General features: G+C 41.4%; 3 protein-coding genes across 6 annotated transcripts in view; 1 reads left to right on the forward strand and 2 right to left on the reverse strand.

Moving 5' to 3' along the window:
• b4galnt1a (beta-1,4-N-acetyl-galactosaminyl transferase 1a) overlaps window positions 1–18,736 on the reverse strand; it is an 18,797-nt gene extending 61 nt beyond the window's left edge. Inside the window, exons 1-11 of the mRNA XM_079513368.1 lie at window positions 18,249–18,736; window positions 15,447–15,711; window positions 14,412–14,600; window positions 12,360–12,466; window positions 8,725–8,762; window positions 8,376–8,556; window positions 7,076–7,168; window positions 5,560–5,747; window positions 4,262–4,402; window positions 1,761–1,998; window positions 1–1,115 (exon numbers count right to left, since the gene is read on the reverse strand). The exon at window positions 1–1,115 is cut by the window's left edge and continues 61 nt beyond it. Of these exons, the coding sequence (XP_079369494.1) occupies window positions 904–1,115; window positions 1,761–1,998; window positions 4,262–4,402; window positions 5,560–5,747; window positions 7,076–7,168; window positions 8,376–8,556; window positions 8,725–8,762; window positions 12,360–12,466; window positions 14,412–14,600; window positions 15,447–15,700 (1,641 nt within the window). The 5' untranslated portion in view covers window positions 15,701–15,711; window positions 18,249–18,736 and the 3' untranslated portion in view covers window positions 1–903. The remainder of the gene's footprint in view (window positions 1,116–1,760; window positions 1,999–4,261; window positions 4,403–5,559; window positions 5,748–7,075; window positions 7,169–8,375; window positions 8,557–8,724; window positions 8,763–12,359; window positions 12,467–14,411; window positions 14,601–15,446; window positions 15,712–18,248) is intronic.
• A 10,271-nt stretch (window positions 18,737–29,007) lies between these two features.
• Window positions 29,008–35,201, forward strand: c1galt1la (core 1 synthase, glycoprotein-N-acetylgalactosamine 3-beta-galactosyltransferase 1, like a). Of its 3 annotated transcripts, XM_079490457.1 has the most exons (5): window positions 29,008–29,329; window positions 29,588–29,848; window positions 31,056–31,262; window positions 32,486–33,153; window positions 34,256–35,201. In XM_079490457.1, the coding sequence occupies exons 3-5, from the start codon at window positions 31,097–31,099 to the stop codon at window positions 34,577–34,579; spliced, it is 1,158 nt and encodes a 385-aa protein (XP_079346583.1). In that variant the 5' UTR covers window positions 29,008–29,329; window positions 29,588–29,848; window positions 31,056–31,096; the 3' UTR covers window positions 34,580–35,201. The 3 variants fall into 3 exon arrangements, with proteins under 3 accessions (XP_079346583.1, XP_079346581.1, XP_079346582.1); XM_079490455.1 differs by lacking the exon at window positions 29,588–29,848; XM_079490456.1 differs by lacking the exon at window positions 29,588–29,848 and having other exon boundaries at window positions 32,489–33,153.
• Window positions 35,202–35,278: 77 nt separating this feature from the next.
• On the reverse strand, window positions 35,279–38,415 carry tac3a (tachykinin precursor 3a). Of its 2 annotated transcripts, XM_079518665.1 has the most exons (7): window positions 38,363–38,415; window positions 37,724–37,828; window positions 37,521–37,620; window positions 37,016–37,045; window positions 36,852–36,905; window positions 36,685–36,751; window positions 35,279–36,096 (listed from the first exon to the last, which is right to left on the reverse strand). In XM_079518665.1, the coding sequence occupies exons 1-7, from the start codon at window positions 38,366–38,368 to the stop codon at window positions 36,078–36,080; spliced, it is 381 nt and encodes a 126-aa protein (XP_079374791.1). In that variant the 5' UTR covers window positions 38,369–38,415; the 3' UTR covers window positions 35,279–36,077. The 2 variants fall into 2 exon arrangements, with proteins under 2 accessions (XP_079374791.1, XP_079374792.1); XM_079518666.1 differs by lacking the exon at window positions 38,363–38,415 and having other exon boundaries at window positions 37,724–37,831.
• Window positions 38,416–72,089: the final 33,674 nt, after the last annotated feature.

The following is a 72,089-nucleotide window of genomic DNA, read 5'->3' on the forward strand; positions in this document are numbered from 1 at the left end:
TGTGTCATATCAGCCAGTAGAGGTCAGCAGTGAGTGACAAGATGTGGGGAAATCAGAGAATTGGCATAACTAAATCGGGAGAAAATATGTGAATAATAAATACATACATTTAATAGCTCTGAACACCCACTGGAAAATAAATGTCCCTGAGTGACCATCCATTGTGGAACCGATCTGAAGCGAGACTCCTTCCTCCTCCTTCCTTCCTCCCTCTTTAGCTTTTCATTTCATGCATGAAATTCAAAAGCTTTCACACCCCAGTCCAAAGTCATGTACCTATATCGCCATTCACCCCCTTACTCTTAGAGTAAATATTGTGGAAGATAAAGGTGTAAGATGCAATTTTGACATGGATAAGAGGATACATGTGTCTTTAACATGTACTGTAGGCCTAGGTCTTCTTACCAGAAAACACAATCACACCCATGTGAAGTGAGGGGGCGCTCTTATCATTATACATCATCATACATCATCTCATGAACAACTGAATTTATGTGATTGGTTAGCCGATTTGCTCATCTACATATGGCGTAAATTTTATGTTTGTGTTACCTCAAATTTATGTCATTTGAGAGACATATGACCTAATTTCTCCTTTCAGTGTCAATGGCAAATATGAGAGTGTGGGGAGTGGGGACAAAAGCTGTACTGTATATAGCGCAATCATGAATCCATGATCTGTCAACTTACAGTAGACATAGTCCTGTAAACATCCTTGTTGACTGGCAAACTTCCTGAATTTTGATAGTCATAATAAGCAATGTCATTTCATGTGCCTAAACAGCACATTCATCCCTTTTCAATCAAAAATGACAATACCCTCTCTAAAGGGTGTGATCGTAAACAAACGATACAGTACGTCGACAAGTCAAAAAGCTGCAGAAGGAAAAATTTAAAGAGGTTTCAATTAGCCGACATGCACTTGAATCTGTTCTTGAAGTAGTACACTTCATCACTGGCTTTCCGCTCATCGGTGGTCAAGCTGTAGCGGAACTTCTCATAAGCCTTGTCATTGTCCGTTTTAGTCCAGGGAAGTCGGATCTTTGATGCGTGATTTACAATGACATCACTGCAGGAGCCAATGTGGAGGGAGCCCAATCCATCGATGAAGAACTCTGCAGGGGTAGAGGCGTCTTTAGTACAGACCAACTGATAGCTTTCATCATAGGATGAAGCTGCTTGTGCTTGTCGTACGCACACAGATAAATACGACTCATCAAGAATATTCTCTTGAATTTTTTAGCAGTATCGCTGACAGCACATTTAGCTAATGGCTTACACTCGATACAGCAGAGAACAAAAATAATTCAACAGATTAGGCTACAGCAGTGGTTCTCAAACCGTTTTGACTCGGGAACCCCCTGGAAATAACATTTTCATCAGTTCATTTTTTGAATTTGTCATATTATGGTATGTAAATATGTAAAACTTTCCCACTTAAAATACAGTATGTCACGAGGAATCGGTTTCCATTAGGACAGATTGAAATTAACTTTATACTTTTAAGCACTTGAACCCAGCATCCCTATTCTGTGGGGACAAATAGCAGAAATAGCAGAACTACAAACTCATAACGTGCCACGCTGTGATGCGTGAGTTTGTAGATCTATTGGAGATTTGGTGAAGCTGGAAAAAGAACGCACCAAGTACAGAGGATCTAAAGTGGTCAAACTGGAGTGATATTGATGAATTTCAATATAAGTATTTATAATATAAGTATTCTGAGGCACCCCTGGACCCCTGAGCTACTACAGACTCACCTAAATGTCCGCGGCGCGCCATGCGGGGGTCAAAACCCACCTGACGCACCTTGTCCGTCCTCCCCATGAAAAAGTTGATGACTGCGTCGGCCACCACACAGTTGGGGAAGCCCTCGATGGCGTGATGATAGCCTTTCCTAATGTGCAAGCAGTCTCCTTCATCTCCCCCCTCATCCACTGAGATGGTGTGACGAAACGTTGCTGTATAACCCGTCACCTCTCTCACTCCGCCAGCAACCTGGAACCACAAACACAGGAAATGCATTATTGTTGTAGAAGTAGAATACACACACTCAAACACAGGCAATGCATTATTGTTGTAGAAGTAGAATACACACTCTCAAACACAAGCAATGCATTATTGTTGTAGAAGTAGAATACACACTCAAACACAGGCAATGCAATGGAAACACTATGAAAGACCCTTGTAGAAAGATATCGTTGCTGTCCGCCAGAAACTACCGAATTCCATTTTTCAGGTTTTTGATTCTTTTCCCCCATAAATCAATGCTATTGAACACCCTTTACGTCTGTGTGTTGCTTATAAAAAGTTGGGCAAAACCACCTAACTCCATTGGACCCTCAAATTGTCTGCTAAAGACTCCACCACCTCTCATGCAAGTAATTGACAATATTTAGCGTCACAATACCAACTTTGATGATGCAGTATTGCTTTGTTTAAAAATATAAGGTTTTCTTCATTCCCTGGATGAAAAAATAAATAATTTCCTGAAAAATGAACATTTTGGAGTTAGGTGGTTTCTCCCCGACAACAGAGATATGCTGTATACATCTACAGTTCTATGCAGATGCAAACGCAATATACTGTATTCGCACACACAAAAAGTGCGCTCCCTCCAACAACACTATGCCCGGTAATGTTTCCACACGCCATCCATAATCGCACACTATAGTTAATGAAATGTACCTTGTAAGTACTGATAGGATCATCCATACAATCAGCTTGGAAAAGGGAATGACAGTCCAATGAGGTCCCAAACAAACACCTGGTGTCAGACCCCAACCAACAGGTCCCTGGCACCACCCTCCCAAGTGGTCTATGCTCAATAGGTTCAGGACTGGACATGGCCCCTGCTTGGCCAGCCTTCACAAATGGGACAGTAGCCCAAGCCCACTGTGTGTGGGGTGAGGAACAAACTATGGAGTATGGAGCACATCATTGAAGTTTGTCCTCCAAAGACTGGAAGGAGGATTAGTCACCCTCCATACAGCAGACCAGGAGGCAACCGCTTGGCTTAAAGACTTTGCATTTGCTAAATAAATAACTGATAAGATTAGCAGTCCTACTTTGACATGCTTGATACATAAAGGCCAATTCATATTCAGTTTTAGGTGATAAGATGACTACCATACACTACAACATGACGTGACGTCACACTGCAGTTTCTACGAACCACCTGGTCTCCTTATCACCTAAAACTGGTGTATGAATAGGCCTTAAACCCCCTGAACCTGAGGTTTCAATACAACCCGATTTCTTGTTCTGTATCACTTTCTAACATTGCGTATCCTTATACTACAATTAGGAAAGCGTGGATTTTGTATTGTTTGTTTGTCCAATTGCCTCCAGATGTGGCCCGAAAGTCGGTCATGGTTCTGGCATTAATTTTGCCTACTTTTAGTTTTGTCAGCAATTGTTCAGTTAACATTCAAATTTGATTTTTGCTCCATATTTTGGTCAGCAGGACGCCCAGAGCCATTGAGATTGTCCCACTATTTTGCCACTACTTATTGGCTTTGAGAATTTCCACAAACTCAATCCTATGACCTGGGCGTCTAATCCACAGATCCCTGTAGGCAATCAATGCTGCGGTGTCAAGTTGTGCTTAATATGACACCGCAGCTATGATTGTGCCCAGGTCAGCCTGCCTTGATTTATCTATACAGAGGCTAGAAGACACTAGTCCAAATGGGAGGAGGCCACCGAGCAAACCAAGAACCAAATGGGGTATTATATCTCCATGCTAGCCTTTATTGGAATGGCTCAGGATCCAGCCAATTTGAAGAAGATAATAGTGATAGGGAAGTCTGGCATATCATCTTTCTTTAAATGTTTTTCTTTTGCGGATTTCGCCTTTATTTTATATTTTGTATAGAGGGACAGACAGTAGGTCGACAGGAAATGGGGGAGAGAGATGGGGGAGTGACTGTATGCAGTAAAGGCCGGGAGCCGAGCCCGCGGCACACTGCCAGGCTCGGGCTACCGGCCAAGGTGCCTGGACCGCTGAGCCACGGCCCAAGGTTCAAGGAGTTTTATTGTCATTCCATACAAGTACAGAACGACATTTGATTACTCAGGTCCTGGTCAGGCATAAAATAAGATGATATGCCAGGCCCTGGCATATCATCTTTTGAGGGGATTTGTTTTAGTATGTTTCTCTATGCTGTGTAAAATGTACACCGACTCATGTATTTTCATCTAGAAAAGGTGAAAGGGAAAATGCACTGAAGTATAGTTGAGTATTAGCATCACTCCTTACAAGGTCTAGGGTGGTCTTCTCCAGAATGTCCACCATCTTCTCCAGGTTGGTGCTGGCAGTAAAGAAGAAGTCATCATCCACCCAGAGCACATACTTGGTGCTCACCTGTGACACAGCCAGATTCCTCCCTGCAAACCAGCCCTGCAGTGTGCGGAAGGATGATGTTTGAATATTAACCCATTAAGACCCGGGGTCCATTCTGCAAATATTTATTTTTATTTATTTTCTTTAAAAAAACGTATGGTGCTCAATCGTTTTCATGTGAAGGACTTATATGTCTTTGTATTTTGTTCCAGGGACCCCTGGAAGCTCATAGCGCGTCAAGACAAAAATAAAATGATTTAAGTGGTTAAAATCTAAAATGACATGTTTTATCGGTTTGAATGGGTTATAATAACTCATACACAGACAAATGCAAACACTTGTATAGACATCCAAATGAATACACAAGTATTATATTCAAATTGTGCCTGGTTCCAAAACTGACAGAGATGATCGTGTCTGCACATCCACTCTAGCCCAGGTCTCTAGCCCAGGTCCACTCTAGCCCAGGTCTCTAGCCCAGGTCTCTAGCCCAGGTCCACTCTAGCCCAGGTCCACTCTAGCCCAGGTCTCTAGCCCAGGTCTCTAGCCCAGGTCCACTCTAGCCCAGGTCTCTAGCCCAGGTCCACTCTAGCCCAGGTCCACTCTAGCCCAGGTCCACTCTAGCCCAGGTCTCTAGCCCAGGTCCACTCTAGCCCAGGTCTCTAGCCCAGGTCTCTAGCCCAGGTCTCTAGCCCAGGTCCACTCTAGCCCAGGTCTCTAGCCCAGGTCTCTAGCCCAGGTCCACTCTAGCCCAGGTCTCTAGCCCAGGTCCACTCTAGCCCAGGTCCACTCTAGCCCAGGTCTCTAGCCCAGGTCTCTAGCCCAGGTCCACTCTAGCCCAGGTCCACTCTAGCCCAGGTCCACTCTAGCCCAGGTCCACTCTAGCCCAGGTGCTGGACAAACGGTAATACAGGAAGGAACAAATATAGTCTGCAACACTTATTAATACCCAGCTCCGTTGGTTTATTGCTTAACGTTTCCATCTGGTTAGAGTGTGTGCCAATAAAGTGGAAATGTGAGTACTTTGTCCTCCATTTATTTAATTTTGGATGTGCTTCCTTTTTTTTATTCCTACATTTTGATGTATACTGGAGTTTGGGTCTGCCACTCCACTGAAAACCATTTCTGATTTCTCATTTTATTATTAACCAGTGTTGCAGACTATTTTTTTCCATCCAAAAGTGATTGTGCAGAACGGGTTGCTGTACGTATACCTTTCCAAATGGCATGATGTAATGTTCAACGTGAGGCCCGGTGACGGGGCGGGGGTGTTGGTTGTCATCGGCCACCACTATGGTGACGGTGGGGTAGAACTCTCGGATGCTGTCGATGAGTTCTTGCAGTTTATCATAGCGTAGCAAGGTTTTGGTGGCAATGGTGACCAGGGCACTGATGTTGTACTCTGAAAGATAAACAAAACGGAAGCAGTGTTTCGGATTTCGTCGACTAAATGCTATGACGAATGATGTCCGTCGACTACCTTTTTTCACTGACGAAAGCTAAATAAAAACTAAGCTATGATGAGTTAAACTAAGACTAAATATATTGACAATTTCGCCATCAAATTTACTAATCTAGACTACAATGTTAGGGAGGGACTAGTGGAGAAGAGATCTAGTAGAACTAAAAGACAAGTAAATGTATGAGAAAAGGAGGCACAGGAGCAGCTCAGACAATTTAGGCCCTTAATTTAATAACGGTGTACAAGTAATAAGCGACAACGTTTCGATGTTTCAGTTACATCTTCGTCAGGTCATAGCCCGAGGGGGCAACACAGTAAGGCTTAAGTACACACATGGTAAATACACATTGCGTGGCTCAATCTCCAAATTCAGTAGAGCATGGCAGCCTTTTCTATCTCATGTTGACCGCCTTACACTTGTGCCCCCGATTGAACCTGAATAGCTGTCGCCTGACTAGCCAACCTGTCTTGTCTGGATGATGTTTGTGACCAAGAACTGCTTTGTACATTGACTATATTGGAGTGGGTTTTTTTTTTTTTTTTTATATATATATATATATATATATATATATATATATATATATATATATATATATATATATATATATATATATATATATATATATATGTATTTTTTTGTTTTGTTTTGTTCTGAATGTTCTTTGGTTGTCTGGTTTTGGAATTTGTGTGTTTGTGTTTACGTTTTTTTGTATTTGTTACTCTGTTTGTATTTCTCAATTTACTGCTATATTTGTAAAAAACAAAAAATGAATAAACAGAACATTTAAAAAAAAAAAAGTACACACATGGTACAGGGGGCAGGCCCTTAGTTAACCAATGTCACACAGCCAGCAATCATTGGTTCATACATATTTTTCAAGTGAGGAATTATCCAGATGAAAATTAAAGTGCATTTAGACTATGAATATACAGACTATAAATACACAGATGTAGGAAAGATAATACAAAAATAGAACAACATTTTAAGTTTAAAAGACAACTGTCCAGTTCATATTTTTTTAAATACATATATAAATATTTTTTCAGGCATTATGGTGCTATGAAAGCCCGCCAACATTTTAGTCGACAAAATCGACTGTAGATTTAAAACAAAAACTTTTCAGATGACTAAAATATGAATTTTTACTCAAGAGACTGACTATGAATTAATTCACAAAATTGCTGTCAAAATATACACTGTTGTGAAATTAACATTTGTACACCAACATTTAAATTGTAGGACAGTGACGTGAAAAGACGGCACATACCTCCGCTGGATCTGGAGTTGTAGAGCTTTGGGATTATACCATGTCTGACTTTAATGGTGAAAACGGAACGGTGTCTATCAGTTGCAAATTGAACTGCAAAATAGAGCACGACAATAGAATCACAGTAAATGTTAAATTAAATAATCAATAATTGAGAAATCATTATTAATGTATACATACACACATACTATAACAGTTTCAGATAAAAAAAAAAAAAAGAAGAAACATTTATAACTTCTTTTTAATATAACTGAGGGCAAACGGGTTTTGCACTCAGCCCTGATAAGATTAACTTGATTAACCTGACTCCGCCAGGTGGCACTGCCACAATCTGACTCGGAGTCTGAGTCAGGTTATTGCGAACGTAGTGAGCACTAACTATAGAAGCTGGCCAAAACTGTCTGTCTGTGTGTCTGTGTGTGTCACGCTGTAACACCACCCGCCCGCCACCAGAGGGCAACTGAAATTGGAACGATACAGAGAGGTGTGTGTGTGTGTGTGTGTGTGTGTGTGTGTGTGTGTGTCAGACTGCCACAACAGCTTCGTTCGCTTCCCGCGTTTACGTGTCTTACTTGTGATATGGTTGGCCAGACTTATCAGGGCTGAGGTCGAAACTTGTTGGCAGTTGCCTTTAAATAAATAAAGGCTGTTCCTCCTTTTTACTTTTTACTCACACGTTTGATCCTGTTTGATCCGTGAGCACCATTGACACTTAACTACCGTTGGCTTTTTAGTTCTCCTTTTTTCTGTACATTATTTACATCAACACATGTTTCCATAAATATATATTATATATTTTGGTGCCGCGCTATGAGCTTGTAGATCTGCTATTTTTCAATGGCTAAAGTATAACATAATGCTTAAAACACCAAAAGGGGTTCCCGCCCTGAATGGGTCAAGGTATTGGTGACTGCTTGCTCAATTCTGCTCAGTACTCCAACACAATCTGCGGTATGCGCAGTTCTTTCCAAAATGATCATACATTTTGTATATCGTCTCTGCAGTGTGGAAACCTCATCCTCATAAGTCATAATTAGAGAATTTTTGGACATATGTCAAAAAATTCGGACAGTTCTACAAGCTCGAAACGTGTCGCTTCACGCTGCTTTTTGTGCTACTTTTGATGCTTTTGCGTGACGCTGTAGGGCGTTAATTTATGAGAAAAGTAAAAACGCACCCAAAAATGTTTTGTTAAAATATAGAGATAAGAGGTTGCTGACCGACAGCGATGATACTTTCCACTACAAAGGAAATATTTTAATTTAATTTCGAAAAGGGAACCAGCTTGTCATACGCATACCTGTGTCTGCTGTGCTAGGGTGGAACAGGGTGTTTGTGTACGTGACAAACTGCAGCTGCCTGTTCAGACTGAGGAGGAGGGGACTAGATATTACCATACTCTTCTCTCCGGCCCCGATGACTGTGACTTCATCCACTGTGGCAGCCACGTCAAATACACCCAGCTCTGCGCTCAAGTTCACCTGTTTACACAATATAAGAGAACTTAATGTTAAACTCATCCACGTCAAATACACCCAGCTCTGCGCTCAAGTTCACCTGTTTACACAATAAGAGAACTTAATGTTAAAGTAATAGCATGGCTAACACAAGGTACACCAAAGAAATACAAGGCTGTATGGAGACTTTACCATGTGTCTGGATCTTGGGTTTTCTTTAAGTCCCAAACCTGGAGAAGATATAACATAGACAGCAAAACATATGTATCATTAGAGAGTTCCCTACGGAAAGATCAACACAGATATTGTGGCTGTTTTGAAACACTTTGAAAGTGAATTAGACCGTCACTTTGAATCACCCAGGAGTCAGTCCAGCTCCTAACAGTCTTGTCAAAACTTGACTATTGTAACTCCCTCCTTACTGGCCTACCGGCATGTGCACTTAAGCCTCTCCAACTGATCCAAAATGCCGCAGCTCGCTTGGTCTTCAACCAGCCAAAATTCTCACGTCTCCCCCCTCCTCCGCTCCCTCCATTGGCTCCCGGTCGCTGCCCGCACAGAATACAAAACTCTGATGCTGGCATTCAAAGCAACCAAAGGCATGGCTCCCCCATATCTTACAAGCATGATCGAACCCTACAAACCCTCCCGCGCACTCAGCCAACGCAGGGAAGCTGGAAGTACCTTCACTAAAAACGCCGGGACAATGCTCCACACGTCCCAAACTCTTCTCCCTTCTGGCGACCAAAACTGGAATGCACTTCCCATCACAATCAGAACGGGAGCCTCACTCCCAATCTCCCCCCGTAGTCTGAAAACCCACCTTTTCAAACTCCATCATGGCCCGTAGCACTTGCCCTAGCCTCTTAGATAGCACTTTATGTAGACTTGGATAGCATTTTAAACAGACTTATAGCATGTTACGTAGACCGCACTAGAATTGCATTTTATGTAGTCATAGCACTTTATAGTACATATGTATAGTACTAGAATTTCGCCGCCCGAATTGTATAATAGATAATATAGTAATAGTATATATATAGTTTCATAATATAGATACTCCACTGTACTTCACCGTTCTTAGCTTACGCATGTTTCATGATAACTACTTTTTATATATGTGATGTATGCCATGCTTTTTGTTACTGCTTAATGTAAATCGCTCTGGATTAAGAGTGTCTGCTAAATGCCTAAATTGTAAAGTGATAATGAAAGTGTGTGTGTGCGTGTGTGCACGCGCTGCACTTTGCAATCCCCCCTTTAGTGCCTGACCTAGTGCTGATCAGGCTTCCTCAAGGTCAAGGTTGTACTTTATCTTGTGTACAGGTACATACAGTAAGAGTAAAACTTAATTTTGTTTGGCTTCCTTCAAACAATGCAGCAGCAATCACAGCAAGCACAGCAAACAAAGGGATAGAATAATGAGTGCAAGAAATTAGCATGTTTTCCCTGTAGTAGCAAAGTTAGGGAAATCTTATTTCCCATATACTGTATACAGCAAAAAATAGTTTAGAAAGGCTATGTTCTGTATACAAAGGTGCAGTTCGAGCATAATAGTGCAAGAGGTGTGTGTGGGCTGGGGGGTCCTTTGCCCTGTTTCGCTCTGGTTCTTATCAGTTCGTTCATGCATTTGATTGTTTGGGCAAAGAAGCTTTTTTTCAGTCTGTTCTGTTTCCAGTGGCTTTGAGACTGCGAAAACGTTTTCCATGCGGCAGCATCTCAAACAGTCGGGATGCAGTTGGGATGGCTCGAGTCCTTCATAATTCCACGAGATTTGCTGATGCAACGATCGTCGTACAGGGCTTCGATGGGGGGGGGGGGGGGGGGGTGGAGTGAAGCAGTCAGTCAGGATGCTCTCTGTGGTGCCTCTGTAGAAAGCTTTTAGGACTTTGGGGCCCATGCCAGCTTTCTTGAGTATTCTCAAGAAAGATCCCTTATGAGTTCCCTCAGGGGAGGCGGCCACAGACCATGTAAGGTCTTCACTAACCTGTTTAAAAAACCTTAAATATGGGGTGCGAACAGTGCGATAGTTTTGTACTTTTTCTGTTTTGCATGTGTCTATGGAGTTAACATGACTCTAATAGACCCCCAGGTGTGATTATAATGTGCAAATAATGTCTTCCATGTGTATTTTTTATTTCTTCCTGAAAGATGAAAGTCTTTGAATCAAAAAGCCCAATTGAAATACACTGCTTTAGTGAAAAAGGTGAAAACCAGGAATAGGATCCCTGGCTAATAACACAAATATGCCTTAAAACATTATATTTTCCCTCTGTAACTAATGTAGGAGAGCTCTGTCTAATGTTTTTATGTGGCCATTGTACTGGCCCACATCGTTCATTAAAAAAGATCCCTGGCTAATAAGACAAATATGCTTTAAAACATTATACTTGCCATTATAAAAACACCTTAAATATTTTATTTCTTTCAAAAATAGAGAATCTTTTACTCGATAGGAACTGCTCCAGTCGCAAGTCGATGATGTCATATGTCCATGTGTGGTCCAGCCCTATGGAATATATGGAACGCACGTGCTAATAAAAGTATTTAAAATATTACTTTGATGCTCATATTATCCTTAGGAAGTATTACCTTGTTTTTGATTCCAAAGGGCTAGACCAGGCATGGACATACTGTATGACATCACCAACTTGCGACAGGAGCAGTTGCTAATGAAATTCTTTATTTATGAAATACAAATATTGAAGGTGTTTTTATAATGGCAAGTATAATGTTTTAAAGCATATTTGTCTTATTAGCCAGGGATCTTTTTTAATGAACGATGTGGGCCAGTACAATGGCCACATAAAAACATTAGACAGAGCTCTCCTACACATGATAGTGTAATTTTCTGTGTCATATCTTATTTCACATGTTTTCGTAACCGGACAGACTTGTCTGAGATGCGTTCTGGTGATATTCACTGATAAGCCTGGCCCAGCCAGCCTGCTTTCTGAAATGAGGGGTGAAGGGTGGTGGAAGGATTATAAGAAGGATAAGGATAAGGTGTCTCCACAGCGTTTTCATGGCACTGGCTGCCAGGGCACGTCTCAGATTTATCTCGGTTGCTATGTTCCCGTTGTTAGTGACGATGGACAGACTGATAAAACACCTGCAGCATCCTATTGATTGATATATTCAGTTTGCAGAATTACAGTACATTTCAAGCACAAACTCAATACAAAGACTGTTAACTGTGAGTCGGCAGGAACAGCCTGCTGTAGAGGGCAGCTGAGATATCAGTCCAGTCCAAATCGAGGGTTCCCCCGGTGGAACTGTATGAGACATGGCCTGTCCTTTGTGCCTGTAGCTATGAAGATTTACAACACTGCTCGATCAGCAGACTAAAACCTCTGAAGTAGCACCATTGCAATTATAGCGTACGCTCACTGTCTCTGACACTCTAGCATGCAGGCTGCATTGTAATATCACTAGTGTTTCTACTCCTCAGCAGTAACATTGCAGGGTGCAGTTATTGTACACTTGACACTGTAACGATATCAGGGTTTTCACTGATTGCGCGTGTCCTTCGCTTCGCTCTCAAGTATTTGCCTATGCTTGGGGTGTGCTAATGAGCCTATAAATGCATAGGCTATAGGGTGTACAGTATAGACAAATCCTGTAATTGCGTCATTATTGTGTTGTGCTATTTTACTGCTCTGGCAGATCCAAAGTGTCACTGACTTCACATTGTGTCAAATAATATATTATATTCGGCTGCACCACAATTCTTAATTTCAACCGATTTTTTTTTTACTTTCACATTTAAACCCGTGTTTATATATTACGTCATCAATTACAGTACACTATTTTCAATGTACACTTACCTGGAATAATGATAGTTTTGAGGGGGCGTACCTCCACCCCCTGGGTAGGGTACTGAAGGGGACTGTTGGCCTCAGCGACAATAAGCACGTCTGATGGAGTGGAGGTTCTGTTCACACAAACACAAACCCACATTGGACACAACATTTATTCTCTACTACCACATCGCTAGGAAGTAAACATCTTACTGCACACGGCAGCTAATAATTTGAATAAAAGATGCAAATTTACCAGTATCTCGACTGGACTATAAACCATGTATTGGTTAGGTCCCTACAGTTAGCATCGACTCAACATTGGCCTGACCATCCCAGCCAGAAATATATCCAGCGCAGCGATAGTTCATTGAGCCATGGAAATCAGGAGGCTACTTCGACCCCCCCCCCCCCCACACACATTAATTCACTAATGGTTAATTCATATTAATATACTCCCTCTAATCAGTCTGTCTGTCTGTTTCTCATTCGCTTCACGCTAACTCACACACGCCCACAGTACATCAGGCGGTCCATTTAAGCAGTCACTATTCTCTGTGTTCACTCTACATGCATCTAGTTATTTGTTAAGATGTCAGCGTTCAAATTCCCTCCACCTCCCCGGCCTCCTCCCTGTGGCATTTAGTTCTGTAATGGGTGATTCTGTGATTATAATGTGATTTATGGATATGATATTGTGATATGTATCATTATGTATCTACTGTATGTGGTAGACATACAATTGAATGTTGTTCATGTAATGTCTGTATCGTATGCTCTGCTCTGAGGGTTTGTGATATCAGATTCTGTGTTATGTTTGCACAGGTAATCTATAATATCACATGGGCAGAGCCACACTGGAAAACTAAATGCAATAGCATTGCAATAAATGGTAAATGGTTAATCCTGAGCTGAAGTGTCTCAATGAACAGTTTTATTTTATTCCGATTTTAAACTTGACCTCCATGTGTGACAAACGTTGTCCAATCCTGTTTTTATCAGCTATGTAATAATCCTAAATTAAATCAATTAAACCAATCTGCGAAATGTTGTTCATGCATTCATCACATTGCATCTTGAATGATAAATATAACTAACAATATATTATTTTCCGTTTTTTTGCCACCTCCCTATATTTCAGAGCTCCTCGCCTCTACAACCTTCCTTGAGATCCTCACCTAAAGCTCTTCTATTATTCCCTTACACAGATACAAACTGCCTTTTCAGTATAGTTGTTCCGATACCAATACCAGTGTCGGAAAAGCTGCCGATACTGCCTAAAATGCTGGTATCGGTATCGCCAAGGCCAAGTGGCTGTCAGTCTGTGCCACCTGTGCCATCAATTATTTTGACTCGGAGATTGATTTTAAACCGTTTAAAATAGGTGAAATGTAGATGGGATTTTACATATTGTACCTAGATAATCTATCATGATTTTTTTATGTCATAAATGTAATTTGTAAGCCATGAATGGAAAAATGGCACAAAGTGTGGCCATATATTATGGTGTTTTTATTTTTTGCACAGAGCCCCATCTGTGTTATACCCACTTGATTGGTCCCATTTGGTCACAGGGAGCATAAGAGGACATGAACTAACGGTGACAGTCCTCTATAGACAAGCCACACCTTGGGGAAGTACCGGTGTGTCGAAACCGGTCGGTGTTTGGTGTTTTTTATTTGTTTTAATATGTGATAGCCCTGTCTAGATAATAAAGGCTTTTTAATCTATCCTTGCTCAAGAGTGTGCTTGAAGCCCATCCCGATGGGAACCTTCTTCACTATCAATTGTTTTGTATTTTGAATGCTTCATTTGATTGCACTACTGTTTTATACTCTTACTATACTATTTACATTATTCTTTTTTATTTGATTACAGGGAGTGTTGGACCTTTGCTCTCTCTACGACTGTAACTATCAATAAAGGCAATAAAAAACTTTCTTTTCTTGCCTTTGAAAGAAATTCAGCCTTAAACTGACTCGGTTAACCTGACTGTACCTTATTCCCTATGTGAACTCTGTTTTGAAAAGTGCTGCAAATACATTTATTATTAGTATTATATCAACTCCTGTATTTTACCTCCTTCTGAAGCCATTGTACTCCTGAGATCTGCGACTTTTCACCCCCTCCGGGTCTTCATTGTTGCCTAAGAATGCGAGTTGAAGGTTTTGTGCCCACACACGCGGAAAGAGTAGGTTGGAGTATGGCAGACGATTGCGAATGGTCTCCTTCTCTGTCTCACATACGCACATATTCAGTGCCAAGTGACTGAAAGAAAACAAAAACAACAAGTCAAGTTTGAGCACAGTGCAAGATGTTGCCTCATATTATGACTGAATAGGAGACGTGTTTACAACTGGTGGCTCTATAGCAGTGGTTCCCAAACTTTTTAACTCAAGACCCAAAAGAGAAACTTAATTGACGTCTCCCCCGGGCCGGGACCCAAACTAGTTCCAAAATAGGTCACCACACATTGGTGTGGTGAGCTATTATCTTGTAGATCTGCTATTTCCCCCTGTTTTCTAATTCATGCAATTGTTTTTTTTCGTTTTGAACAAAATGAACAAAATGAACAAAACTTAAATCATCAATAGTGTGCCATTTCTGTGAAATTTTGCACGCACATTCCCACTAGGCCAAGGAAGAAATGCCACATTTTTTTAAATTAGCCTAATCATGGCACTATAACAGGCCAATTCGTGTTTTTGACCTATAACTGCACCGATCTGTGTAAAACGTTGTATGCGCACTCCCTAGAGGCCAAGGAAAATACTTTGCCCTGCATTCTTCACATCTGCGCCACCAGGAGGCTGACTTATGTAAAACTTTTTTTTAATTACTCCTTCAGATTTTATCCAAATCTCACACAAATGTGATCTCTATAGTCATGTCGATCTCTATAGTCATGATCTTTTCATATAAATATATTTGGATTCTATGATGCCCTTATTGTGGGCTGATTCCCCACACACACACACACACACACACACACACACACACACACACACACACACACACACACACACACACACACACACACACACACACACACACACACACACACACACACACACACACACACACACGGCTAAAAACGTAATAATCAGAACATACCCTGCCACATTGTCCTTTATGTGATAGGAAATATCAGGATAGCTGCTGAGAATGTCTTTATATGTCTTCTCCAGAAGCTTCTCAATGGTGTCCCCATGTCTTGTCCCAATGTCCACTGTTGAGTCGTCTCCAGGGACCCACCAGTAGAAGAGCGTGAGCAGCACTCCGCTGACCAAACCGATTCCAAGTAGCTTCCTCAAGGTGGTTCGCATCTTCAAAAACGGATGCAATGCAGTGTAACAACGGGGCCTCATCTTACATGAATCTGCAACAAACAAACAAACAAAAAGGGAGGGGGGCGGGGGGGTTTAAATCATCAGTTCCATTACTGATGTTTTATCTCAGCAGACATTCATCTGAGTCCGATTTTTTCAGATTTCAGATTTTTACGGGGGCCAGTTTTGAATTGCAGCCGTCCGTAGGTGCCCTTTGAGAGCGGTTTTGAAGGAATCAAGGGATTCGCATGTCTTAATGACTGTTGGTAGGGCGCTCCACATTTTGGTGGCATAGGAGCAAAAATAATTTAGTCCCTTGTTTGTGCCGAATCTGGGTTGTACATGGTTCGTTGCACTCCCTCTGGTGTTGTGGGTGTGGACTTCGTTAACATTAAGGAAGTATCTAGACAGGTACATGGGTATCTTGGTGGAGTATCGAATCTTGTGGACCAGACCCATTGCAAGATGCTGTACTCTGTCGTTGACCCAAAGTGGGCAGGGGTGAGATGGGTTCGGGGGGTGAGGCCAAGTAGGAGCCTGACCAGTTTATTTTGGGAAGTCTGGAGCCTAGTTTTAAGGGCCTTTGAGGTGCTGTGGTACCAGGAGGTGCATTCATAGTCAAAGAAACCTTGTACGAGGGCTCCTGTTAAGGTCTTCAAGGTGTTTTTGTTGACCAGTGAGGAGATCCTGTAAAGGAATCTTGTTCTTTGGTTGACTTTTTTGATTACGTTGGTGGCCATTTTATCACCGGAAAGATTAGCCTCCAGGATGGAACCTAGGTAGGTAATTTCATCTTTACGTGTGATAACATTGTCACCCACTCTAACCAAGAAGCCATTTGCCTTGCTGAGATTACTATTAGATCCAAAGAGAATGGATTCAGTTTTTCCCAGGTGTAAAGATAGTTTGTTATCAGCGAGCCAGGTGCAGATTCTACCGAGTTCAGAGCTGAGTGCCTTTTCAACCTGCAGTTTGTTCCTGTCCGAGACCAGCAGTGCCGAGTCATCTGTGAACAGGAACAAGTTGCAGTCACAAGCTGAAGTCATGTCATTTACATATTAGGAACAGTAAAGGCCCTAGTATGCTTCCTTGTGTTACGCCACAGCTCACTGGGAGGGGGGGGGGGGGGAGTGTTCCGTTCACTTCCACCATCTGTTCTCTCCAGGTAGGATTGCATCCAGCTCACTGATGTGCTATCGAAACCAATTGCTTTTAGCTTGTTAACCAGTATGGAGTGGTTCACGGTGTCAAAAGCCTTTTGGAGGTCCAGCTTGACCATGCCGCAGTATTTGCCAGCATCCACCTCTTGTTTGATGTGGTCGCTCAAATAGCCAGCTAGCCAGTGTCGGTGCTGGAGGCGGTACAATGGGATGTCAATAAGGAAGTCAAGGAAGGAAGGAAGAGAGAATTTCAGAGCTGCCAAAACGGTCAAACAAAGATTAAAAATACTTAACGGCTTCTGCGCCAAAGGAAAATTCTCTGACGTTTCCGTTGTCTCCTATAGCGCGTATATGCTTCTTTTGAAACATCTAACCCCCATCAAAAAAGCGCAGCACGGACGTTTCCGAAGGCAAGTTCGTCTGTATTCCATTTAGCGTGGGAGAGATGGGGAGGGACCCTCCGTAAAGACATACACATCCAAATGTCAGAAACCTTTACAGGGGTCCCGAGAGGGGCTATTACAACTCCTTGCAAACAAAATCGTTTTAAGGTCAACCGCAACAAAGCAACACCTTGCAACTGCCATTGGGGTTATTAATGGCAGTTTCTTTCTTGTTTTTGAGAAGAAATAGGGAAGCTGGCATGCTCAACTCAGTGATTTGAAGACATGGTGCAATGGGCATTACAGCTAACACCACAACTTCCTGCTTTATTTCATGGGGGGTGGACTGCTCATGTTTGTGTGCTGTAGGAAGTTGTCTTGATATGGTGGCTATAATAAATGTATCAGAATTCCGTTTTTAAGTTTATTTTAATAATAATAATTGTGGCCCATTGTAGCCTAGCCGCAATTTGCAACATTATAAAAAAAAGTGTTGCAAATTGCTGCAGTGGCATGTTTCAATCTGATCTATAAGCCTACTTAACAACTCCAAAATATGCTTCCTAGTTAATTAATTGTTGCAGTCTTTTTTCTTGCAGAAGAAAAGTGATCAAGTGAATGCAACTGGTGCTCAATAACACTATAAAAAGGTGCACATAGCATGAAGTAGGATAACGTGTACTATAGTGAGCATAGCAGCCATGATCTATAGCCTGCCCTACTGTAATATTCCAAATCTACAAATGCTGGATAAAACATTACAGTCATAGAAGTCTCCATGCATATATTTAGTTTACTCAGCTGCTTTAGGGTCTTTCTTAAATGTTATAGATATAAATTAGTTGGACTGAACAACTGCTAGTAGGCCTATGGTAGGCTATAACGTAAAACCCTACCCAAGCAATACAATATCATTCCTTTTCCATGGTAGCTAAAACAGACGGTCAGACGCTATTGTTTTCTCATCATTGTTCTTGGTAATGACTTTGTCACACATGGTCATGATCATCTTGAATCGAATAAAACAAAAATAGGCTTACTTACTGAATGTTGATGCGTAAATGTATCTCCGTGCGTCATATTGATGTAAACCCTTCCGTTGGTGTTGGCGTTTGCGCAACAATTTAGAACTGCGATGATTATGGCTACCGTGATTCAAAGTAAAAGTTCTCAAGCCAAGTCCAACCAGCAAACAAATTATGAAACCGCCTAAACCTGTCTACATAGTAGGCTACCTCGTGAGGGTGGATAATCGTTTGTTTGAGTCGTAATAAAACGACTGACAGACTCAAGATAACACTGGATGACTGTGTGGATCACAGACGCCAATCAGTTGTGCTTTAGGCCGACTTGCGTCTCACAACAGTACCCTCATCTGGCGCGCGAGAAATTTGCACATTTCAACAAATGTTGCAAAAGTTGCAGTCAGACGAAATAACAATATTGTGCACAATGCACATATACGCTCAAAATCGCGCGCGCACACACACACACACACACACACACACACACAATGATAATCAGAAAAGGCGTGTGCGTATAGTGGGCGTGGTTGACGCATGATACAAACAGTGACACCTAAACAAACAAACTGGTCTTCTTCTTTTACTGTACATTAAGATTGTTAATATAATTAGTATAATTTAGGATCAAGAATCAAGAGAAGAACCAAGAATTAATGTTTTATTTATTTGTCACTCATACAAGTTCAAGTTTTATTACAATTTTCATTTTCTTCAAAATAGCATTGCATAACATCAATATATTATATACATGATGCAAACAATGAAAAGGTTTCTAATTACTTCTGGTAAAGCTGGTATGCTCTTGGGAGGATGGGTAAAGGCAGTGCAATGTATGCATGTTCCAACAAGACTAAGGCTAACAAAACAATACACAATATAACCAGTAAGATGCTCTGAGGGCGAGAAGCGGCCTCGCCCTTATGCTGGGTGAGGTGGTCCGTCTAGACTCTAGAGTTTGAATGGACAGGTACAGTATCAGTACTGACTGACTGATGGGAAATGTAGGTCTCCATAGAGAGATAATCCTGGATTGTAATAAGGAACAAGAAAAATAAGATAACACTAAAGTGTGCTCCTTGGAGCATATAGGTCTCCGCCAGGCCAGGTTGCCTACCCAGGGCGTTGGAGAATGCTACAATTGGCATTAGGTGTCACATGGGTGGAACACATCAGACATGTGGACCTATACAGGCCCACGTGTGTTTGATTCTCCATAGAAAAATAAATCAAGTGATGCTATCGGTTGCCATCCATGACATCACACTTCGCTGTAAATATATAAGTAGCCTACCAATCCTGTCTGTCAAAGTCAAAGTCATACGATTAGTCACAGACGTTACCGCAGTGAAATTTGTTCCCCGCATTTGACCCATCTCTTGGAACGGTGAACCGCAGCGTGCGCCGCGCTCGGGAATCATCGAACCCCGACCTCCCAGTTTCAGGGCGGACACTCTAACCACAAGGCCACTGTCTGGTGTCTGTCTATGAACTATCCACTGTCTGTCTATGAACTAAATACCTCAAAAACGGATGATGAGATTCTCATGGAACGTGGTGAGAATGATCAATAGTCTGCACCATCCAAACTAGAACATTCACTTTTGGGTTAAAAGGGTCAAAGGTCACTGTGTGATTCTTGCAGACTCCGGCCACTGGATATGTACAGGAACAGGAACTCAATGACAGGATTCTCCATGGTAAGTTTTACAAATACAATGATTGTAATTTCTGTGGGGCCACTGGGGCAGTGGCACGTCTCCTCTCAGCACTCTCAGAGCCAGGTGTGAACAACACCCATGGTTTTAGTTTGGAGTTGAGTCAACCTTTTCCTATATATTGAGTTGCTGTTCAAGGCTGTGCCATATTCACTGGTGGGTGTGGCCAGGAGGTAGAGCAGGTCGTCCAATGATCCAGGGGTCGGCGGTTCGAATCCCAGCTCCTCCTGTTTACATGTCGAAGTGTCCTTGGGCAAGACACTGAACCCTGCATTGCCTCCAGTGGTTGCCACCATTGGTGTGTGAATGTGGGAAGTGAGGGCGTTGACTGTCCGCTGCTTCTCCTCCCAATGTATGAATGAATGGACCGTTGTAAGCGCTTTGAGTAAGCACGTAGTGCATAGAAAAGCGCTATAAAAATGCAATCCATTATGATTATTAAAAACATAATTTGAACACTTTCTGCAGGCTACACTTCTGAAAAAAATCTTCTTCCTAGTATAATCATAATACCTAATGACCATGTTTATCGGGGGCAAAACATCACGGCACTCCATCTGCTATAAGCAATAATATTATTAATAATAATAATAAGTTTGAATTACTTTTTAAAGTTTTTTATTTATCTTTTGGTATTCAGCCAGCAATGAGTAAAACGCTCCCATTGTTTCTCTCTGTGACTCATATAGGGGCCGCAATTTGCATTCAAAGATTTTCCTAGAAGCTTTGTCATTGGTCGATTTTCCTATCTATGTTTGGTTAGTCATTTCGACCACAGCCCCCACAGATGCTATCTGAGGGGCCACTTCTCTCATTGAGGAGATGTCACTTTGGAAGATCTGTGCGGCAGCTTCCTGTGCAGCACCTTGCTGTTCTATCCCCTAAATGTGGCCTCTATGTCCACACTAGCATTAGCTATATTATCAGAATGGTGCAGTTCCTGGGTACACTTCTCGTTTCAGTCAAACACTATTGTGATTGTATTGTAGGCTATTGTTTACTTGCAGTGATGAGGAAATGAAACTCTGAGTCACTCAGAACCTTCCGGGGTGAAAAGATTATCTGAGGCAATCAATGTAGGCTACCACATGCTTTTCATAGCTGGGCTGCGTAGGTGTCACATTATGTGACTTTGTTATAAGATCTTGACCTGCGCAGAGCCAGAGGAGACATAATCAATGTGTGTGGCTGGGTACTAGCTGGCTGCATGAGCTTGAAAACACCATGGCTGTTTTTCACCACCTGTGCGCAACCTAACACACACACAAACACACATGCACATATTAACTGTATATATGATGATTTCGGGTGTGTCAGTACAGTACAGTACAGTGACAGTATAGTACAGTACAGTAGAGGGTACGGTAGAGGGACCCCCACACGGTAACTAATTTCTCAACCGTTTCGGACGTGGGCCGGCTCGCCGGATTCAGCCCGCCCCCCTGGGCGCGTTCCTGGGGGTCTGGATGTTCCGGGGACCCCCCCGCCGAGGACTCCCCAGGAACCCCCGGGGACCCCCACATGGTAACTCTCATTTCTCTACCGTTTCGGACGTGGGGCGACTTGCCGGAACCGGGCCGGCACCCTGGCCGTGGTCCTGTGGGTCTGGAACTTCTGGGGACCCCCACACAGAGTTTCACCACTCACTTCACACGGGTGTGATTTTTTACTGCCTACTGGTATTCACAGAAAAATGGCAACTAAAAAACACGGTGAAGCAGCTTATTTCTGCTTCTACCGGCCGACGGCGTGGAACAAACTCCCACTATACCTCCACTGTCCCAGTCCCACTATATACAGGCAGCCTCTATAGACATTTTTAAAGCACAGCTCAAGACCTACAGTACTTCTTCACTCTAGCTTTTAGTTGAGCTTTTAAAATCCTTGTTGTTATTCATGTCCTCACTGTACTGCCTTACTCACTGCTATTATTTTAATGTTGTTTTATGCCCTTTCTTTTTTTCTTTATTGCTCTGTAATGCACTTTGAGCTGCATTTCATGTCATGAAAGGTGCTATAAAAAGTTGTATTATTATTATTTTATTAACTCTGACCCTTGCACATGGACTCTTGACAATAGAATTGAATAGTCCCCACTTCTATTTAGCCAAAGAACAGAACAGGAATTCATCATAAAGGAGGTAAAAAGGGAAAAGAAACATATACAGTGAGGGGAAAAAGGGGGTGGGTGGGAGATTCAGATTATACGGGGACCAGTTTCGAATTGCAGCCGTCCGTAGGTACGGCTTGAGAGTGGCGTACCTTTGAGAGCGGTTTTGAAGGAGTCAAGGGATTTGCATGTCTTAATGACTGTTGGTAGGGCGTTCCACATTTTGGTGGCATAGGAGTGAAAATAATTTAGTCCCTTGTTTGTGCCGAATCTGGGTTGCACATGGTTTGTTGCACTCCCTCTGGTGTTGTGGGTGTGGACTTCGTTAACATTAAGGCATTAAGGTAAAGTATTTAGACAGGTACATGGGTATCTTAGTGGTGTATCGAATCTGCAAGATGCTGTACTCTGTCGTCAACCCTAAGCCATTCCAGCCTGTCAAAGTGGGCAGGGGTGAGGTGGGGAGTGAGGCCAAGTAGTAGCCTGACCAGTTTGTTTTGGGAAGTCTGGAGCCTTGTTTTAAGGGCCTTTGAGGTGCTGTGGTACCAGGAGGTGCATGCATAGTTGAAGAAACCTTTTTGTCGACCAGTGAGGAGATCCTGTAAAGTTCTTGACTTTTTTGATTACGTTGGTGGCCATTTTATCACCGGAAAGATATTGCCTCCAGAATGGAACCTAGGTAGGTAATTTCATCTTTTCGTGTGATAATATTGTCACCCACTCTAACCAAGAAGCCATCTTGCCTTGTTTTCAAGATTACTGCTTGATCCAAAAAGAATGGATTCAGTTTTTCCCAGGTGTAAAGATAGTTTGTTATCCGCGAGCCAGGTGCAGATTCTACCTAGTTCAGAGCTGACCTGTAGTTTGTTCCTGTCCGAGACCAGCAGTGCTGAGTCTGCGAACAGGAACAAGTTGCAGTCACAAGCTGAAGTCATGTCGTTTACATATATTTGGAACAGTAAAGGCCCTAGTATGCTTCCTTGTGGAACGCCAAAGCTCACTTGGGGGGGGGTGTTCCGTTCACCTCCACCATCTGTTCTCTCCCCTCCAGGTAGGATTGCATCCAGCTCACTGGTGTGCTATCAAAACCAATTGCTTTTAGCTTGTTAACCAGTATGGAGTGGTTCACAGTGTCAAAAGCCTTTTGGAGGTTCAGCATGACCATTTGCCAGCATCCACCTCGTGTTTGATGTGGTCATTCAAATAGAGGAGGCATGTGTCAGTGGAGTGGGATGTTCTGAAGCCGGATTGGAATTTGTACATTAATTTATTTGTGGCAAGATACTTTTCAACCTGTTCATAGACTATTATTTCCATCACTTTCGAGATAGAGCTACGGATAGAAATAGGCCAGTAGTTGTGTAGGGGGGTTACTTTGGCCAGTTTGAAATCTTGGGGGAACCTGTCCCTGTTTGATGGAGAGGTTTATTATGTGGGGGATGATTGGAGCTATAGAGATGGCCGAGTCTCTGAGGAATTTGGAGGGAATATTGTCATGGCCAGTGGCCTTGTGGGGTTGAAGGGCACTCAGTCTTTTAAGAACCTCCTCAGTTGTTACCATTGCTAGTTTAAAATCATCTTTACAAACACCTAGGTTTTTGTAGAAGGCTTTGATGTGCTCTACACCAAAACGCCCATAGTGGGAGGGCAGTTTGTTAACCAGCATTGTTGCAATGTTTGTAAAGAAGATGTTTAAGTAGTTGGCTATACATCAAGCTTGTCAGTGATGAGGGTGTCGTTCGATTTGATGTTTGCAAATCTGGTTTTTAGTTTCTGACTAGTTAGTTGTTTAGCAGTTTCCAGAGCTCCCGAGGATTGTTTTTGTTTTCCTCTGCTTTATCATTGATAAAGTTTCTTTTTGCGGATTTGGTCATGGTGGTTACAAGTTACAACCCTACCTGTGTGTTTTCAACCCAGCTATGTGGTTTCCCTTTCTGTGATGGTGAAACAACAACACCACAGAGCAGCGGACACACAACAACGGGGCTGGCACAGCATGGAAAACAGTCAGTGGGCACAGATAAAGTGTGTGTCTCACTCGCACTGCGACACAAATTTGTGGCGTAGGCGGGCCGAGCTTCTTAGTTGAAGTACATGCACTGATTTACCTTTGCACAAACATCAGATTTGGTGCAAAGGTTCAAACGCCTGGCCATGAATAATATATTCTACTCGAGGCTTCTATTGAAGTTGATTATCATTTCCTTTGTCTATTTAGTCCAGTTTATTTAATTAAATACGTGCACTTGTTGGAAACACCGCTAACTAATGGCTAACTAATCTAATCTTTTGTTTTAAACAATATGTTTCTTTTTACACAAAGTTACAGGACATGACAAGACAGACATACTCAAACTGTTTACTTATTATTTTACACAGAAGCAAAAAAATCAATAAAACAAAATAAGAAACAAACTAAACAACAAAAGGACCAGTCAATAAGAGAGAAATGAGAGTGAAAATAGTCAGCACAGAGAAAATGCAGCAATGTCCGAAAGAGTGCGTAAAATCACTACAGTTCATGAGGTATTTTTATTATCATTGCGGAGCATATTCAATACATCAATGTTCATTAAGAGTCCTCTCATGCGTAATTGACAATATATAAATTCACAACACCAACTTTGATTAGGCAGTATATTGATTTGTTTTCAAAATATAAAGATTTCTTAATTTCCTTAAGAAATAACATTTTGGAGTTAGGTGGTTTCTTCCCGACAGCAGAGATATTCCTTCCAAGCCCTCAGTCTATCATTAGAGCATTCAGATGAGTTTGAAACCAACATATCATAGATCAGAGAATCAGATACGGCCTTTACTATAGCACTGATCAGATATGAGTTTCTCCATTCCCGAAAGAGATGGAGTAGCCTAGTCAGTCATTGCTTGGTTACCAGATGCTCTTCTAAAGTTTCTTCACTGTAAGTAGGCTACTTAAAAAGGTGGCTATTTGGATCAAATCTTGTACGTATTTGTTCGAATGACATCAGATTTCCGTCTTATAACAAAAAAAACATTGCATGGATGCACCTGGGACGTATCCTCAGTGATGTATCCCAAGGTCATCGGGGGTTTCGGGTCTCTCGAACATCATACCCCTCACTCAGGTGACCCAGCCGGGGTGATCATGTCCCGACTTACGACCAGGGCCACACAATCTGTTGCTCCGGAACTACTCTGCCAGGACTGGGAGAACCAGATTCTGGCGCGTGGAAGGACTAGGCTCTGTGGGTTGACTCCTGTCCGGGCCTCTCCTACGTCTCACCAGGTCCACTCCTGCTCTCACCAGGCCCAGGACCTGTGTGTTGCACCAGACTCCCACCAGGCACTTCATTCAGGAGTGGTGGATTATAATGGCCCTCCAAAAGCCCTCTTAAAACCTATCTCCTATTTTAGTTAGACCTTTAACAGCCCAGAGGCGGAAGCCCTGGTTTGATATTCTTGGTTTAAATATAGGTAATTTCCCTAATCTTACACAATTACATGTTACAAACATGTTCAACAATGTTCCCAGGCGCCAAGTCATTCAGATTATTATAATAAAGCCAAAACATGTTACCAACATCAACATAAAAATCACACCTGTGTGAAGTAAGTGGTGCAACTCCGTGTGGGGGTCCCCGGGGGGGGGGGGGGGGGTTCCAGACCCACAGGAACACACCCAGGGTGCCGGCCCGATTCCGGCGAGCCGCCCCGCGTCCGAAACGGTTGAGAAATGACAGAGTTACCGTGTGGGGTCCCTGTACTGTACTGTACTGTACTGTACTGTACTGTACTGTACTGTACTGTACTGTACTGTACTGTACTGTACTGTACTGTACTGTACTGGCACACCCAAAATCACCATATATACAATTAATATGTGCGTGTGTGTTTGTGTGTGTGTTAGGTTGCGCACAGGTGGTGAAAAACAACCATGCTGTTTTCGTGCTCAGACGCACCCAGCCAGCCACCCACCCACCCACACACATAGTCACTTAAGGAAGTGGTTGCACCACTTAAAAAAAACACCTCCTCCTCCTCCTACAGTGCACTGCTTGGCCTCTTCCAATCAACAGCATTGCCAGACTGCAGCTTTCTCTTCGCAGATTAGTAAAAGTTCCACCAATTTTCTAAAAAGGCCCACCTGACCTTTCGGTCCCTGACTCCATCCATGGGCCTGACACTGACAGGCCTGTTTAAGGATCCAGCTCTGCTATTAAACAGATCTACATGTATACTGCAGGCCTGGTCTGGTCATTTGTGGAATTCATGATGAAAGAGATGTGCTTAATGACACGCTCATCATCATTGTAGGATATACACAGTGAAATGGTGTGTATTTTGAAATGTTAAAACACTGACTGGGTGTCAATTTTGGAGGTCTTGTGACAATAACTGATCTACAGGTTATTTCCGGGCTTGGGAGGACACCTAGTGGTCAATATTAAGAGACATGTTCTCTGCTCAGACCCACCCAAACACAGCACATACTGTCTACATTACAACAAAGCATCCTATGTGTCAATTCACATTTCAAAAGCCCCTTTTGTCTGCTACTAAACAAGAAAGATCTTAGTGGCATTGTCATGTTCAACTGCAACTTTGTGCTCCATTCTAACTAATAGGGTTACACAGTATGGTGGTTGAATAGAAACCAATGTATGATATGTTTATTTATTCCCAGATATTATTAATATCCCCTAACTAAATGGAAAAGGAGTCCTGCACACACTGACATCAATTTTTTCGTCTTGTCAACCATCTTGACAAGACTTGTCAAAGTTATAAAGTCAATACAGAGCAGCAGAGGTGAAGTCAGTGTGAGACACAGTCATAAACAAAAATAAAACTGTAATTTGAGATTCAATTCAATTCAACAGCACAAGTAACAAAAATCTACTCACATCGAGGGTCGGGTTGTCCTCTCAAGCCACCGTGACCTTGTATCACTGTAGCACAGAATATATCATAATCATGAAATTAGATGGACAGGAAGACAGGAGATGTTACTTTGCTTGCTAGAGGCTAACATTCTTAGTCAATGAGACAAACAGAATCTTGGGACCAATATGGTGTTGAATTATGAGGCCTTCAACTTCTCAGAACACAAAATGTTGACCTGCAGCATTGTCTGTCATTGTAAACTTTCACCATTATACTGTACACTGTACACACAGACCACACACTCATGCTCATACTTGATCTCATGGCATATCTGGCTCTGCTACAGCTGTCTTCTAATGATTAGAAGACAGCCATTTAAGAGCATGGAGATATATACCCACCCCAGCCTCTCCTCTCGGTTGAAGGCTTCAGAGGAATTAAAACACATTAGTAACTGGTGGATGATGTACATAAGAGGAAATATAATACAAGGTAACCAGATCATTACAGCGGTGCTCTCTTCTCTGTATACGCTCTCTTTACACTTGTCATTGTACTCAGTTTAAATGCAAAATACTATTTGAATTTAAAAAAGGTTTAATTAAAAAAGTTTATTTTGTTACTTACAGAGTATGCCCATAACTTTTAAAACAGGTCGATTCCACCAAGGTTGATACAGAATTATAGGACTGACTGTGTTTAAAATGGGCCACGTCCTTCCTCTTCATATATCAAGCAGGCTGCTGGTAAAACACCCGGTTCACCTCAGAAGTTACGTTAGTGAGTTTCCTGATAATAATCTTTTCTCACAGATTATCAGGAAACTCACTAACATGAGTTGTATTGGCGTGTGCCGTGCATGTGAGAAAAAGAGAGAGATAGAGCTATATATAGAATCTGTAACACGTACGAGGAAAATATCTAATGCCACCACCTATAGTTGGATCACAAGATAAGAGCAAACAGAAAATCCTCTTAGTGATGACTTTTGAGGGTTTTTAGTGAGAGCTTGTAATGACAGCAAGATTTGAACATTATTGAAACTCTTTGCATTAAAATAATCTAATAACCATATTACAGTGTATTTCAAATTAATTTGTGACAGGTTGTGGAGCAATTACAATTTACAATGTTCACATAAAGCACATTCTTCATGCAGAGGGACTTACAGTAAGCAAGATAGATACATCAATGTAGGATCATAGGTACATGAAGAACCTAGCATTAGTTTATAAAGACAACAGTACGTACAGCACAAGTACAGTACAGCACCACTCACTTCAGACAGGTCTGATTTTTCCTTTTTTTAGAGCGCAAGGGTGGGGTGGAAACTTCATATATGCAAAACCAGGGACAAATTAGCTATGGGGGCCCTGTAAAAAGGACCGGCCCAGGGGCCCTGGTGGGGGTTAATCCGTCCCTGGTTACACTGTTACAGTGTCATTTTCCAATCCGGTAAATAATTCGTATAACTACACACACGGGTCTATTTCTTCCATCCTGGAAATACTTGCATTACAATAAATAGGCCCATTGTGTGCAGACTGTGCAGTGGTTCAAACGCACATGCATCCACATCACTGTCATGACATGCCGTGCAGTGCCAGGCTCAGGAAGGCTGCCAGCAGTGCCAGCTGCTGCCTCATGTTGCAAGAAACTGTTTGAGCTTCTATTTTATGTACAACAATAACTGAATCTGATCCCAATTCCCACGTATAATATGTCATGGTGTATCAGATAAAACCAAAATAGATAATTTGTTTGCATGGTTGAAGCTTTGGTTTAACTAATTCATGTAGTTTTTGCATGTATTTTGGGGCCTTCACCCACCCTTTGACTGACTGACTGACTGACTGACTGACTGACTGTTCATGTTCAGATTACGGCTGATGATTGGGAGACAGACAGACAGACAGACAGACAGACAGACAGACAGACAGACAGACAGACAGACAGACAGACAGACAGACAGACAGACAGACAGATTTGGGGGGGGGGGGGGGGGTGGATCATGGAAGAAAGGCGGGCTCTTATAGCTACGTCATCAGTAGCCAGCCAGTGAAAGGCACTGGCAGAGCCTGGTGAAAGGCTGCGATGTCGGTGATGCAGAAGAATGTGAAATTGTGAATTTATTAGTAGCTAGGCTAAGCTTTTCCTCAAACATTATTTCTGGACTGTTGTTATTGTTGTGCTCTCAACAAATGACAGAACAGTCCAGAAATGTACGAACAAGTTAACAACGTTCTGATTTGGCGACGAGGGGTATAGGCGTTGCGCTTGCATGCCTGTCAAAATGAACAGGATACAGCTAGGATTTCAAAAGCATTTAAAAGCCTTCGGCACCCCAGGAGTAGGCTAGAGCAGAGCAGAGCATATCGCGTGCTCACATGACTGATCCCGCACCAAAAGGTAAATAGCTCATTCCTCAATATCTCAAAATAAGAATTTGAGTATTTGCGATATTTCTACCTATGCACATCACATCGATTTTCTATTGCAAATATGCCATTTCGCCTACTCTATGGACATGTAAGTTACGCCCCCATAGCCTGCCTATCAGCTATCAATAAATCCGCATTTTGTTTTTTATTAATCGTAACACCACCACCAGGCACCAGCAAAGAGCCAGCGCACACACACTGACCACCACTCTCGTTTTGTTTACAGGATCGTCAGTCCATCATGTTAATCAGTAACATATGTTCCTGACATGGGGTCCTTAACCTCAGTGGTTGCTTAGACTAGGAAGGAACCCAATGAAATCATTATTTTGGCCGTGGAATCTGTCATGTCTGACTCTGGAGGATTGGAAAGAGGCAAAGAGCAATAAACACGCAGACATCTGGCTTGACGACGTACGCCTATATGAAAATAATAGGCTACCCTGAATCCCCTGTCGCCTTCCTTGAATCTGGCAAAGATGATCAAGTCAGTGAACACTATTTATTATTATTATTATTATTATTATTATTATTATTATTATTATTATTATTATTATTATTATTACCATTATTATTATTTGTATTATTATTGATGCTGATATAAGTATTATTGAATAGCCTAGTCAGTCAATAATAGGCTTATATAAATTATTGAATTTAAGTGTCATCATCATCATCATCATCATCATCATCATCATTTATTTAACTCACGACCATGATCACATGGTTTGGAGCACAGATTCATAAAAGTATACAATCAACAGTATACATTACATTACATGATATACATCGACATATCGAAAGGCTTTCCCCATTTGTACATTGGAAGAACATTTTTCAGAAAAGCACCCAATTTATAGATTACTTTTTGTTTTTCAGATTTTAGTAATGCAATTAATTTAAACATAGAAGGGCGAGTAAAAAAATAAATTGGCAAGTATTTTTGCCTGAAATTCATAATGCTAGCATTCTTACATTCCAACAAAACATGGTACTCATCTCCAATTCTGGCTTCATTACATAGGTTACAAATCCTCTGACTTCTTTCCAGTCCTTTATATCTACCGATGACCTTTGGAATTCTTGTGTTGTTTAGCCTAAAATTGCAAATAGCCTGTCTATACTTACGGTTTTCACATAGAAGGTATTTTTCTAATTTGAACTCCTGTTTGTATTCAACATAGATGTCACATGATGTCATACTATTGAGTTCACTTTGCCATTTTTGCAAAAACTGGTCTTTCAACCTTTGTTCGACAGTTCGCTTCAACCAGTCAATGTTATTACATTTCTGGGCCAACCAAACATACCACATTCGTCCAGTATTTTCTTCACCTGTGCAACCCAAGGTGACACATGGGCACCTGTGTTGAACAGGTTAAGCAGACAGTCGTACATTATTAGACTCAGTTTACTCTCTTTTCCTTCGATCAACCGAGCCCAGTACCCGATAAGTCTTTTTAACGGCGATACAAATTGGGTCGTCATAATTAATAGACTGGCAGCCATTGTGAATAAGGTAATCCTCCAGGTTGTTGATAAACAACAAGTGTGATGTGTTAAAGTAGTTAGCTACTTTTTATAGTAGCCTACTTTAACTGTCCAGTCTGCATGCTCTTTTCAACACCAAAGTCAAAAAGCAAAAGATCAGTTATTATTATTGACATATTGCATCTATTGTTGTTTTTTTGCAGGCAGTCATGATGTAAACAACAACCAAAGACAGGGTTCCACCATGAAGGCCATTGGCTCCCGATGGGCGTTCTCCCTGGGTTTTGTGGCGGGAACCTGCAGCATCTACTTCTTCCTGCATCAAGTGGGGTTTGAGAGAAGCTCCCCGATGCTGCCCGATTCCCAGGAGAAGGCTGCAGCAGTGGAGGAGATGAGCACAACTATCTGGAGTAAGTTCACAGCTCCGCTCTCACCAGCTCCGTTCCACCAGAACCACAGAGGGCCTGTATGTCAGGGGTCTTCAACGTTTCTTTCTGCAGTCTAAGGAACCCTTAGCTAAGATAGAGATGAAGTTGGGACTCCCCTCTACATATTGTATAAAATTGTGTTGCAGATTAATAGATTTCATAAATAGTTTCATAGACTTGTTTGACAGCACTAGTATCATTATTGATGTTAATATATTTTTTCAATAAATACTTAGTAAAACCTGGCTTTTCACTCTGGGTAACAGGTACGGTCGCCCCCATCTCGCCCCCGCTTTTTTCCGCCAACCTCACGCCAACCACTCGGTGCGGCGGTTCTTGTATTCTTTATTTTGTTTAACTGAGAATAAATACATTTAGGGTTAGGCATAGTTTTACTGGAGTTATGTTTAGGTATAGGGTTAGGTTTAGGCATAGTTTTACTGAGGTTAAGGTTAGGTTTAATTAAGCATAATTTACTTAGGTTACTTTAGGAGCAGTTACGCCAGCTGTATGCCTGGGGCGAGTTGGTAAAGTGGCGAGTTGTTTGGTATTCTCACTCTGTACTTAGTCTGCTCTTTTTTCTACACCACCTCTTTGCCAAAAATAGCTCACAGATCTGCTAATTATTTTGCTAAAGTTATAATAGAGATGCTGGGGTTCAAATGGTTGATATAGAAGAAAGAAAAGAAAAAGATAAATCCTAATTTGTCAACTAATTTACACTGAGCAACACACACATTGTCATCAGTAGTTGTCGAGTGTGTTGCTGTGCGTTTAAGTTAAGTTAGGGGTAATGTACCACCAGGCAAGTAATTGTTTGGATAAGTGCTTTTCCAATAATGACTGCCTCACTGTATTATCCTCCTGTTTATCACATGGATACTACAAGGAAAAACTATAATTTAACGGTTAACATTGATTTTAAAAGCTTGCAAGCTTCTGCAACCATAGCAATGTAAACAGAAGCAGAGCAGCAGTCTGTTATTGAGGAGAACAAACAACATGCCTGATTGCCTTGATCGACCAATCCACAATCCAGTATTGAACAAAGCGGTGTAATAAATTGCAGCCAAGCTCAAAGCGCTTGAACGTACACTTTTATTTTTAAACCTCCATGGCATACTGGCATTACAGGAAACAGTAATTGTTAGCAGTAACATCATGGAAAGTCTTTGGAGGAATACTGATGACTGTCTCCTGTACAGTAGGCGAGGACAGTCGAGTGGCGGATGAACTCTACCAGAAGGTTCGCATACTCTGCTGGGTGATGACGGGACCGCACAACCTGCAGTCCAGAACTCACCACGTCAAGGCCACCTGGAGTCGGCATTGTAACACGGTGCTTTTCATGAGCTCCGTGGAAGACCCTGATTTCCCCACCGTGGGCCTGGGCACCAATGAGGGCCGCGACCAGCTCTACTGGAAGACCATCCGGGCATTTCACTATGTCCATGAGCACCACGCCCACGAAGCAGACTGGTTCCTGAAGGCGGATGATGACACCTTTGTGGTGGTGGACAACCTCCGTTGGATCCTTTCCAACCATAGCCCAGAGGAGCCCATCTACTTTGGCAAGAGATTCAGGCCCTATGCCAAGCAGGGTTACATGAGCGGAGGGGCAGGGTACGTTCTGAGCAAAGAGGCCCTCAAAAGGTTTGTGGGGGGCTTTCGGACTAAGGTGTGTACACACACCACCCCGGTGGAGGACCTAGCCCTGGGGCAGTGTCTGGAGAAGATGGGTGTCCTGGCGGGCGACTCCAGGGACACCTTACAGCGGGAAACCTTCCATCCATTTGTGCCAGAGCACCACCTGACTACTAAGTTCTCCAAGAGCTTCTGGTACTGGAACTATTGCTTCTACCCGATTGTTGAGGCAAGTCTCAGTTGCTTTACAGTTTACACAGTGAATAGTGCTATCTATGACTAGTAAATATGATAAATAAATCAATGTCAACAAACATTAAGTGTCAGGCTACAATTCTCAGTAATGTATCTCTGAATGTAGCCTATCAATTGCCATCAATTTTTACACTCAGAATTAATTTAACACTGAGGACTGTACTGTGTAGGTTTAGGATATATCAGAGAGAAATTACCAAGATGATGAATATTTGATGATTTGGCCCTGATACTGCCCTACACAACCTCTGCATAGACACAACCTCCGCATAGAAAGAGAGAATGGAAAATTAGACGAGTTTGATGTTAAAGTGGATGATTGCAGGGAAGACAATGGCCCGTCAACAATAGTGGAAAAATAGGCAATTTGCAACAGATGATAAGGCTGATTCATTGTGCTTTGCAATTGAAATGAGACGGGTTCATTACTGAACGCGTCAGGGTAGATGGCCACAATGCAAGGTGTAAACACGCCACTTATACTGGGCCTTTGTAAGAAAAAACACATGCATCTTTAATAACAATGCAATTATCTATATTTTTCAGGCTCCAAATAAAAGGTGACATTTTATTAGACGTCAGTACATGCATACAGCATAATTATAGTCAACGGGTACAAGTGATTTGTGCTGTTTAACCTGAAGCCCATTCTACAAATGCCTTCTAAATCAGTAGTTCTCACAGATTTTTCTAAAATGTAAAAATAAATAGAATAGATATATGCTATTTTTGAATAGCCAACACTGTCTAAAATTTAAAATGACAGAGATGCTTTCCCAGTTTTGGGTTAAGAGCGCTGCAACTACCGATTATTGCGATTGAAAATAACTGATCTACGACCTCACAACTATTTTGCAATGTGATTGCAAGTGTGCGCTTGTAGATCTGCTTTTTTGCTACTTTGGAATCAAATATTGATTTGAAATCAATTGTTTTAAATGATCGATTAAATCAATGTGTTAGTTACATTAGTTAGTTTGATTAACTGTCGCATGTCTACATTGCCTACTGTTTAACATGCGTGTTTTTGTGGCCTATAATGTATACATGTATATGATTGTTTATGCCTTTCACAGGGCCCACAGTGCTGCTCTGACCTGGCTGTGTCCTTCCACTATGTGGAAGCAGAGTTGATGTATACACTGGAGTACTACACCTACCACCTGCGAGCCTACGGCTACAGGCCCCGCTACCGGCCCCCACTACCCCAGGGTCTGAGCCTCAGCATGCAGAACACAGAACACGCTGCAGGTCACACAAACCATCCAGACATCACTGTCAGCGGGAAAACGATGACGCCATACCAGTACCACAAAGGAGAAGAGGACAACACGACTGCAGTTACGCAGAGGCGAGCAGCTGTGACTCCGCCTGCGGTCGAAATGCGCTTTAGAGAGTGATCTGATTGAACCCATTTAGAAGTACCACTTGTAGCAACTTGTAGTGGACTATTCAGGGTTTCATTTGCATTAAGCATGGTACCTGTGCAGTGGGCACAGCTGATTATGTTAGAGAAGTGCACAACGCAGCGCTCCCATTTTCTGTCTAACGGTGGTTGGAAGAAAACAGGTTATTCTACTAGTTTTCATTTAACAGTTCTTTCCTAGACAGCAGGGTCAGATAATTTAATGTACAAAAGGTTTGAGTGAATAACCCTTTATAAGATTTAGGATTTGGTAACATCTAATGGGACAACTTAATGGGTTTAACCAGCTTAGTTTATTCAAAAAATTCCATGTCATCACATCAATCATCTTGTGGTGGTTAATATTACTGTTACACTGTGCATTAACCAGTACACCATCAGCAAACAAGTTGGATCGCTTATTTACTTAATTTGACATCTTTATTAATATTCCTGGTGTGTGTTCAGCATGTATGTATAAGCAGGAAAGGGCTCATATTCTGGTTCTGCTTTTATTCAGATTAATCTGATCTGAACCAACAGTATATGAAACATTCCTTACAGTATAATATCCCCCTTTGCTGACTTTAAAAATAATAAAATGAACAACAAATGGCGGTGCTGATTGTTTTCTTTTTCTTTCTTTCTTTTTCTGCATTGAAATGGCCGCATACTGTGCCACCCTGTCTGGTTGCTGCAGGCTTCAAATCCACATAAAACCAGTGATGTTGGGTTTTTCATGTCAAAGACAAATATGTCATAGTAGACAATTAGCGCTGCAGTGCCTCAGGTCAACAACCTGATTCTCAGCCAAAAACATGCCTACTCTTTTTATCAGAGAAAGAAATCGAGTCCGCAACACCGGTAAGGAAAAACTCAGCTCCACTAGTTTATTGATTCAACGTTTCGATCACTGGGATCTCCTTCAGGAATAGTGTGACAGGGAATGGGTGTGCACCTTTATATATTTGTATAAAGGTGCGGACTCTTTCTCTTGTACTCCCATTTGTCCAGCACCTGGGCTAGAGTGGATGTGCATCCTCTATTACCTTTGTACTCTTTTGATCAGCACAATATTACATGCATTACTCTTCATTTCATGTTAAGATGCTCAACATTGTAAACAGGTGTAAAAAGAGACATGAAGCAGGCTGTGAAGATGTCCCCAATCTGCATCCATAGACAGTGGTAATCCAACAAAATGTTATTTACAAAAATTGTTTATTCTGAACCTTGAAGAAAAGAATCATGTCGTAAAGAAATAGATCATATCAGACGTTTCTGTTGATTGCTCGCTTTCACATAATACATAGTATACAAAGTCACTGTATAGTTAATAGTAGCCATCATGAGTCATCTGGCAGGGGTAGTATTGTGTCATATATGCTTTGCCATATGCATCAAGATTTAGTCAGCTGTTGTTTTTTTTCTTTTTCTTTTTAGTATTCTCTGTGATCTTCGGTGGTTTTAGCCAGGTGAAATAATTGATGTATCTATAGCCCACGACGATACCTGGAAAACATGAGCAAATCATAATTATACAGCAATGACATGAGCAGTATTTGCATATTCATGCTTGAAAACAAAATACGAAAATAAAAAATACTCTTTAACAAATCGTACAATCTTAACTGTTCATTTAACTGAAAGAGTATATCCAAACTGTGTTGTTATAGGTGGAAATAGGTGACATTTTTTGATAAAATAAATATTTAAATTATAAAAATAAAAAAAGCAATAATGATGATGACGCGATGCGAGAGTCCGGTCTAATCAACACAACAATGACTTGGTACTCCTGAATAGCTGCCCTCCACACTCTCCTATATAATAATATATATTTTTCGTTTAGTAAGCGGTCTTGATTGATTAAATAATGGTTAAAACCGCCAAATGGACGAGACACATAAATGCCAATTGTGCTCCAATTGTGGTCCGTTAAAATTTCAACTGGACAAACAACAGTGCAAGAAACAATACATCATTTAAAATATCGATATCTAGCCTACAATTTAAAATCACTTTGTGATGAATGTGATTAAATGACAAATGTGACGGACAAGAATAATCTACCCTGCTGAGCAGAAGAGAAGCACCCACCTCAGTTTACACTTGTTGCTGAGGAAAACGCCTCTTGCCTCTGGGTACTCTTTAAGGGGACCGTTATCTGAGAACACGCACCAAGGCCAAGCACAATGAAGAGAGGTTAAATCAGAGATTAAACACACACGTTGTACACTATATAAGTGACCACAGCCCACACTCACTGGGCTCTGCGTTTCTCCGTCCCATAAGACCAAAGAAAAGGTCATGCATCTCTCCTGGTAAAAAAAAGAAGAAAAAAACATAATTTAATATATAGGCTAATAATGGGAAAATTAAGGGCTACAGTAGGCCTATATCATTTGCAAATTAAAATAAAATGTCTTACTTTTTTGTGGTGAAGGCACAGCATTTGGATCTGCAAAGAAACAACAAAAAAACATTCAAAGAAATTAAAGACTAAAATCTGATCAGATAGTCTGTTCGAATACAAATATACTTTTTATGAATATAAACATTCTCTCTCTCTCTCTCTCTCTCTCTCTCTCTCTATATATATATATATATATATATATATATATATATATATATATATATATATATATATATATAATATTGTAAAGAGATAGATAGATAGATAGATAGATATTTTTTAACTGAAAAAAGAAAATTAAGAAAATATAAAAGGAAACCTCAAAAACGAAATGGTATAAAAATGTAATGTAATGTGGAGAGAGAGCCTGGAAAACAGTCAACCGTCTATTCCCTGGAACACCGTCCGGGGCACTCACTCACTCACTCACTCACTCACTCACTCACTCACTCACTCACCAACCACTCACTCACTCACTCACTCACTCACTCACTCACCAACCACTCACTCACTCACTCACCAGCGCTTCTTCTGCCCATCAGACCCACGAAGCTGTCATAATCCAAATCGCCATATCTCTTCAGAATGCCCCGCTGGAGGTTTCCAATGCCTGTGTTCTGCTGCAATGACATGGAGAAAATAAGATACTATCCGTTTGGTGTGGAAAAAATGAAAGGAACTATAGTCTGTCAAACTTCTTTTGCGCGTCATGAAGAAACGTACATCTGAGGATGCTCTGCGCGACGCGGGCTCCTCGCCGCATCTGGACTGACTGCTTCGAGGTTTCATGACGAGAATCAGAGCCAGTAGCAGCAACCCTCTTCTCATCTTCTTGACACCTGTAGCCTCCATAAATGTGAAATATTATTATTAGTTATTATTATTATTAGTTATTTCTATACCTAAAGAACATGGTGCGTTTATGGAAACGAAAGGAGAATTGTTCAAGAATTGTCCAGAATATATTAATCAATCAATTCGCCTATTATTGTGATTAATTCTGCCACAACCCCCCAGACTGCAGCCAATTAAACTTTGCACAATAATAAGCAAGCCCCCCATGTCGCGTAGAACACCTGTTGCTCGTGTAGCTGACCGTGCGTTTTGTGCGTAAAAGCGCACTGTATAGCCTATAAAGTTTTGCAGAAACAATATAGAGTTCTGCGCGAAGGTTGTTTTTCTTTAAGTGTTGTCAACGTCAAAGCACATATTGCTTTCAGTCAGTCGGTTTTCCTCTTCAACAGCGAATGGTCAAAAACAAAAAATGTAAAAATAAAGCAGCCGATCCATTGAAAACGGAATTATATGAAAGCATCTAAAAGAAAACAAATAGTAGCCTAAAACATTAAAGCATATAAAAACGTCCATCAGCCTACCTGTTCTCTTCTGAGTTAACGTGGTGTAAGAGGCAGCGACCTGCAGTGGAGTGGTGGAGAGGACAGTGAGAGAGACATCTAGCCATCGGATCATTAAATGACAGCTGGCTACCTGCGTAAACCCAATCAGCGTCTGACGCGTAGGTGTGGTCTAAGGCAAGCTCTTACATCATTCACGCACGTTTGCTGTGGTAGGTGTTACATTTTCGTATCTTGACATTTGTCAATGAGAATTAATTACGATGAATAATGAAAATAGGACACCGTGATCTATAATACGTCAGAGTCTATACAAATTTTGTGGGCAAATTACTACTGGTAGCACTTACTGGTACTTGGTGCACCTGCACCACCATAAAAATCATGTTCTTCCATGCACTTCTCCAGTGCCTTGAACAACACTATACAGCCACACCGGAGTGCCGAGAAGCTCGCAATCCAGACCATCACCATGGCCTGGATCACATCACTGGCAGGCCACAATACATCACACTGCAGGGTTGACTGCCAGAAGTAGTCTGGAAACCAGATCTGCATGCCACAGGAAGGGAAGATTTGGTCTGGCACTCCTCAGTTTGAATTACATTTCGCTCACCCCAGAGTTGTGGGTGACCAATCAGAGCCCACTATTTGTGACGTTGGAATCTGTTGGTAACTGCCCCATGCATAAATCTTCCACACCGATGTTCCAGACTAATATACTACGCCGTGATATTAGTCTGGCCATGCCAGGCCAGGCTATATGCCAGAAGTGCTAATGAGTATAATAATTCTATACTAATAATAATTTGGTCCCCGGCCCCGCTCCTTTGGGGTATTCTTCATCACTACCTACGGTGAAATGTGTCCTCTGTCCTAAGTAACAGGCAGTGCCCACTGCCCAGGGAGAGTAAGAGGTTAAAGTGTCTTGTTCAGAGACACTTTGACACATAGACTGGGACGAGAACCCCGGGGGTCCCCTCCGGATTTCACTTTGAGGAGCACTGGTAAACACTGTGGTTGACACTGACATGCTCCTAGTAACAGTGCCCCTAATTCCTCCTCTTTGGCCATGCAATTACTATATGGTCATTGTCAAGATGCTAATCTTTGTACTGTAGGAAGTAATTATACATCATGGAAGATGTATTGATGTGATTGGGCATCCAGGCAGGAGATTCATGCATTTGTGTGTGTGTGTGCGTGTGTGTGTGTGTGTGTGTGTGTGTGTGTGTGTGTGTGTGTGTGTGTGTGTGTGTGCGTGCGTGCGTGTGTGTGTGTGTGTGTGTGTGTGTGTGTGTGTGTGTGTGTGTGTGTGTGTGTGTGTGTGTGTGTGTGTGTGTGTGTGTGTGTGTGTGTGTGTGTGTGTGTGTGTGTGTGTGTGTTTGTATGTGTGTGTGTGTGTGTGTGTGTGTGTGTGTGAGAGAGACAGAGAGAGAGAGAGAGAGAGAGACAGAGAGACAGGGGATATAGAGCTTTGCTGTAATAAACATTTTTGCACCACGTAATCAACAGAAAAGCAAAAAACATATTTAGCAGAGAAAGCAATTATTGGCAGGAAGCAACTCAATGAACTACGAGGTCAATCCAAACATCTGTCTTTTAGGCATACAGTATAAGCTAAATGGAAGACACATTCAATTAGTCATCTATTTATTTAGTCTCAGTGTTAATAGCCGGAGAGCCACAGTCCCAAAAGCTCAACGGTTAAGGATTACCCTGTGATGTCATGCCCTACTTTTTATTTGTGTTTTCTCTATTCACTTGGTCATTAAAGTCCACAGAATGAGAGGCCTGCTCTGCCGGAAACATCGCGAAAAAAAAGTTACCACCATTTTGGTATACCACACCATAGACAACCAATATATAAGGCAAAATTTCCCAAATTTCATCATGCTTTTAAGTAGCATGTGACAATTGTGACATGTCAAACTAGGGGGTTTTCATGATTCTGAATCCATTCATAGCATTTGTTTTGCACGAAAAACACTCCTTGGCCTATAACCGTCATCACAATTGTGATGGTCAGCACATTTGGGCACATTTGGGCAAGTGGCTATGGCCGTTTTTAGGCCAAGGAGTGTTTTTCGTGCAAAACTAATTGCTGGAATGGATTCAGAATCATGAAAACCCCTAGTTTGACATGCCACAATTAAGCATGATGAAATTTGGGAAATGTTGCCTTATATTGGTTGTCTATCTACTGTATGGTGTGGTATACAAAAATGGCCATAACTTCTTTTCGCAATGTTGCCGGCAGAGCAGGCCTCTCATTCTGTGGACCTGAATAACCAAGTGAATAGAAAAAATCACACCCGTGTGAACTGAGTGGTGCATCTACACATTTATTGTTATAGTTACTGTACATTAGAACCAGGAAAGCATCTGTGTCATAAGTACTCTCCGCATGAATTCAGTCTAGTGTCACTTGAAGGTAGGTCACTCAGGCGTTGAAGGACGCCTGAGTGACCTACCTAGTATGTAACGTCAGTGACGTCACATACTAACCATAGCAACCATGCTCACCCGTACAGGCACAAACACACACGGGTACTAACAAAGCCAGTTGTTGGAGTGGTAAATGTGGTAAATGGTGCATTTATATAGCGCCTTTATCCAAGGCGCTTTACATAGATTCACCCATTCACACACACATTCATACACCGATGGCGGCAGAAACCATGCAAGGCACTAGCCAGCACATCAGGAGCAATTTGGGGTTCAGTGTCTTGCTCAAGGACACTTCGACACTAACTCTGGGGGAGCCCGGGTTCGAACAGGCAACCTTGCGGTTACCATCCAGCCACTCTACCCCTGAGCCACCACCGCCGCCGAGTGGTTTGCACCACTCAAAAACACAAATAAAAGGTACGGCATGACATCACAGGTCCTGTCCAATTTTGGGCCTGTGGCTCCCCGGCTAAAAGCCATATAAAATTGACGTCATTTCATATAATTTTTATAATAATAGTCTTTTTTAGATGAAAGAGTATAAATATTTCGGTGAGATCATAGCTGTGAAACAAGCTGTAGGAAGAAATGTATGATTGGTTGTGGTCTCAGGAGACTAAGGTCTGACTGATGGCCAACTACAAAGAGACAACACAACAAAATGGTGCATTTAACTAAATGTTTTAGTAATGACCCCCCTCTCCCATATTTCTCTAGTTACTGTACGTGTTTGGGAGGGGAAGGTGGGGGGGATCAACATGGCATGGAAAGATCTGAGAGGAGGTTGAAAGTGATTAATTGCATTTTTACATTATTGATGACTGTTTACTCTCTCCTTCCGAGTAATCAAAGAGACGCTCTCAGTGGACAGAGCTTTGGGAGAGAGCGCCAGGGGCTGTTTATCAATAACACAAGAAGCATTATGCATGGGGAGTGGGACAGGCAATACTGGGTGGAAGTCCCTACATAGGACGCCCATATATGGGCACTATAAAGCACTGCGGTTCTTAATTATAATGCTTGGTGGAAATTCTGTCTATAGCTGAAAGTGGTTTTAGTGCTACCCTGTACATTAGTGAGGATCAATTATATCAAGATAGGTTGAAAAGTGGTGAAGTGGTCCTTTAATAATATATATATTTTTTTAAAGAATCATCCACGCAGATATGTTTTTAATTTTATTTTTGGATATAGCTAAACAATATGAAGTATGGTGATAGGGTGATTGTTCATTCGTTGATAAAACTGATGGATACTGAAGGTCAGGTGTCATCTCTCTTCATCCCAAGGTCTGCACTGAGAGAAGAAAAGGCAGAGGAGGAGGAGAAAAGTCAGACATGAGGTCAGAGAGAAAACTAAAGGCAGAGAGACAGACAGACAGACAGACAGACAGACAGACAGACAGACAGACAGACAGACAGACAGACAGACAGACAGACAGACAGACAGACAGACAGACAGACAGACAGACGAAGAGAAGAGAAGAGAAGAGAAGAGAAGAGAAGAGAAGAGAAGAGAAGAGAAGAGAAGAGAAGAGAAGAGAAGAGAAGAGAAGAGAAGAGAAGAGAAGAGATGGAGAGAGAGATGGAGAGAGAGGGAGAGAAGAAAAGGCAAAGAGAGAGGGAGGAAAAGGCAGCAAGTGAGAGAGTGAGAGAGAGAGTGAGAGAGAGTATACAGAAGAAGAGAGATAAGAAAAATGAGAGAGAAAGCAAAGCGAAGAGAAGAACAGGCAGAGAGTGGAACCGATACATGTGCATAAACCTTGAAGGGCCAGTCCATAACATTTATTTTTGTATACAGTTACACAGGCCAAGAGCATGGACATTATTGGACACACAGCTTGGAATTGATGGCCAGTAAGTCCAGCGGGGAGTGATATGGTGTGCATGTGTGAACATAAAGTAACATAAAACAGTCCTTCGCACGCTCGCCGGTCATCCCTGCTGTTCATAGCCAGTGGGGACATGGAGATTAAAATAGACTAATCTGGTCCACTCACTGCAGACTGCAGTGGACCAAGCTCATTTATTACAATAGGCACTAATCGTACGAGCTGGGGTCGATGGCTTCGACGTACTGCATGTCCACTTAACTGTGGAAACCCCTCCATGGGCCTCGTAAAATGACTTGGACACGTGAACCCCACTTTCCTTCATCGCAAGTTCTCAATGTGTCATTTCCATCTAAATGTTAATTTGAAGTCTCATTCTGTCAGGTAGTGTGTTTTGAAAGTCCATTTGTGTTGAAACACATGGTGCTTCTGCACAAATACAAGCTGTTTCATGGCCGAAACAGAACACATTATTGTTTTTCCGATGTTTCCAAGACATCTCTCAAAAGTGTTTTATTTTGATCTCTCAAGTAAATTGCAATTTACTCTCTGGGACAAAAGTAGCCTAGTGAAGTGCACTGGAGACAATAAGACAGTCTGGATGGTATTGGCCATGGAATCTCTCTCTTTCAGGGAACCATTTTGGTCCCAGTACAAACAGCACTGCGCATTTCCAGTCGAAATCCAGTTGCAGAGAATGATGTGAACCTGCAATGGCAGTTGTCACACTGCATGCAATCAGTGTATTTTCTTCCTCGATGTCCATAATTTTTGTATCACTCTTCACTATAGAGTATACAGTATACTGTAAAAGTTAATGTTTGGAAAACTGTGGAATAGAATTTTAAATGTCATGGATATTAACACGTGGACAATGTTAATGTTTGGTGCTTGGATATTTAAGCTATAATGTTACATTGCCTGCTATATTGTGTCCAACTAGAAGCTCGACCCAAAGCCCAAACCACACCAGCTGCAACTCCTTGCAACTACTCGCAACTCCTTGCAGCAAAACAAACCACACCAATGCAACTCCTTGCAACTGCCATTGGGAATAATGGTTGCAAGTAGTTGCATGTTGCAAGGAGTTGCATGGCCACCCTCTGGTATGGTTAGGGCTTATAACGCCACACTTGTGTCTCAGTGCGATCCGAGTGATTATCTTTGGCCATGTTGTTGTTGTTTCTCCGTGAATGTCGTGTGTCGTGCTGTCCGTGTATATTCTATGGCCATCGCATCACGGAAAGGGAAAGGCCCGCTGTGATTGGCCAGTAGTCAAACAGCCACAGAGCTTGGTTGAAAACGCAGAGGTCAAGACAGTGGCGTATCACGGCGACAAAGCACAAGTGAACGGCACTCCCGTGTATGAGTTGACCACCTGAACTCCATGGGCACAAAATTGTGGGTGTGGAATTCTCCCAAATGTAATAATAGTGGATAATAGATGGTGTTGGTATCATTTGTCTGATGACGCCACTGCTCTCTGTTTGTATCCACAGACTCTGCTGAGAGTACTCAGACCAAACACTCCTATATTTGAATCATAGCCATGGAAAAAGTTGGAGGGGTATACTGAACATCATGAATCTGGATTGCAGGAGACAATTGGCATACAAGCGATTGAGCGCGGTGCCTTTATACAGATTATATAATATGCATCCGTAATGGGCACCAAGTGGTAAATGCACTTTGACCAGAGACAGGTGAAGTTGGCCTACGGTTGAAGCGTTGCTGGGATGGTACATGGTTTGTTGCATCTCTCTGCTTTATTCAAAGCTCCTTGTAATGTGCATTACTTTCACTCATTCACACACTGAAGGCACCAACCTGCATAGTGTGTGTGCATGCGTACGTGCGTGCGTGTGTGTGTGTGCGTGTGTGCGTGTGTCATGGGAAATGACCAAAAGGCAAGGGCGTATACCAGCGACCTTTAGAACGTTTGACATTAAAGCCTATGGGAAATGACCTGAAGGCAACCAACCGCATACCAATGCTTTCAGAACTTTGTCAGAAATGATCAGCTGTCCAAGTCACGACATTACACAGACTGCTCGTCTGATGAAGGCTGGCGTCTCTCTATGCTCTGCTGTCAGCCTCAGCCACTGAGATATCCACTCTCTTGACAACCACCACCAGCATCCATGGAGTTAAACAAAACAAAGAAACAAGAAAACATGACACGGAACGCGTCAGTTCCGGATAAGGCCGGGTAGGCCGAGTACGTAACAATACACACTGATTTGACTCCAACTGACAGCCACGTCAGCACGTCATTAAACACAGAGAACCCCTGATCTCCCTATTTTATGCACGTCATCATAGGCAGAACCTTCATTTATTTCCCCTAAAACGTTTAAAACTAGCAGATGAGGTTAAAAAGCATGCAGTATTATGAGCTTGTGGATCGGCTATTTTAAGTGTAGACAAATGGAAAACGTACGGAGCACAGCTGCAAACTGTGCAACCACGTCTGTAAGGGGTCCGTTTATAATTCCGACATCCCATTATTCGGACCGTTAGTTTACTGTGAGGTCATGGTTAAGGTTAGGAAGTTATAATGAGGCCTATAATGAGGTTGGAATAATGACATGGCACCTAGAGGTCACACTATCAATCTTTATTGTCAACTGGTTGACAGCCCAATTAAGCAAAGTGGTTGAAATTCTTAATTGTGCAGGCTCATCAGTGAAGTTAAAAGATATATACTCCCCCTTTCTCTTCTTTTTAAAATCTCTGTATTTTCCTGTAGGTCCTACTACTACTACTAATAATAATAATAATACGTTTTATTTATATAGCACCTTTCATACAGGGTTTGCAGTTCAAAGTGCTTCACAGGCAGGACATACATCAAGTGCTTTACAGTTAGGTCATATGTTATAGGTCATAGGTTATATCAAACACAATGCAAGACAAGACAGTAAATGTGCATAAGGTCAGACATCGAGATAAAAATAGGCATGAGAAGGTCAAGCATTTAAGGTATTTGTTAAAGAAAAAATAATAATAGTTAAAAAATAATAGAATACATGATGGGGGGCCTCAATAAAGTGCTACGGTAGGGTGGAGAAGGCTAATCTGAAGAGGTGTGTTTTTAGTTTTTGTTTGAAAATTTTGGTGGAGTTGGCCTCTCTGATTTCCTGGAGCAAGTACCGTATCAAGTGTGCTGGTACTTTGTCTTTAGGCCTAATACCTCCTCCTTCGCTTTGTTTCCCATTTTCAGCTGCCAAATAAAATGCCCTCCCTCTTTATTGTTTTGTCTTTTAATATATTTTATCATCTGTGGCGTGCACACACAGACCATGCGATGCACCAAGTAAGTTTAAAACACTCAACAAGTGCCTTGCACATTCTAAGCCACTGTGGCCCATAGCAACCCAGTGTCCAAAACAGATTTTAATGTGAATCATCACTACTCGTCTTATATGGCCTATTGTTAAATGCAATGTGACACATTTTGGAGTGTGACATGAGAGAGGTGGTTGTTTTGGGGGTTCTGTATGGGCTTAACTGCTCGCCATTACTTCTTCTTTCATGTAGATGTCCAGATTAGTGTCATGCATTCACCCGTCGTCTCAGGTCCGCACCTCAACGAGGCCAGCCTCCGATAGTGGTCTATGCAGGGGACAGGTGGCAATTATAATAATGTGGTTGGCAGTCTGCCAGGCCCCACTTCTTCATAGATATGTTAGATAGTAGATAGCAGGCAGTTCAGCAAGGGCCACTGACGGCGTGGCAGATCTTCTTCTTTGACGCCGTCTCCTGGCGTGGCGGGTACTGCTCATTACCATAGTGAGAGTGAGGGCAGGTGATATCAATGAGATCCCATCATGCCTTTTCATGTCTGTTTCACTGCCTCGGATCGGCCCGGCTCTGTGCTTATTACATTTCGTCCTGCCAGGCTCATCAAGACAATGTGTCAATGGAAATTGTGCCATGGTGTGCGTCATAATAACGAGAGAGAGAAATTGGAAAGTATTAAACTAGGCTACTCACTATTGCATTATCTATCCCCAGATTGAATTTGAGCATTTTATATCAAGGTTTTTGTCATTTGTCAGCACTCAATTGAGTAGTAGGCGCACACACATGTCATGCACGGTTGTGTTCATTCATGTGTTTCATATTTTTTCCATGTTGTAGATTGTCCCATTAACAAGCATGCATGCACGCGCACACACACACACGCGCGTGCGTGCATGCGTACATACGCACACACGCACATACGCACACACGCACGCACACGCACGCACCAACAGAATAGATATTGTATTCATCGATTTGACAGATACTTCCGAGACTGACTAAGATTTCCCTTGCCAGTGCTGCCTGGAAATACAGTGGCAAAACCAAATTGATGTTACCTTGTCAGTCGTCTCTGGCTCTTTTCCATTGCAATTAACTCGACCATTTCCTGGGGGGGTTGATTAAGCCTTATCCTTATTGGCTAATATGGTCATTAGGTTCTGACAGGCAGAGTATAGGCCACATCATCAGACTTCATTGGTCTGATTACAGTGCCCACGTCCTGTTAAAGCTGATACAATGTCAAAGACTGCTTATAATAAAATTATGCTTGGATTGCTATTACTTGTAGGAGATTGCAGAGATTATTTTCATTTTGTTCAACAGCGCTAACCTCTACTGCTGAGCTACAGTGCTTCCCCTAAGACAAGACAGTGCACTTTTCATTTAATTCTATTTCTCATACAAAGATGCCATATGGCCCTGTATTGCAAATGGTCAAATAACTATTTGATTAAGGAATATAATATGCCTTTTGTATTCTTTCTGTATATCAGCCATGTGTAGATTTTTATATTAGACATTGAGGGAAATGAAGATTCTCAGATTTTCTTTTTTTAAAACGTCGCTTATCATTCAATCGATAAGCTTATCAAAACGTATCAACTATTAATGAATGCATACATTTACTTGAGTAAAACTACAAAGGTATTGGCTTCAAAATGTACCAAAAGTAAATGTACTCATTATGCAGAATGTGCCATTTAAAGATTATAATAATATTTTGAAAATAGCAGTTGTAGATCGGCTATTTTCAAATGTATATAGGGCTGAAGTGGTTAATGTAGGTTTTGTAATATTAATCTAAATCTGTACAAAGTAACTAGTAACTAAAGTTTTCAAATCATTGTAATGGAGTAAAAGTACAATATTTGCCTCTGAGATGTAATGGAGTAGAAGTAAAAGTATTGAAAATTAGAAATACTCAAGTAAAGTAAAAGTACCTCAAAATTGTACTTAAGTACAGCACTTAAGTAAATGTACTTAGTTATCTCCACTAGCCTACTGCAAACAACAGCAATACAAAATGTGAATCCTATGGGATGGTCATTTCAGAGACAATGATAGGCATTTCTGTGCGGCGCTCTATTCCACAAGGGTGAAAGTCAATGAAACACATTATTCATGGAACATTCTCTCAATTGACCCCATTACCTTTGAGAGACAATGCTTATTGCTTTCTTGCTGTGGAGGGAGGGGTCATACGAGGGGTCAATGTCTGATTAGTGGTCAATGCGTGACAGTTGAAGCCTCCGCTCTTCCAACACCAACCTCCTTGTCTCCATGGCAAAGCCGTGCAACATGGGTGACCGACTGGGCCTTCAGCTCTACTGTCCCACGTCTTGAGAGTCCACTGATGCTTTTCAAAATGGACATAAAAACCTACCTAAAGCGTTTTGGGCTTTTTTGTCTTTCTTTTTATGCCCTGATTTTACCTAGTTTTTGAGCGGTGCCTAACTGCTCCAGCAATGTGTGTATGTATGTATGTCTCTGTGTCTGTCTATGCACGGAAAGCCGCAACACCTACAGTGGCCAGTAGAGTACGGCACAGAGTAAAGTGGCACAGAGTACACTACAGTACGAGCCCTGGGCCGTTCCTGGGGCTCTGGATGTTCCTGGGACCCCTGGGGACCCCCACACGGACCCTCCAGGGACCCCCACATGGACCCCCACACGGACCCCCACATGGTGACTGGGGAGGCGTTGGTTCACTTCTATAGAGCTACTGTAGAGAGTGTCCTCGTCTTCTCAGTCACAGTGTGGTATGGAAACACCACCGTCTTAGAGAGAAAACAGCTGGAAAGGGTGGTACAGCATCAAAAATCATTGGCCTCGACCTCCCATCTGTCTCCTCTATCTACTCCACTCGTACCATGCGTAGGATGCAGAAGGTGATTGCCGACCTCTCTCACCCTGCCAGCTTTCATTTTGCACACCTGCCCTCAGGTAAAATAAAGTGCAATCTACGGTAAAATGCAATACCTCCCGCTTTTAAGAATAGCACTTATCCCGAGGCTGTTCGCCTCCTGAATGCTGACCCTCTTTTCACTCGCACTTTACAGCGTGAAGCTGCTTTGTAAGAATGATGAACTTGCGAGAAATTGCTATTTATTTACCATGAATTGTATTTATTGGTCTCTCTCATGAATTGTAATGTTTTGCATTCTTCTTATTTATGGGTCTCTCATAATGTTGTACTTTTGTCTACTGTCTGAATATGTGATGTGAATATGTGTCTATTTGTATGTCTGTTTTTAGAGCACTGAAACAAATTCCAATCAACTATGTTGACATGGCAATAAAGTATTGAATCTTGAATCTTAACTCTGTCATTTCTCAACCGTTTCGGACGCGGAGCGGCTCGCCGGAACCGGGCTGGCACCCTGGGCGCGTTCCTGGGGGTCTGGATGTTCCGGGGACCCCCACACAGTACACTATAATACAGTACAGAGCACAGTAGAGTACAGTAACTATAACAATAAATGTATAGTTGCACCGCTCAGTTCACACAGGTGTGATTTTTATTGGATCCTTTAGCCTAGTAGGGTCCTAATTGGTTGGTTGCCTTTGCTATTTAATGCCATGTTTTTAAACCCTGTGGCACTTTGAGGTTTGTATAAATGTAAAGTGCGTTATAAATCAAATATAAAAAAGTATCATTATTATGAATAAAATGTATTATTCCTCAAAGGCTACTACACCCATTGACAGGGCCACTTCATGGCCTCCATTGAAGTAACACAACGCCTACAACGATGGCTGAATGTACAGAAAAGGTAAATCTATGCCTTGATGAGAAATATTCTTCTCCCTTATAGTAAAGAGGCAGAAGTTATATTATATTAGTTATTAGTATACTATACAGTGTTTGAGCAAGGCTCCAGGGTGCCTAGTGCTTCTATAACCGGCCCCAACAACGTTGGCGGTTATATTTGCGGTATACAGCATGCCCTCCAAGTGTGTGCTTTCTACGCAGTCATTATTCAGGAGGAAGTGTCATCCTGCTGATTGTCCCCACACACACACACACACACACACACACACACACACACACACACACACACACACACACACACACACACACACACACACACACACACACACACACACACACACACACACACACACACACACACACACACACACGCAGGGTGGAGGATTGATGGCCCAGGGCTGTCCTCTGTATAAGTGACAAGTGCCATCCATAACAGGCAGGCTGGTGCCGGTGAAGTGATTACGTTCATAACGCACAGTGTCCTAGTAAACACAGCTGGCACCACGTCTCTGCACGCTATACACGACGAGAAGGTAAATGGCACACTCTACATCAAATTATGGATGGCGTTTGGGATGGGCCATGGCGGCCCATGGCATAGAGGATTGTCAGCATGTGAAAGATAAGGGGAATATGCCTTAATTCCAGCTCACTTGCCGTAGTTATGGTGTGTGCGGGGATGTCTGCGAGAGCTAAGTATGATGGAACACTGATAAGAAACTCAGATAACACTGTACCTAATGTGCGGCAAGACACGCACCATGGACGATTGTCCATAAATGTCATGGCTATATATTCACTGTTGTAATGTGATCCCACCGGGCTACACATAATGCGTTGTGAATCTGACATCATTACATTATGTTGTTACATACATATAGTTAACTGAACAGTCCGACCCTGGACAGAGTCAGTGTCTGTCTCTGTTGAACACAGACAGACAAATAAGAGACTGGCACAGGTCACTTTACAGCTTTTACACTCTCTCACAGATTTTATAGTTTTATAGTTTATAGTTAAGTAAGTAACATTGTGCACATCAACTTCAAGCAACTTAAGCAGATCATCATGCGGTCAAACTGTTTTCGTACTTTTGTGTGTATATACAATATCTTTATTGTCACTCTCCGCCAGGTGTGTATGATGTGTGATTTTTGTCAGATTTTTCAGATTCCAATCCAATTTACTTCCAAAATGTACAGGCCCTGGGTATAGGCATACTAGGCAACCTAGCCTGGCAGAAACCCAGCCTGTTTTTGTGAAAAGTCCGCCATTTTAGCAGTTTTGGCAGTTGCTAGTTTGCTATTGTTTTTCACGAAAAAACACTCATTCGTCAAAAGGACCTTTGACCTTTAGATCTCTCGATGAGTAAACTGTTCTAACCACTTTTCGGCCTTTTTTTGGCCACGTCATAGAAATTGCTTTCCCATACATGTTAATGGAGTCTGACTCTGGTCACAGGACTACAGCGTTGACAAACAGCCCTTCAGCCAATCAGCGTAACAAAAAAGAAACTGACGTCATCTCCAGTCTACCTACGACGCCATGTCAACCACACAGAAATGAACAGGTTCGGGCAGACCTATAGGGCCTTTAAAACCCACATGGGCAAGCCCATTTGTGATGATTTGATTGGCTGAGCACGGAATGTGATGATGTATGATGATAAGAGCGCTCCTCACTTCACACAAGTGTGAATTTTATTTATTACCGGTACTTATTTATTACTTACTTTATACATGAGTCATCAATGTTTATATAGATCATTGTGTATAATTATATATTGCAAGCAGCTTTATTCAAATGCCTAAGGAACCAGAAGGAAATAATTGTACTCTTATGCACCTGTACACAACATATCAATAAAGAAAATGTTTTTGCACACGATAACAACCATGTGTTTTACTGTCATGATATGAAATAGCCTCTTGACACTGTGTCTCTCTCCAAGACAGAAAACTATAGGTCATCATAGGTCTAATAAATGTGTGAACCCTAATGAAGAGTGTTCGATTACAACAGGTGTTGTGCGTGAGAATAATGACAAAAGGCATAAGACCTGAGGGAGGAGAGAGAGTAAATGCAACTCAGTGTGTGTGTGTGTGTGTGTGTGTGTGTGTGTGTGTGTGTGTGTGTGTGTGTGTGTGTGTGTGTGTGTGTGTGTGTGTGTGTGTGTGAGAGAGAGGGAGAGAGAGAGAGAGAGAGAGAGAGAGAGAGAGAGAGAGAGAGAGAGGCGTCAAAAGAGCGAGGAGGAGGCAGATAATTAGTGAGTGGCTGTCACAACAGGATGCTGCTGAATGACAACGTCATTTGTTTCTGTCCATCACTGACCCATCATCTAATTAAAAGTGGAGCACTATATTTCTCGTTAAGGTCTGATGTCTGACCATCATGCCCTCTTACCACAGCAGCACCGCCGGCATGCACGCCACCAACTCCGTCACCGCCACGTATTGCGCTTCAGGGTTATCAATGTACGTATCTGGTAGGAGATGGAAATAGAACATACATACATACATAGGAGGACATCTGTGTGTCACACACTGGCTTGACTTTATCACATCAATGACATAAAGCCTGCAGTTACAGTATACTTAGTTATGCATGTTTACATGTTGTGAGTGACATATTATAAGTATAATTTTACAACAGGTCGTTTTGAGGAAGGATCTGATTGGTTGAAACAGCTTTCTAGCCGTGCTTCAAACCACATTATTTCAACGCCTAATCAAAACAAACAATTCAGCCGTGCTTTTCTCTCAGAGACGAGAGGCTAGAAACGACCATAGACATCATGACAAGGTCAGCACAAATGTGATGAGGTCAGCACATTTTGGGCAAGGGGCTATGGCTGTTTTTAGCCCAAGGAGTGTATTTTGTGCAAAACTAATGCTTGGAATGGATTCAGAATCATGAAAACCCCCTAGTTTGACACGTTACATGCTACTTAAAGCAAAAGGAAAGTTTGACATTTTTTACATTTTTGCCTGCCATAGGATGTTAATGGTAGGGTCACAAGAAACCCCTAAAAAAGAATTGCCCAATACCGACAGCCGGTCAGCAAGTGTATTCATGAATATATGTATAGACAATATTTTAGGCCAATAAAAAAGACTATATACCAAATTTCCCACCCGTCCACCTCGGCTGCCAGACTGGAGCATGAATAGGCCTTAAGCGAATGTATATTAACTCGACGACAAGGTTTCACCATAAAACTCCCGCGCCCGCAAAACCTTGCTTAGTTCGAGTTCTCCGCTGCTCCTTCCTCCAAGGCCACCAATCAATGGAACCACAGAGACTGCATTCAGCCACCACATTTAGATTTATTTGACCGTCTCTATTCACTGACTGTGGACATTTAATTGAATTCACTCCTGCTGTGACCTGTATTGACTGACATTAGCGTCGGTGCCATAGAGCAGCTTGCCTTGACCGCCCACTCTTCCCTCTGCCAGGGAAGCTTCCTCCTCATCATCCTCTTTTACAGTCTCCTGCAGCGCAGGCAGGCTCGTCTCCAGCTGATGCCATGCAAACACCGAGCAGTCTGCCAGCAGCTATCAGCTCTGCCCTGGAAACCCTAATGACATTACAAAGGTATCAAGTAAGTAATCAAACATATTGGGAAAAGGGCCCTGGCCTGGAGGAAGAATGTACCGCACACTGCAGCCATGCTGTTGTTGTTATATGCACCTGTATTAATATTGCATGACTGTCTTGCACCTCCAGAGAATTCCTGAAGGAATGTGGCGTTATTGATGCCTGCCGAAGAATGTGGAAAAAGTGGTTATTGTTGAGAGCTGACTCAATCAATCTTCCAGCTGACGAGATATTCATCATAGGAAGGATCTCTTGTCTTCCTTGTCTTTTGTGTTGGGTGTAGAACAGGGAGCAAACATGCTGCAACACATCGAGCATCAATGAATGTTCCGATGTTCCCTGTTATAGTCTTCATGAGAAGATACAATGCAGAGAGAGTGTCAGAGAATATTGGAAAGTAACTAAGTATGTACTCAAGTGGTACTGGACTTAAGTAAAAATGTTAGGTACCGATATAATTTTTGTTTTTATGATTTGTACTTTATAAATTTTCTTTTGTATATGAAACATTGACATAGACATAGACAAAACACAACCAAAGAAATGCATAACAAAACAAACACATAACAAAACAAAACAATATAACAGAGATGCACAGAAATATCCCGCAGTCCACCCCAGCCCCAATTCCAGACATATTCCTTCAGTGTATTTTTCTAAAGTTGCAGCCCGTTCAGAGCTCACTCAGAGCCAGACACTAATCAGAGTCCTGATACGTGCATATGGTAAAAGCCCCATTTTAAGTCATAGTCGGTACCGATATAATTTTGAGGCAGAGGTAAATTTGTACTTTGACTTCACTACAATGATTAAAATTGAAAACTTTAGTTACTTAGTAGATTTGAATTATTATTTATTTCAAAACATACATTAACCACTTAAGCCCTATTTCTATAAATATATTTTTTTGTGCTTTTTCTGCCTTTATTGATAGTTTGAAAGTAGACTGACAGGAAATGGGGAGAGAGATGGGGGAAGACACGCGGCAATCAGGCTGGCTTAGCAGCCTAGGCTTGAGCTAACCGTCTGGGCCTTTAAGCCCTATTTCTACTTTGAAATGCCTACTTTGAAAATTGCAAAGCTTTACAGTTTACAATTTACATTGAAAACTTGAAATGGGACATTTCTGCATAATGTGTACTATTACTTGAGTTACTTTCAGTACATTTTGATGGCAATATTGTACTTATACTCAAGTACATTTTTAAAACCTAACTTTTACTTGTACATTAATACCACAATGTACATTGTGGTATTAATACGTTGTGAAAAAATGTGAGTAGCATATACTTCTTCCATCACTGTCAGAGACAGAAGACTGCATGAGGCACTGTGACGAGTTCATGGAGGGAAAGGCAGACTGACGTGTTACACTTCACTGTGACAGACCTTTATACTAACTGTCACTTTCAGTCAGCAGGAATCCCTGATGGAAGATTATCAACAGGTAACACTCTACCTGTTGACACTCTAATGACTAATGAGCCATACGGAAAGCAGATCAATGTTCAAAAGCGGCCAAGCTGCCATAGAAACAGCAAGCAGCATGGAAGTGGTCTCTGTGACACTTGTATGTTTGGCCTGCAACAGAAAATGAGCTTGGTGACTATACTCCCCTGCTCACTTACGTGTCTTTGTCAAGGAGTGTCTCTGCACACAACACTAATTATCTGAGGCTGCACCTGAACTTGCCACTGCTCATTGTTTGATACAATACACACAATAATACAGAACTAGGGCCGGCCCGACGATCCCTGTGTGTCACTCCTCATCTCTCTCCACCCCCATTTCCTGTCAGGTTACTGTACACTATCAAAAAATATATTACAAAAAAAAAGAATACAGGACTATTATGGATGTACAGTAACTGTAAAACAGATCGATTCAATCATTCAATCAATCAATCAATCAATCAATCAATCAATCAATCAATCAAACAACTTTGATGTGTCACAACACAATTACAGGTATAAAAGTGAGCAGAACCTCTCGTTTATGCAGGCTGTTTGCAGTTCAAGGAGTAAAAAAAAGAGAAAGATTTACAAGTAAAATGAGCACAAATTAAGGCGTGAAAATAGCAGCATATATAATCACTATCATGTAATTTAAGTCTGTTTTCATGCCTTCGTTCTAATGACGCCATCAGTGTCTTCTGGATGTTGTGCGTTGTGATTACATGCTTCAGACAGAGGGATATGGGGCTCTTCAGCTGCTGAATTGCTACTTGACATCCAGCAGAGCAGCCATGCTCAGGTTGAGTCAGTCATATTATTCATTCCATACCTCATAAAAAATGAATGCCCACTCTGGCTGGCTACACAGTGACCTTTTATTTCTCTTTTGTGAAATATGCACCTATACGTAATTTGTGTTTGGTTTCCTTTTGAAGTGTATACGTGTCGGCTTAATTTGTGTGTGACAAACATTTAACATTTAATAGTTAGACTGGATATATGCAATCCAGATATCTGTAATTCAGTTCTTCCTAGTCAAAACTATCGTTTCAGGTATCCACAATGACATTCCTCCTATCCACAACTGCCATTTAAGATATCCACAATGACATTCTTCATCATATCCAAAATTGCCATTTCAGATATCCATAACGCCTTCTTCCTAGGAGAAATGACGTTTTAACTTTTAATCAACCACCTATCTGTAATATATGTTTTAGATATCCAAAAACACGTTTCTCCTAGTCAAAACTGCAATCTCACTATTCATAATTGTAATTAATATGGCAAGCCGTTTTAACATTTAATAGCTAGACTGGATGTGTATTCCAGATATCTGTAATTTAGTTCTTCCTAGTCAAAACTAACGTTTCAGATATCCACAATGACATTCCTCCTATCCAAAACTGTAATTTAAGATATCCACAATGACATTCTTCTTATCCAGAATTGCCATTTCAGATACCCATAACGCCATTCTTCCTAGGAGAAATGACATCACTTTTATATGGCTAGCCATTTGAACTTTTAATAGAACCACCCTCCTGTCTGTAATATATGTTTTAGATATCCAAAACCACATTTATCCTAGTCAAAACTGCATTCTCACTAGTAATAATTGTAATTAAAGATATCCATAGTAACATTCTTACTAGTAGAAATTGTATTTCAAGATATCTAGAATTCAGTTCTTCCTAGTAACAATTAACGTTTTGGATATCTACAATGACATTCCTCCTATCAACAACTGTCATTTCAGATATCCATAACCTCATTCTTCCTAGGAGGAATGACGTCACGTTTCCCATTCATGTGTATGGGGCTTTTAGTTTCAGATATCTGTAACTGCATTCTGGATATCTAGAATCAACATTCTGGATATCTACAATTGAATTATTACTAGGAGAAACTACTATTTCGGATATCTACAATGCAATTCTTACTAGGAGAAACTACCAATTCAGATATCCAAAATTACATTTGTACTAGTCATAATATGAATTGTGGATATCCATGATTAGATTTCTACTAGTCACAATGCATTTTTGGATATACAAAATGTAATTATGGATGTCTGGAATGTTTTCTTTTAATTTTGGATATCTGAAATGGTAGTTTCTCCTAGTAAGAATTGCATTGTAGATATATTAAATGGTAGTTTCTCCTAGTAAAAATTGTATTGTAGATATCTGAAATCAAATGGTAGTTTCTCCTAGTAAGACTTCATTGTAGATATCCATAATGTGGATTTTAGATATCCAGAATGCAATTATGGATATCTGAAACTAAAAGCCCAATACACATGAATGGAAAAAGTGATGTCATTTCTCCTAGGAAGAATGAGGTTATGGATATCTGAAATGGCAATTCTGGATAGGAAGAAGTCATTGTGGATATCTTAAATTACAGTTTTGGATAGGAGGAATGCCATTGTGGATATCTGAAACGTTAGTTTTGACTAGGAAGAACTGAATTACAGATATCTGGAATACATATCCAGTCTAGCTATTAAAGGTTAAAACGGCTTGCATGTGATTAGTTTCAGATATCTATAACTGCATTCTGGATATCTAAAATCCACATTATGGATATCTACAATTAATTCTTACTAGGAGAAACTACCATTTCAGATATCTACAATACAATTCGTACTAGGAGAAACTACCATTTAATATATCTACAATGCAATTCTTACTAGGAGAAAATGCCATTTCAGATATCCAAATTTAAAAAAACATTCCAGACATCCATAACTACATTTTGTATATCCAAAAATACATTGTGACTAGTAGAAATCTAATTATGGATATCCACAATTCATATTATGACTAGTACAAATGTAATTTGGGATATCTGAAATGGTAGTTTCTCCTAGTAAGAATTGCATTGTAGATATCCGAAATAGTAGTTTCTCCTAGTAAGAATTAAATTGTAGATATCCAGAATGTTGATTCTAGATATCCAGAATGCAGTTACAGATATCTGAAACTAAAAGCCCCATACACATGAATGGGAAACGTGACGTCATTCCTCCTAGGAAGAATGAGGTTATGGATATCTGAAATGACAGTTGTTGATAGGAGGAATGTCATTGTAGATATCCAAAACGTTAATTGTTACTAGGAAGAACTGAATTCTAGATATCTTGAAATACAATTTCTACTAGTAAGAATGTTACTATGGATATCTTTAATTACAATTATTACTAGTGAGAATGCAGTTTTGACTAGGAGAAATGTGGTTTTGGATATCTAAAACATTTATTACAGACAGGAGCGTGGTTCGATTAAAAGTTAAAACGGCTTGCCATAAATTAAAGATATCCATATAGTAACATAGAAATTGTATTTCAAGATATCTAGAATTCAGTTCTTCCTAGTAACAATCTTTGGATATTTTTGGATATCTACAATGACATTCCTCCTATCAACAACTGTCATTTCAGATATCCATAACCTCATTCTTCCTAGGAGGAATATATCCCACTTTGGCCATTCATGTACGTATATGGGGCTTTTAGTTTCAGATATCCATAACTGCATTCTGGATATCTAGAATCAACATTCTGGATATCTATAATTGAATCTAGGACAAAGTACCATTTCAGATATCTACAATGCAATTCTTATAGGACAAACTGCAATTTCAGATATCCAATTACATTTGTACTAGTCATAATATGAATTGTGGATATCCATAATTAGATTTCTACTAGTCACAATGTATTTTTGGATATACAAAATGTAATTATGGATATCTGGAAAGTTAGTTTGACATCCACATCCAGAATGTGGATTTTAGCTATCCATAATGGATAGCTAAAATTATGGATATCTGAAACTAAAAGCATAGTAAACCTGTCAGTGACTCCACCATGCCATGGCTGTCAGTCTGTCACGCGTTATTATGGATCCCATCGCAGTTCTAGGAAAGCCCCGCTGTGATTGGCCAGTAGTCGCTGTGATTGACAGTTCTCGGTTTTGCAACTATGCCTAACCCTAAACCTAGCCTCAGTAAAACTATGCCTAAACCTAACCTTAACCCTAAACCTAGCCTCAGTAAAACTATGCCTGCCGGTCGGTCTATCCCAGAACGTTGGTGGGATTCAAATTAATCGCGCGTCTGTCACACCTTGACACGCTCCATATAGAGCGTCGCAGTCCCGCCTCCTACCCGGGACCAGGAAATGAAATCCAATGCATTATTCTCATAGACATTTCGTAAAGTATTTATTTAAAGACGGTTACGCCGCGGACAAAGCCAACTCGAGTCGTGACAACTCATGACAACACAAACAATATTTTGGACCAAACAAATAATTAGAAAGAAGAAAAAAACGGCAGGTTACAACACTTTTTTTGTTGTTTTTCTTCTTTCTAATTATTTGTTTGGTCCAAAATATTGTTTGTGTTGTCATGAGTTGTCACGACTCGAGTTGGCTTTGTCCGCGGCGTAACCGTCTTTAAATAAATACTTTACGAAATGTCTATGAGAATAATGCATTGGATTTCATTTCCTGGTCCCGGGTAGGAGGCGGGACTGCGACGCTCTATATGGCCTCGTATTTATGGCCTGTTTTGGCCACTCTACATAGGATCTGATGGGAAATGTAATGTCTCTTTTCTTTTTCACATTTTCAGCCATATTGACAATATGCATGCTCAAGAATATTTGTCCCTTCTGTGCCATACATCTTAGCCAATGGATTAATATTATATTGCTTGTGTTTGCCAAAATAGTCATAGTCAACAATCATGTTAAAAATCATGGTAATAAGCACAATTTCGGGTAGCCACCATCTTGTAAATATGCACAATAAGGGTCCAGACACACCCAATAATAAAAATAGAGGCTTTGTATGTTATGGCAAATGCAGCACATCCCCCTTACCCCCCCCCCCCCCTACTGAGCACTGAGCAGACGCTCTTGCCTCTTTAAATTCTCCGGTAGCCACGCCCCCTCCACTCTCCACACACCTGTTGCAAACAACAAACCGACACGAGTAGTAAAAAAAAGTGAAATACAACTTATAATGTTTTGTACCTTTTTCATTACAGATTACAGCACCCCTTACACCTCATGGAAGTTGAGTGAAGTATATGGGACCCTGACGAAGGCTGAGTGCCGAAACGCGTTGGTCTAATGTTCTTTGCCATGCCTTAACTCTTAAATAAAAAAGGCTTTTTTTTCACCTCACTGGAACAGAGTGCCTTGGATCCTCTTCTTTATTGTTATTGAGTGAAGTATAGTTTGGGTTGTTAGGAAGTGAAAACTGCTCAGTCAGTGTGACAGGCAGCTTGAAAGAGAAGAATTCATCTTCATAACAAACTGCTTGGTCGATTTGTTGGTGAGTTTAAGCTACCTATGCTAAGCATTAACGTGCGCGTGAGTGAGTAAGTGAGTGGAAGGAATGAAATGAACAAACATATAAAGGTGTTTTAAGTGCTGTGTGCATGTTTCCTATTATTATACATTATAGAATAAATAAATGTTTGGGGTATCACAGCACCAAATCCTTGTATGAAACGTCATTCTCAACTGTTTACCAATTATGGTTTAATTGAAAGTGATAATTTGAACCAAGTGTTACACAACCTGTATAGAGAGTATGCGCGTGACATCATCATCAAACCAGGAAGTTATGCAGGAATGTCTACTGAGTGGCAAAACACTACTTTCTGGAATTGACAGCCCCTACATCCAAACAGAAAAGTCCTATCTGATTGCATTAAACAACATTAAACAATGTTAAACTCACTTTGCATGTTCCTTTGCCACTCGATGTGCCATTCACTTTAAGCATGCGCATACCCTCTATTGCACTTGATGTGCAAGTGGTATGCTTTATTTCAAAGCATACCCTAGTTCAGGCATGTCAAAAGTCCCCATGCACAGCTTCCTTCCTAAAATGTATTTATCTGATATATAGCTAACAGCACCTACGTATAATAGGCTGTGTTGTGCCAGGATATAATAGGCTATACTACTGTATACTACTAGGCTGTGTATGTTGTAACCGGAAGGATGCAGTATACGAATAGGGGCTGTGTATGTTTGCCTGCTGTTGCTAGTGAGTTGTGACAGGGTACAGTGAGTGTACAGTATGTGGCTCTTGGTCAGCTCACTTTCTTTCTTTCTACCTTACTTACTTAGTTACTTACTCCACAGGTACACGAGCCAAGGTGATGCACCCAGGGCCCAGACCCCACAAGCTCAGCTTCTTCTCAGCCTCCATTCTCCTGTGACATGCTGTGAATGCTGGACCCTAGAGGCAGCCTGCCCTAAATCCCTTGACCACTGCACTACACCAGAAGTACTAAACATCCAAGGCTGAGTGAGAAGGTGGCAGCCATAGCCATGGTAGGAATTTTGTTTTTTGCTTCTTTGCAGCTTGCTGCTGCTTGTTGTTAGCCCTAGAATGTGTAGTTCGCTCAATAAATAATTCGAAAGACTTGGGAGTCAGATATGGTCCTCAACTTTCATATCCATGTGAAATTTTCTGGCATAAAATGTTTGTTTAGTCAAATATCTCCACTTTTTCACGAGCTGCACCCGGACAGCTTTCTCTCCGGTCAAAGGGGCCCGGAATGGCAGCTGGACTGAATTTATCAAAATTTCCTCTGATCATCACAAACGTCATCAGGGAAACACAAAAGTTTGGGGCACACAATTGGCAGGTGGTGTGATTAATTACCCAGCACCTATCGCAACACACCTGCCAATTGTGTGCCCCAAAGGTGTGCTTCCCATGGGAAGTTTTGTTAAATTCGGTCCATCGGTCCATCAGAAAATGTCGTCCGTGTGCAGCTCATAAAAAAGAGATATTTGACTAAACAAACGTTTTCTCCCAGAACTTTTACATGGATGTGAAACTAGAGGATACTATTTCACTCCACGTGCCGATCACCTTTATGCCGCGTATGTTTCATTGCAACCAGGAGCAGGTGCAACCGATCTATGGCTGTAGGAAAGTATATGAATGATCACAGACATTCTAGGGCTACATGTGTTATGCTGTGTGCATACTAGAGGTGCTCTGATCGATCGGCCGATATTCACTCCAAATGACTTGATCAGTGATCAGCAATTTACCCGATCTGCAATTTACCCGATCTGGAGAAACCAATATTTTCTATACCATTTAACTTAAGTGGTATACAAGTATATCAGATATATAGTACAAGTAAGACGCGTAAACGCGGGAAGCGAACGAAGCACACAGACCTCTGTATCGTTCAATTTCAGTTGCCCTCTGGTGGCGGGCGGATGGTGTTACAGCATGACACACAGACAGACAGACTGACACACAGACAGACAGTTTTGGCCAGCTTCTATAGTTAGTGCTCACTTCGTTCGCAATCACTTCGTTCGCAATAATGTTTTGACGATGGTTTTGACATAATAATTTTGGAAATATTAAAATTTTCCCCTTACACACAAGATCGGCTGATCGTGTGAAAAGCAATCGGGATCGGTCCCAAAAAACCTGATCGGAGCACCTCTAGTGTAGCCTGGCGCGGCCAGACTGGTGTACTACAATAGTCATTTTGGGACCCAATGACTGGGTGGCAATGAAACTGTAACTGTTTGTGGCTCTGGAAGTGGAATGTAATGCTGATGTGAATCTACAGTTTGTATGCTGTGTTGTACCTGCCGTTGAAGGTGTGTGAGTTGTAACGGGGGAACATTATGTGCGTCATGTGGTTCTTGTTCTCTTCCCTAATCCTATAAGTGAATTTGCTATTTCCTTGTGGTTCGAGCTAGCGGTTTTGGTCTTTGACATAACGGCCAACAATTCCAAATTAAATTTTTCAGTTGAAGACTGATAAACGGTAGGTTATGTTTGTTGTGTTGTGGTTGCTGAGGTTCGTTGTGAGTTATTGTGACAGGGTGGCTGTATTGGTTCATGACTGGCATTCTTTCTTTCTTTCTTTCTTTCTTTCTTTCTTTGGGTGTAATTTTTAGTCCAGGGAAAAATACTTAAATAGTTGTTGCATTCAAATGTGGCTTTATCCAACACAAATGTTGTGCCTTTGAAAACTATAGATTTTCTTTGTCCATGATAGTAGCCTGTGATAGTGTGAATAGTAAGGAAGAAAAAAACCCTAATCTTAACCCATGGAATGGGGCATGGACCCCCACCACTATTGTCAGGTAGGTCTATGATAGACCCACCCGACACAATAGTGATGGTCCCCAGGTTGCTCTTAGTCAGGATGGTGGTCCCTGGGTCAAAATCGGTAGACAGACACACACACACACACACACACACACACACACAGACACACACACACACACACACACACACACACACACACACACACACACACACACACACACACACACACACACACACACACACACACACAGGTGGGGCATGCATTCGATTCGTCCCCGACTTGCATTGTTCCAGAGTTTTAATGAAAAAGTGTCCAGCCTCTATTGACTTATACTATTGCTAATATTAACAATTGCTCATATATCTGTAACATATACATACATAACATATGGAATGTCAGAACAGATCAGTTCCATATATGGAGATCTAAGGGTTTGATGAGGTCAGAACAACATGGTGTCCGTGAGGTCAGATGTAGAGTTGCTGGCTGGCTCCATATATGCAGATCTAGGTGATGATCCAGTCTTCTCCATGTATGGCTATCCAGGGTTTGATGAGGTCAGCTGGATGAGGTCAGTGTCGTCACTGTAGTGATCTTCATATATGGAGATGGCCATATATGGAGCGTGTCACGAGCCGTGACTGACTGACATGAAACGCAGGTTTTTACTGACTGTACTGTATACAAAAAAGCAAAACGTTATATAAATCCTAAACCTTATCCAAACAGTTCTAATACATTCAATACAGTCTGTCTTTATTGAGATTTTTGTAGACACTCAAATCCCCTATCAAGGGTGGTGAGTGATAATACATCTTGAAGTATTCCTTTATAAGCAAGCAGCGAGCGCACAGAACAAGATGACACCAAGGCTGCATCACATTATGTGGCCAGGACTCAGGAGTCTTAACAGATATAGAAAAGAACAGAGAGTAATCACAAAACACACACAAAACACAGAAAGTAATCACAAAACATCAAAAGAACAGAAAGTAATCACAAAACACATATATATTTACTGGTCTATTCCACCCCACAACCTGAGACAGACAGCTGACACTCTTCCTTCCTGTATGTGTGTGTTTAATACAACATATGGGCTCTATACTGTACACCAGAATGGTCTATTATCTCCACTCTACTGTTCTAGCTCACATAGAGAGAGAGAGATCATGCTGGCACTCCTCAGACAAAGATTTCCATTTAGACTCTCCAGAATCCATTTGAACGATTGTTAGACTCAGCATCAGGGCAGCAGGGCAGCTTTAACAGCTGTCTGATGCACTCCAGATACTGCTATGCTATATTGATAATTATCTAGGGTCCAACCAACCAGTATGGCTTTGTACTCATACATCTGATGTAGAAGGTTATACAGAATTGACCACAGCAGAGAGGAGACCTAATATAATTTTCAAACGAGAAAACGAGAGTGCTGAACTGGGTAACAGGATAGTAATAGTACTGTTGGGTAAATAAATCACATGCACTTCGAGGATTGACAGGCAAGTAATCAAATAATAAAAGGCAGTGCCTGTCCAGCCCACTTAAAAAGGAAGCCCATAGTATAAAGTGGCAGTCAAAAAAAGGCATCCAAGACTCTCTAAGCTGATCAAGATAAAAAAAAATCCTTTATTTCAACAGGGACACCAACATGTTTCAACTCAAACGTATCTTCATCGGGACAAATAAAATAAAAGACAATTTAAAATGACTCACATGGTCATGTGACATGCAAGAACCTTCCACCCAAAATCACAATCCAAAATTGTAGCACAGCCACTGTTTTTTACATTGTTTAACTTTAAATCAGTGGTTCTCAAACTTTTTGGGCTTCAGTACCCCCTTTTCCTGACTGCTGAATCCAGAACCGTAGAAGAAGAGAGTCGCGACACGCTTTGATTTCGCCGCAAAGCGGGGTGCTATGGGCTATAGTTCCAAACATTGGAACTATCCCATTGAGATCAAATGAGCACTTCCGCTTTCCATTGTTACAATGGGAGTCAAGTCAGTCAACGCTAGTGTCGTCACTCGCATACTAGATCACGCTGGCTGAATCCACGTAATATGTTGAATATAAAACATATATTCAACATATAAACAGCTTTCTAAATAAACGTATTATTTGATAAACTGATGCCTATCTGTAATGAAACCTCTCCATACAGGCGACACTGACTGTGTTTGAGGTTAATTTGTATAATTGCAACAGACTGTAAATAACAGTACAGTGAGTGTCATATTACAGTGCTGACAGAATCTTATGACTCATTTAGTTTTACAATGTCTTTTAGCATAGCAACCATATCTGTCCAGTCTGCTCTTGCCGTTCTTTCTAACGTAATGGATGTATCTGTATGTGTTCACATTGAGAAGGGCAGTTACACCAGATATTTGTGCACAAACACACAATACTTTATTTGTGTAATATAGGCTATAATTAGTAGAAAACAGCCATGGTTTTGCCTTCTAATTGATGTTTTGACAATGACACGTTTTTCTGTATGAAGAATATTAGGCTTACAGTAGTTAGTATAGTATTATTATTAAATTGTTTTTATTGATTTTTCTACACAAAACAGGACATACCTACATACATATATACACCACTAGACTACACATAAGCATAAGCACATTAAGAACACCTTGAGAAAATAAAGAAATAAAAAATACTGAAATACAGGACCAGAACAGACACACAATAAAATAAAGTAAAATAAAAGTATAAAGGTAATAAGATCATATTGCATCACATTACATTGTTCTCACACAGATTGTCACTTGCTATACAGGAGTAATTCAACTATTAGACAACCGTCCTACACCTGAACATCCTCAGTCGGGATCTTTGTTTAAAATAGTCCAAAAATGGCTGCCAAACCTCATAGAATTTCTGGGCGCAGCCCCTGGTGGAATATTTGAGCTTCTCAAGTTTTAGGTGTGCCATCACATCTCCGACCCAGCGTCGATGTGATGGGGGAATAGCTGATTTCCAATTGAACAGAATAAGGCGTCGGCCGTCGGGCCAATAGGGAGAAGGCTATATGCCATTACTTCACCAGGGACCACCCCAAGTAGTTAGTATAGTAGTGTAAAGTAGGTAGTAAGTACGTAAGTAAGTACATTGAAAATAAGTTATTGTATAGAACCTAATGGTAATTGTCTGTGGTGCTGTTTACTGTCAGGTGTAACCGTGACTACAGCATGTCCTAAACGAACACGGCCTACTCAAGGTTCTGTCCCTGTCGTGATTCGGGACATAACTTGAATGGCGCTGAGTCGGCTGAAACTTTGTAGATCTGCTATCTTTGAATAGTCTAAGTATAAAATCGTGATTAAGTGGAAAATGATTAGTCTATTCAATGAGGATTCTGAAATGGGCATTCTGCATTAGTACTTTTAAAGTTGTTACTTTAATTATAATTTAATGCCAATATTTTGCACTTTTACTCAAAAATGTATTTGAGTAACTACATTGAGGTATATTGCTACTTTACGTTATTAAATAGTAAGAGTAGCTACATCTTCCAGTGGTGGAACCACTGTTAGTTACACAATGAGCAAAGAAAGAAGCTGGTGGGCCATCTAGTGGCCGAGTTGTGTAATTGCCACAAATTGAACTTTACTGACTGAATACTCTGCACTGCCGAACCTCTATGCTGCGAACAGAAGTGAAGTTTGTCTGTACTTATTATGACTTATTGACTATACTTAATAACTCTTAAGCTACAATCAGATACTGTAGATGTGTTTCTGATTAGCTTTCCTTTATCAAGATAATGCAGCTGCTGGCCAAATATGCAGGATCATCATGAATCATGATTGTTTGATTGATTGAATACTTAACACTTTGCAAGGACAAGCACAGGGAAGTACAGTATAGAGCGTCCCGCCTCCGGTAATTATTTGTTCGGCCCAAAATATTGTGTTTTATTGTCATGATTTGTCACGTACCGAGTTGGCTTTGTTTGAGGCTTACATATCTTTAAATAAATACTTTTTGAAATGTCTATGGGGAAAATGCATGGGGAATTATTTCCTGAGCCTGTCGGTCATGAAAGGGGGCGGGACTGCGACGCTCTACAACTCAAGGTCTTCTAAAAGGCTGAATCCATGCAAGAAAGCCTATTGGCCTGCAGTGGTGTAAAGTAACTATTTAAGTACATTTACTCAAGTACTGTACTTAAGGTCAATTTTGAGGTACATTTATTGGAGCATTTCCAATTTCTAATACTTACTATCTTTAGTTACTATTAGTTACTTTGTAGATTTTATTATTAAAAGAACATACATTACCCACCTCAGTCCTATTATTATACATTTCGGCCATTTGAAAATAGCAATAGCTTTTTCAAAAGATGTTTAAAGATTTGAAATGGGACATACATTCTGCATAATGAGTACTTTTACTTTTGGTACTGCATAATGAGTACTTTTACTTTTGGTACTTAAAGTACATTTTGATGCCAATACTTTTGCACTTTTACTCAAGTACATTTTGAATTCCGGGCTTTTACTTGTAAAGTAGAGTATTTCTATATTGCAGCATTGATACTTTTACTCAAGTAAAAGTAATGTGAGTACTTTTTCCACCACTGTTTTGTACTAACTTGCCATTTGCCAACTTGCCAACCATACCACTGTTGAAGGCTGCAGTCTACAGTACATCATGCATGTTTTCTCAGAGTTTTAAGTGTTTTCTATGTAGATCTATACTGTATTCATGTATACCAGTGGTTTTCAACCATTTTCATATCAAAGCCCATTATTTTTTCAGCATTTGAGCCACGGACCACCATTGACATTTAGCCTCTCAGACCCCCAAAAAATTTAGGCCTACGAATATTTTGTTGTCATTGGATAAGATTTTGTGCAATTCCATGCTGTATTGATGTGGTACTATTAGGAGAGATAACAGGCAAATGTTGATCAAAATAACAATTCTTCTATATTCTCTCTAAATGTGTAGACTTCTTGTAAATTAAGTAATGCAGATGTTTAACAATATAATTTAACTCTTGAGTCCATTTGGTTTCATATGCTCTCAAGAGTTAAAGATCTATAAAGGTTCATTTGGTTACCAACTCTTTTAGCTGGGGACCACCTGGAGCCCCCTCAAGGACCACTGGTTGAAAACCAGTGACGTATATCCTATCTTGCCTATTCTGTATCAGTCATGATACACATGTGCACATGTCTACATGCTCTGTGTGCTTCAGTGGTGTAATGTAAACCCGTATATTTACACAAGTACAATTTGGAGGAAGTTTTATTATACATACTGCTCCACTACATCTCAGAAGTCTAAGAAAACATTGTACTTTCACTCTACAATTACTACACTACAATAATTAGTGAGGAGTGCAAATGGGTGAAGTTAAACTACCAATACTGCTAGCTGTTACAAGTGAACTTAAACTAGCAATACAGTTAGCTGTTAACAAGTGAAAGTCCTGTATTTTAAAATTGTACTTGCTTTATATGATCCCTTTAGTGATGCAGGTGGTTTGAATGACTATGTGTTGCTGGGTAGCTACTAGCTATATATCATAATTTATCAGTTGATGCAGATTCTGTAATTATTTTTATTCATCTTCAAGGTAACCAGTAAATAAAGCAGCAAAACGTATGATTTGCTTGTGAGGGGTGCTCAGTTGGCGCAGGGGTTAAATATGGTGCCTGAAACTGCTGTGGAGTCTAGGGGTTTGAATCCACTGAGGTGCTCCCAGCATCTACTGTAGTACAGTTGGAGGCCATCGATATTGTCCTTTTCTTTTTGCTGAGGTTTGCGTGATCTGCGCAAAAGGACAGTTAACCCATTTTGGGCGGGAACCCCTTTTGGTGTTTTAAACATTGTTATAATGTGACGCCTATTCGGAGGAGCTGTCAAGTCTGACAACTCTATGCTCGTTTAACCATTCTTAACCTTTATTATTTTAAACTTCACTCATTCGGAACATACTTATTGGTCCTGTGTTTTAATGACCATACTACGATTTTAATCTGTCGTCGACTCGATCGACCAACACCGAGAGCAGGGTGTCCTGCGCTACAAACTTTTCTCAATGGAAACCAACGCCGATTAGAACTTACCAGAGAGACGCCTCACCCGCAGCGGACCCTTCTGGGGTCCTCGATGGTAAGGTTCGCTCCTGTATTCTCCGGATTAGAAGTTGTTTGATGCTGTCTCAACGCTGCGGGCTCTGAAACGAGCCCGTGTGTGTAAGTTTCGCTCCCTGCTTTCATCCAGTCCTACAGCCGCTGGCGCATTGCTGTTCTGTCCCTGTTTTGTCTGTGTCCGTTCGCTGGTTGTGGTCTTTCTGTTTTAACAGGACCAATGACTCCACTAACGGAGGTCGCTGAGTTGGAGGGTGAGCTTCGCTCTATTGAGCTGCTGATAGTCGAGCTCCTATCCCGGAAAACGGCAGTGTGCTCCCGCCTGGCCAACGTCGATCCTGGGGACAGCCTACAGTCCACCACCTCTGCTGCGGCTATCGACCAACCTCCCACTGTCGATGGATCCTCACCTGCCTCCCTATCCTCCTGGGCATCTGTCGTCAAAAACGGTCGCCGTAACAAAAGCAAATCACTGAACAAAGTATCGATCTCCCTCTTTGATGCAAGCCTGAACATGACCTTTCCAACCTCCAACTTTTTCTCCCCTCTGTCAAAGTCCCCCCGGGACTCTTCTGTCCTGTCACCGATTCCCTCCCTGGCTCGCCGAGTTCAAGGTGTCCGGGGTACGGGGAATGGGGAAAGCTCCACGCCCGCCTCAGAGCGGTCTGGGGGTAGAAAGCGACCGGCTTCGGCTAGCCCTCCTCCGTCCATGGACTCTCCGCCGTCGCCAACGACTCAGCCGGGGGACAAACGCCCTTGTTTGTCCTCCCTGCAGCCTGTCGCTGCAATTGTACCAGTCATTCCGGCCTCAGTTGAACCCTCAACCACTCCGGCTGCTGTTATTCCGATAACGATAGACCCCCCGATTGCTCCTTCAGTCACTTCCAATGATGATATTGCTGCTATTACTAACGTTAGCTCCTCCAGCACCAATGCTAACCGAGCTCGCGTATTAGAACGCTTCTCTAGGAAGCTTGTATGTTCCAACAACACCAAACACAATAGCAAGCCTGACATACTTCTTCTGGGCGATAGTCTGATTAGGCATCTGATTCTCCCTGGTGCAGTGTCCTATTGTCTCCCTGGTGGAAAGATTTCCGATCTTATTGCATTAGTCCCAGCTGTTACAGATCTGCATCCCACTGTCTCTATTGTGATTGCTCACGTGGCTACGAATGACGTCATGGCCCGACAGTCAACAAAGTTGCAGACTGACATGGAGCTACTATGTTTCACTATTGAAAGCCTTGGATTGCGTTGCATTATATCGGGTCCAATTCCAACGTTGTCCAACAAATGTGAACATTTTAGCCGTATTTTTAGTTTTCAACAGTGGCTTCAAAATTTCTGCAGGGCATTAGGTATTCATTTTATTTCAAATTTTGATTACTTCTGGCGTGTCCATGATCTGTATAGGAAAGACGGTGTACACCTTAACTCCAATGGTACTACACTACTACGTGACAATTACATAAAATACATTGCTTTTAGTTTTAACCCTTGATGTGTAGCGCGGTTTGATCCAAGTTTAATACCCCCCCCTACAGTTTCTCATCTTAATTTACTGGATCCTGCCGCCTTATGTCCCAGCCCTCAATCTCTTATTTCCATCCGATTACCCAGCCTTCCCCCCACTGACCATGGGCCCACCTATGGTCCTACTATGACTGCCATTTCACCCCTGTTTATTCCACACTGTACTATCCCTGTCCAACTTGGTCATAGAGTTAACTATAATCCATACCATTCTGGAATTAATTTTAGCAACCTTATATATCCCCAACGTTCCCCATTGCACCCATCTTCCAATCCCCAGCCAGCTTCTGTACAAGTTAAACTGGCTTTGTTAAATGTCAGGTCACTTAACGAAAAAGAAAACATCTGCAATGATTTTATTACATCTAATCAAATTGATATCTTCCTCCTTACTGAGACGTGGCTGAAAACGGATGATTTCACCCTCCTCAATGCAGCCTCTCCCCCCACCTTTTGCTATTTGCAGAAATCAAGGCCGATCGGCCGCGGTGGTGGTGTTGCAGTAATCTTCAACCACAATTATATTTGCACCCCTGTCTCATTTGGTGAATTCTCCTCTTTTGAGTATCTAGCATCTTTTATCATCAAGCACCAGCCTATCCTGCTCATTTTAGTCTACCGCCCTCCAAAATTAAATATGTCTTTTATTCCTGAATTTTCTAATTTATTGTCTCTAATTATGCCAAAATATGACAGAGTGGCCCTCCTGGGCGATTTTAACACCCACGTTTGCTGCCCTAACAACTTGTTCGCTGATGAGTTTCTGAACATGACAGAATCCTTTAATTTTGTGCTCCATCCTTCAGGCCCAACACATGACAGGGGCCACACACTGGATTTGATTCTCTCCTCTGGTGTGAACATTTCAAACATAGAAATTGTTGATTTTGCCCGCTCTGATCACAACATTATTGCTTTTAACATGTTGTCAGCCCCTCCTCCCAGAATAAGCTCTGCCCCCGTCCGCTCCCGCATCCTGAACCCCTCAACTGCCTCCAGATTCATCAGTGCTTTTAATGCCTCTACTATCACCCCCGCTTTTACGCAGTCCACTGACGAACAGCTCATCTACTTTAATGCCTCCTGCCAGGCTACGTTAGACCTAGTAGCGCCTTTTAAAACCAGGAATAAAACGTCTATTAAAACTGAACCCTGGCTCAATGACCATACTCGAGCTCTAAAGCGAGAACTAAGAAAAATAGAACGCAAGTGGAAATCCACCAAATCCCCTGTTCTACACAAAAGTCTCAGAGTTTTAATGAAATCCTATAACCAAGCAGTTAAAGATGCGAGAGTACAATATTTTTCCACCTTGATCTCCAACAACCAGCATAACCCTCGAACCCTGTTTAAGACTATCGAGCGTGTTGTTGGTCCAAAAAATGTTGCCATGCCCGTATCTCATATTCGCTGTGAGCTATTTTTAACCTTTTTTACAGAAAAAAATAATCTAATTAGATCGAATATGGCCTCAGATCAATCCTCCCTAAATATCCCCATTGATGCTGGGTTTACCCCTGGCCTCCCGAATGGTGTTTTCTCCT

The sequence above is a fragment of the Electrona antarctica genome (genome assembly GCF_951216825.1).
Source record: "Electrona antarctica genome assembly, chromosome: 2".
NCBI classification, from domain to species: domain Eukaryota; kingdom Metazoa; phylum Chordata; class Actinopteri; order Myctophiformes; family Myctophidae; genus Electrona; species Electrona antarctica.

Coding starts and splice junctions, on each gene's coding strand:
- c1galt1la (XM_079490455.1), top strand. CDS start 29,308: ATGACTGATCCCGCACCAAAAG. Junction 29,330..31,055: donor GACTGATCCCGCACCAAAAG/GTAAATAGCTCA, acceptor GTTTTTTTGCAG/GCAGTCATGATGTAAACAAC. Junction 33,154..34,255: donor GCTTCTACCCGATTGTTGAG/GCAAGTCTCAGT, acceptor TGCCTTTCACAG/GGCCCACAGTGCTGCTCTGA.
- tac3a (XM_079518665.1), bottom strand. Junction 37,621..37,723: donor CGCGCAGAGCATCCTCAGAT/GTACGTTTCTTC, acceptor ATGTCATTGCAG/CAGAACACAGGCATTGGAAA. Junction 36,906..37,015: donor TGTGCCTTCACCACAAAAAA/GTAAGACATTTT, acceptor TTTTTTTACCAG/GAGAGATGCATGACCTTTTC.